The 72089-nt window shown below is 38.3% G+C and overlaps 2 protein-coding genes across 2 annotated transcripts; both read left to right on the top strand.

Annotated features, from left to right (window-relative positions):
- The first annotated feature begins 37602 nt into the window (after nt 1-37602).
- Nucleotides 37603-38799, top strand: LOC111879096 (uncharacterized). Its single transcript, XM_023875572.1, has 2 exons — nt 37603-38055; nt 38149-38799. The coding sequence occupies exons 1-2, from the start codon at nt 37603-37605 to the stop codon at nt 38797-38799; spliced, it is 1104 nt and encodes a 367-aa protein (XP_023731340.1).
- A 2456-nt stretch (nt 38800-41255) lies between these two features.
- Nucleotides 41256-41684, top strand: LOC122197120 (secreted RxLR effector protein 161-like). Its single transcript, XM_042900595.1, has one exon. It carries the CDS (start codon nt 41256-41258, stop codon nt 41682-41684), a length of 429 nt encoding a protein of 142 aa, XP_042756529.1.
- The last annotated feature ends 30405 nt before the right edge of the window (nt 41685-72089 follow it).

Raw genomic sequence — 72089 nt, 5'->3', positions numbered from 1 at the left:
ATAAATTTTATTCATCATCAAACGTTGATTACATTTTACAAGTTTCAGAAAAGGCTATCTAATCTGTAAAAATGATATCGTCCCTCATCCCGATGCGCCTCGCATGCTGCAAATGCTTAACCCTCGCCAGTCCCTTCGTAAGGGGATCTGCAGGGTTCTCATCTGATGATACCCTCTTTGCCACGAGGAGTCCTTCCATCTCGTATCTTATGAAGTGATATTTTCTGTCAATATGTCGGGATCTGCCATGATCTCTCGGTTCCTTGGCTAAGGCAACCGCACTATTGCTGTCACAGAAAATCTCCATAGGCTCTTTAATAGCTGGTACAACTCCAAGGTCTACGATGAAGTTCTTCAGCCATGTCGCCTCCTTCGCTGCTTCACTCATTGCTATATACTCGGATTCACAAGTCGAATCAGCCACTGTCTCCTGCTTGGAACTCTTCCAATAGATTGCCCCTCCATTTAGGGTAAAGACCCAGTCCGACTGAGAGCGGAAGTTATCCCTATCAGTTTGAAAACTAGCATTACTATACACTAATACTCTCAAGTCATCACTCCCACCAAGGGTAAGGATCCAAGCCTTAGTCCTCCGCAGGTACTTGAGAATGTTCTTTACTGCGGTCTAATGAGCCTTGCCAGGGTTCCCCTGATATCTGCTGACCATGCTCAAAGCAAAGGCCACATCAGGGTGGGTACAAGTCATAGAATACATGATCGAGCCTACAACAGAAGCATATGGTAATTGACTCATCTCTGCTATCTCAGCCTCTGTACTCGGACTATGAGTCTTACTCAGTTTGGCATTGCTTTGGATCGGTAAATCTCCTTTCTTGGAATTTTGCATGTTGAACCTTTTCAACACCTTAGCCAAGTAGGTACTCTGACTAAGTCCAATTAGTCTTTTACTCTTTTCTCTTAATATCCTTATCCCTAGGATATAGGCAGCTTCCCCTAGGTCCTTCATAGCAAAGCACTTCCCAAGCCAGGACTTAACCTCCTACAAGGTTGGAATGTCATTTCCTATAAGTAGTATGTCATTTACATACAGTACCAAGAAGCTAATTATACTCCCACTAGCCCTGACACACACACAAGACTCATCTTCACTTCTCGAGAAGCCAACTCTTTGACCTTCTCATCGAAACAAAGATTCCAGCTACGAGATTCTTGTTTCAATCCATAAATGGATTTCTCAAGCTTGCACACTCTATTAGGGTATTCTGCACTGACAAAACCCTCTGGCTGATTCATGTACACATCCTCAGCCAACTTTGCATTAAGAAAAACGGTTTTGACATCCATTTGCCATATTTCATAATTATGAAATGCAACAATGGCTAGCATAACCCTAATAGACTTAATCTTTGCTACCGGTGAGAAGGTTTCATCATAATTAATACCCTGAGTCTGAGTAAAACCCTTCGCAACCAGTCGAGCCTTATAAGTGTGCACTTTTCCTTCCATGTCGGTCTTCTTCTTGAAGATCCATTTGCACCCGACTATTTTACAGCCTGGTACATTGTCAACCAAGTTCCAAACTTGATTGTCATACATGGACTGTATCTCGCTGTCCATAGCCTCATTCCATTTAGCAGACTTCGGGCCTGCCATGGCTTCCTTAACACTGCTAGGTTCATCCAAATTTACCATGTGTACTATCACTGATAAATGTATCACCTTCCGTAGTAATATGAAAACCATAATAAAACTTAGGTGTGTTCCTAACCCGTGTGGAACGCCTCGGAGGTACAGACTCGTCAACTGGCTCAATAGGAGTTTCCTCCTCAGGTTGTGTAACGACCCGTTCCCGGTATGATGATTCCTTGGTATTTATTTTGAATTTTGTAAAGGGACTCGGCGAGTTCATAGCCTGACTCGCCGAGTAGGGGCGGGATTTCGAGCACGTGTGAGCTGGCGACTCGGCGAGTCCATATTCTGGACTCGGCGAGTCTGTCCGTCTGGGAGAAACCCTAAATCCCCGGGTTGCCCACTATTTAAGCCACCATTTAGCCCCCAATATCGCCTCCTTCACCCTCTAAAGCTGTGAGAAAACCCTAATTCGTTCTTGTGTGGTTCTAAGTGATTTTGGTGTGCTATTGTGAAGGCTTGAAGAAGGAGAAGAAGAAAGGAGCAAGGAAGAGGATTGTAGAGCAGAAATTCAAGAGGAAGCAAGAGATCTTTGAGGTATTCTTCAGTTTCCTTCTCCTTTATGACTTAAACCCTTTTCTAGATCTTATTAATGCCTTCTGAAAGCCTTATATTGATATGGAAGCTCTCTTATGCCGAGATAACCTTAGATCTGTTCATCTAGGAGTTGTAGAGCCCAGATCTATTGCCTTTACGGAGTTATTCTGCATATTAACCCTAGATCTACCCTTTTAAGTGCCTTTCTAGCCTTTATTCCCTTGTTCATGTGTTTGTACACGTAAAGTTGGAAACTTTACGTGGTAAATCAGCTTATTGGACCCAGATCTATCATTTGTATGTATTGGATTCGAGCAGAATCGAGTGTAGCTTAGTTGCATGGCGGTGACTCGGCGAGTCGGAAGAACGACTCGGCGAGTCGAGTCGCGAGTCCCCGATTTCTCCCTTTTGAGCGATGTCGAGTGGGCCCAGTGAGTTGTGGAGTGGACTCAGTGAGTTCGAGGGTAGACTCAGCGATGGAGGGACTCGGCGAGTTGTTCATACAACTCGGCGAGTCCAAGGCAATCTTCTTAAACTCAAGAACAACTCGTCGAGTTGTTCATATGACTCGGCGAGTCGGATGAAGATTGTCTGAGTTTTTGGATCGAATGAGTACTCGTCGAGTCGATGCCATACTCGACGAGTAGCAGCGAGTAGGGTCGAGGAGTGAGAGCAGGGACTCGGCGAGTTGGCGGCCCAACTCGGCGAGTCAGGTCAACTGTGGGTTGACTTTGTCCGAGAGTTGACTTGGTCTGAGGGTTGACTTTGACCAAGGGTAAAAGAGTCATTTTACCCAATGCAGTGTTTAGTATTTGATTGAGTGTGTTTATGGACTTGTAGCCGGGGAGTTACCGGAGCAGCAACAGTTATCCCTCAGAGCTATTCACTCAGCAGCCAGTTCACGAGGTGAGTTTCCTTTCAGTAGGAACGGGTCTAAGGCCACAATGCCGGCTCGTTTAGCTAGCAGTAGTGTCCGGATTTTATCCGATGCAGTAGTTAGCATGTTTGATGCCTTCGTGGCTCAGACAGGATTATGTGTGTTCATGTTAGTGATATGTTATGCTATGATCAGTCAGCTTCGGGCTCCGGTCCGATGTCAGCTTCGGACTTCGGTTCGATGTAGGGGACAAGTCCCAGTTAGCTTTGGACTTCGGTCCGATGTCAGCTTCGGACTTCGGTTCGATGTAGGGGACAAGGTCCCAGTTAGCTTCGGACTTCGGTCCGATGTCAGCTTCGGACTTAGGTTCGATGTAAGGGATAAGGTCCCAGTTAGCTTCGGACTTCGGTCTGATGTGAGCTTCGGACTTCGGTCCGATGTAGGGGACAAGGTCCCAGTCAGTCAGCTTCGGACTTCGGTCCGATGGAGGGGGCAAGGCCCCGTATGTGCTTGATATATTATTGTATGGTATGTGGTAATTTGGGGGAGCTCACTAAGCTTCGTGCTTACAGTTTCAGTTTGGGTTTCAGGTACTTCCGCTTGTAGAGGGAAGAGCTCGGGATGATGGCATCGCACACACCACAGCTTCAGCTTTTATCCTGGGAGTTGATTTGGTTCTTGATTTCTATATGACATGGATATGATACAGTTTTCCGCACAGTGTTTTTATTATTATTTTGAGATACATCATGTATGGTTTATGATATGACACTCAGATTATGGTTTTTGGTTATGTTGAAAATGAAATTTTTGGGTCGTTTCAGGTTGATTGCTAGTGTCTGAGGTTCCTTCACTAATTGATTCTTGTATTTCTTCAAGGTCAATTTGCCTCCCACTATCTCCTTGGCTAATAAACTCTCTCTCACAAAAGACCCCTCTTCTTGCTACAAAGACCACATTCTTACTGGATCTGTAGAAGAGGTAACCGAAGGATTTCCGTGGGTAGCCGATGAAAATACACCTTTCACTTCGGGGTTCGATCTTATCATGATCTCACACCTCATGAAAGATTCGCAGCCCCAAACCTTGATGTGGTCCAAATTGGGAACCTTCCCAGTCCACATCTCATGAGGTGTTTTGGTAACCTTCTTTATAGGGACTAGATTAAGGATATGGGTGGCAGTCTCTAAGGCATACCCCCAAAAAGAGATTGGTAGCGAAGCTCGACTCATCATAGAGCGAACCATGTCTAACAAGGTTCGATTACGCCTCTCATCCACACCATTTAGCTGTGGTGTCCTAGGAGGAGTAAATTGTGAGACAATCCCACACTCCTTAAGATAGTCAAGGAACTCGGTACTAACATACTCACCACCTCGATCGGATCGAAGCATCTTAATGTTCCTGCCCAATTGATTTTTTACTTCATGTTTAAATTCTTTAAACCTTTCAAAGGTTTCTGACTTATGTTTGATTAAGTAGACATAACCATATCTACTAAAATCATCAATAAAAGTCACATAATACCGATTAGCATCCCTTGTGGCGGTTTTGAATGGTCTACATACATCAGTATGTATTAGGTCCAACAAACCCTCACCCCGTTCACAAGTACCAGTGAAGGGTGATTTTGCCATTTTTCCAAGTAGACAAGATTCACAACTATCGTCCGATTTAAGGTCAAATGATTCCAAGACTCCATCCTTTTGGAGTTGGCCTATGCGTTTTCTTGTTTACATGTCCAAGACGACAATGCCACAATGATGCTTTATCTAGGCTAGTAGAAGAATCAATATACAATACATTATTTCCTAAGTTGTCTACAACTGACACAGTTTCATACACACCATCACAAGGTAATGTTTTAAAATAAAAGACATTATTAAAGAAAGCATTAATACCACCACATTCATTATCAAACGAAAAGGTAAAACCTTGTTTGTACAAACCATGAAAAGAAATAATATTTCTCGCCATTTCAGATGAGTACACACATTTATTCAAATCTAACTTTAACCCACTACTTAGCAACAAGGTATAAACTCCAATCTTGGAAACAGGTGAAGCCTTCCTATTTCCCATAATCAGGTTTATCTTCCCGTGCTCCACATCCTCACTTCTTCTTAGGCCCTGCAAATCAGAACATATGTGAAATACCACATCCTGTATCAAGCACCCAAGAGTTAGAATATGGTGAGTTATTATACAATATTATGTAAATACCTGCGTGGGTGGGTTTCACTTTCCCATCCTTTAGATCTTGCAAGTACTTAGGGCAGTTTCGCTTCCAGTGCCCCCTATCGTGGAAATAGTAGCAATCAGCATCCTTGGGAATGGCAGAAGGAGTGATAGAACCGCTCTTGGTCCTTGATGAGGAGCCTTTAAGAGACTTTCCCTTGGTACCCTTCGAAGGGGACTTCCTCTTTTTCCCTTTGCCTTGCCCGATAGCCAAAACAGGGGTAGATGTTGGAGTAGGAGTGGTAGAGGCAACAACTGACTTGCCCTTAAGACCGGTTTTAGCAGTCTTCAAGAGTCCTTGAAGTTTGCTAAGAGTAACTTCCTCCTTGTTCATATGATATGTCATACAAAATTGGTCATAACAAGAAGGTAAGGAGTGCAAAATGATGTCAATTGCCAACTCCTCAGGGAAGTTCACGTTTAGCTTGAGCAAACGGTCCACGTACCTTTGCATCTTTTGCATGTGGCCCGTGATGGATTCACCATCCTTCATGCGGGTTGTTATCATGGAGGAGATTATTTCATACCGCTCTTGACGAGCACTCTGATGGTACATTTCCATCAGGTCTTGGTGCATCTCAAAAGGGTAAAAGTCCTCATAGGACTTTTGGAGCTCAGCTGTCATCGTGACCATCATGATGCATGCTACCTTAGTAGCATCCCTCTCATGCGTCCTGAATTCAGTGACCTCCTTAGGAGTAGCAGTGGACTCATCAAGCTCCTTTAAATCCTTATCGAGGACATATTCCTTGTCCTCATAACGAGTAACCATCCTGATGTTCCTAATCCACTATGAAGTTGGAACCATCAAAGATGACTCTCCCACAAAGATTCATGAGCGAGAAAGAGCCAGTTGGGTTAGAGCCCGAAGCATTGTTGTTGGAAGACATCTGAAAGAAGAAAGCAAGTTTAGATTAGATATATAGAGTCCTTAATAAGACACCCAAATGTAATATTAATGCTAGTATCCAATCACAATATATTATACTTACAAGAGGGATGTTGTAATCTAAGTAATAACACATTTGAAAGGTAGGTGAATGACGATTCACCAATTTCCACCATGAAAAACGAAATGAATTATTAGGTTTTAATTGGATTTGAAATTCCTAGATTCTTTTGAGATTCATTGAACTTTTCAATGGCATGTTTCAATCTCGATTGTGCCCTTCAAGTTTTGTGACTGGGATGCCGAGGATCACAAAACAAGGTGTGAATAACCATGCTAATTCACTTGGTACCCTTAATATTATCACCTAATAAATGTGTCGGTTAACCACACATGCTCCATTGATCTATGACAAACATTAATTCACCCTTCGTGATCCTTACTAGTCCAAGTTAGTGTGCCGGTTAACCACACACGCTCCACCAATGACTTGGTAAGGTACAAAGTGTGAATTCCATGGACTAGCACCATGTTCACATTTTTCCTAAAGTAACTAAGATTGGGAATTAAAATATTTAGTTACTTTATAATAATCATTATACTTTTAATGAGAATTTAAAGTCATTATCCTACCCGTTCGACTAACGACCCTCCACCGATCAAGGAATCGGTGGGTGAGAGTGGACACCCATTAAACTTCCATTTTATAGGCAACAACCTTATACCCCCCTTATAAACCGGCTTCGTGAATGAGGCCTACTAACGGTAAAACGACTTATTCTTATACATATATATAATAATTAACCATTAATGTTATAAATAGTATAAGTGTTGAATTTTAACTATTAAAACTCTAAGGTTCGGAATTAAAGTTTATTAAAGTGTGTGAAACTTTACAAATTCCAAAACTTGAGGGCAAGTTTTGTAACTATTCAAAACTTTTCATTTCATAACTTATGAATTAAAAGTTCATAAAAATGAAGACTCTTCATTTTTATTTAACTTATGTGTTTTAAATGTGTTTTTAAAAGAAGTGACCTTTGGATATCCATAACTTGAGGACAAATTATGGACTCCATTAAAACACATAAATGATCAAGAATTAATCCTAAACAATTCAGCAAATAATTCCTATCATCTTCTAAATTCATAAGAACATGAACATGATCATCAAAGTTTCAAGGATTATATGAACACATACAAAGCATGAAATTTTGATATAAACTATTGTAAATGGATTAGAACAACCATTACACCAACTAAAACAAGTTTTAGAACACCAAAACAGTTTAGGGTAATGTTTCTAGTCCATTTCCAGCAGCAAAAGTCGAAAATCTGCATTTTGAGGCTTCTACTCGTCGAGTGCACGAACCTACTCGACGAGTAGGATGAATTTAGTCATGGACTCGGCGAGTTCATCATGCAGACAACAAGAAAATCGACTTTTTTCACTATTTTGCATCAAGTATCAAACAAACAAGCCTAGGCTCTGATACCACTGTTGGGTTTTGAGAATTCTAACACTTCCTAAGTGTACATGCAACCCTAATAAACCTTGGATCTATGTTTGTCTATAATACATGCAAAATTTGTTTTCCAAGGTTCATAACTTATCTAGCATGGCATGGGGAACTTTTAAACATAAAAGAACTAGATGAATTACATACCTTTTGATGAGTGTTGATTCCTTGGAGTTTGAGAGCCAAACACCAATAATGTGAATGCCTCAAATGGAAATCACAAATCACCACAAACTTGGAAAAACTTATGAAAGTGTATACTTTGCACTTGAAATCGGCCACCACTTCTCACACACACTCGTGTGTCAATTCATGCACCATAGGCTTGTTTATATAGTGTAGATGATTAGGGTAAACCCTAATAACCCATGTCTTTTCCTCTTCCAAGGATCCATGGGTTAAAAGCTCCATGGATCATCCATGGACTTCCATATAAGCTAAGCCCATTCCCAAATGAGTGTTAGCCCACACCATATAAATATAATAGCCCATGATTTAATTAGTCATCCTTTTAATCACTAAATCAATTCATAATTAATTTAAGATTAAAACTTAATTAAATTACATGACTTTATATTAATATATTATAACTTATAATATATTAATAAAATATACGTATACAATTCTCATAATATTATCCATAAATCGTTTGGGTGAAGTGCAACCCAAATGGACCATGTCGGGTCGGGTCAAGTATATACCAAATAAGTTATGGACTTAGACCCCTTATCCAATGTGAGCTTCCTTCGCTTATGTTGTAGAAGCTTCAATCTCCATTAAACGTCATAGGTTGATCTTTCTCTTCGCTCCATGTTTCCAAGCATTCTACCCAAGGAGGCGTCAGGCCATGAAAAGCCGGACGAGGGTTAGGATTTGGAATAGGAGCTACCGAGGGTAGGTTCTCAACTTTGGGCTTGGAATTAGCATCATCCGAAAGGTATTCATCATGGTGATCATTCAAAGGGACTGGATGATCATCCTCTGGTTCTTCTCCAAACCATCCATCATTACTTTCGTTCGGAAGGTACGGGTTGCCGTGGGGATGGAGTGCAGCCATGTTATCTATGCGAGAATTGGGGTAAGGAAATAATTATTAGACGATCTAACTAGATAATTATTAGATAATCTTCATTAGTTACATCGCTATTTGTAAAGTGCATACTAGTTATATGTAATCAAAACAGGATAGGACTTCGAATAAGTGACCTTAACTTCAAATTCACAAGGAACAGGGGTAAAACAAAAATTCACAGATTCTAAGTCTATGTCATCGTAGTTACATATAACCTTAATGTATCCACTTAGCAACTATTGACCTAGTAATGACGATCTTTTTAGTTCTCAAGTAAGAAATTATAGTAACACAAAATACTCATATAGTATTTTAAACTTATGTTCTGTTCTAGAGTTCTCATTGTGGTAGTGTTGGTAAGTTTTTAGACTTGTTGCCACATCACAACCATTCTTGGGCATATGCTAATCACTCCTCGGACCAACATAGTTGATTAGGCTAAGCCACTCCCAAGACTGACCATACATCCCCGAGCTTACTTGTGATATTCAACAATCATAATACTTTTGTTCTTGTCATTGTGACACGGATTTTAGTATGAATGCAGGTATGTATACTTAGTTAAATATTTTATTATTTAAAAGTATAAACTCTTGGTCAGAGTATTTTAATCCCAATGTATTTATAGTTAGTATATGTTTTATGGGTTGATATACTTAATTCACTATAAACAATGCTCTGATACCAATCTGTCACACCCCAAAACCGAGAACGGCGGAAACGTTCTAGGGCGGAGGATGTCATGTAAAGTATCACAACAATTCAAAGTAGTAAACAAGCAAAAACATCATCCATTGCATTAATAGTATAATTTTAAATACAAGAGTGTCCTTTCAAAGTATAAAACAACCTAATGAATATTCAAAATAAAAGACGAGTCTTGACTGCTCCGCCTTCACAAAACCTGGTCGTCGTACATGTCTATTGGTGACCTGAGAATACAAGTTATTTTGAAAGCGAGTATCAGCAATAAAGCTGGTGAATTCATAAGTATTAATGTGTCTTTGATTTGTAAAACTGTAAAGAAATACTTGTAAATGTTTGAAGAAAAGTTTGTATAAGTATGAAAGTGTTTGTAAGTAATTGTCAACGTTTGAAAACCCTAGAAAATCCCATATTTCTTACTAGTATAAAAAGTAGTCTTCTACCAAGACTCGACTATTTTGAAAGTAGCCTTCTACCAAGACCCGACTGTTTTGAAAGTAGTCTTCTACCAAGACCCGACTATTTTGTATGTAAGTATCACTATAAATGTGACGGTTTTTCCCTGTTTAACTATTATTATAAAACTATAGTTTACCTCGCCGTTTATGCGTAAGAGTCACAATATAAAGGTAATAAGGAAAATAGTCTATCTATATAAAATATATCCTACCTCGTCGTTTATGTGAATGTGTCACAAAGTAAAGGAATGAACATAATATAATAACTAAAAATTTTATCCTTTTGTACTAGGATATTCATGGTGTGGAAACTCACCGAACAGTATAACCGTAGACACCCTTCGATGATCATTTTCCCTACTGTATCTAACAGCTTTGAGTGTGGAATGGTAAGTCCCGAAACGTTTGTAACAGATTCTATGTAATAGTATCTATTAAACGTATTAATGTAAACGTGTTCATGTAAGCTTATCTATGTAAACATATTCTTGTAAGCGTATTCATGTAAGCGTATCTATGTAAACATATTCTTGTAAGCGTATTCATGTAAGCGTATCTATGTAAACGTATTCATGTAAGCGTATTCATGTAAGCGTATCTATGTAAATGTATTCATGTAAGCGTATCTATGTAAACATATTCATGTAAGCGTATCTATGTAAACGTGTCTATTCATATAGTATGTAATGTATTAGTATAGACTCATGAGTGAACTGACTCTTGTGTTATTCCTTGTACTTGGAATAGTAAGTAGTATATCCTAACTATACCTATTATAGCTACTAGTAATGTACGTGTATAACCGAAGTATGCCTTTGCTACCCCAAAGGTACTGAACTGACTAATGGAACTTTTATGTCTATATATGTATACATAATATATAACTAATATTTAGAAGACATTCGAACAAATAACTGATGCCCTAAGGCCACATCCCAACGAGGAAAAGGAAATAAAGCAAGTTAGCCATCCTAAGTCCTTTAAAAATTTCTTATATAACTATACATATATATAGGCATGCATTTGACAATATAAAAGTATAAAAGAGTTTTGTAAAACCTTTGAAGAGTTTAATAACTAAGAAATGATGACTTGATGTCAGTCTGTAAAACGATTTGAAAGAAATTTGATTGATAAGCACAGTTTAAGTATAAGGAAACCTTTATTTGAAACACAATTGTAATAAAGTTTGAAAGGAAACATACAGTATGTAAGACAGTTTGATAAGAAGTTTTAAACATATAAAAACAATTGAGAAAGCCATTTGAAGTAATTTGTTTGGTAACACAGCTAAAGTGTAGTAAATCCATTTGTATGCTAGTTATTAATCACATGTGATTGATGTACTAACTAGCATGATTCAACTTGTATTCCCCCCCCCCCCCCCCATAAAAGCATTTATAAACATTTAGAAATATTTAAAGGTTAATTAAGGGGTATGAACTCACCTGCAGTGAGTGGATCGGATGGAAGTGTCAAACAAGTGCTTGGTGTCAAGTGAAGACTTAAACACACACAATGATCCTAATAACATATAAAGACATATGTATATTTACAATTAGTGATTATAACACTAATTAGACATGTATAAACATTCTAAGGCGTGGAAAACACTTTGGTCAAAGTGTTAGGAGGCCATTAGGTTGCAACAAAGGAGTATAAGGCATTGTAAGTGAGTTTATGGTCCATAGACCATACTTGTTGGAGTTTACGGCCCAGGGGAGTTTACTCCTGGCCATAAACTCTTAAATGGGTCACCATGTAACACCCTGTTCTAAAAGTGCTTATTTATGAATTTCCGAGATCAAGAGTAAGGGCGTTTTAGTCTTTTGTGGGCAATGGGTTTCATTCAATAAGGTTTCTGTAACATCCCAAGTTTGTCATTTTTAGTCCATGGGAATGGATGGGTTAAAGTCTTGAAAAGCCAAGGGAATAATTTGTAAAATTGGGACCAGGGGGAGTACGCCGCGCGTACGTAAGGGTACGCTAGGCGTACTCGTAAAAGATGAAAACCCTAATGTCCCGGTTTGAGAGCTATATAAGCATCCTTAAGGTTCATTTTGTCTCACCACTCTCAGCCTCCATCCTTCAGAAATGTCCCAAACCCTAGATCTTGTGTGGGAGTGTGAGTTGGTGGGTATTTTGAGCTCTTGGAAGTGAAGACATTGCACCAAGAAGTTGGAGAAGAAGATTGGCTATAGATCTGAAGTTGGTTTGTGTCTTTGAAGTTCCAGAAGGTAAAAAGCTTGGAACTTTATATTTGTATATCATCATAGATCTAGCCATTCTAGCATTTTGGAACCATTTCTTGTCCCAAAAGTCCCAAGATGATGTATGGTGTGTTTTGGACGAAATGATCTGTCCTTTTACACTCTTGATGGGGTGTTGAGTGATAAAAATAAGGTCCCAATAGCTTATGAGGTCCCATGCAAGTAGAAAGGTCTTAATGGATTAAGACCTTGGATTAAGAACTTTCTGGACGTCCAAGGTGATAAAGTTCGAGACTTTATGAGTCCTAGGCATAATTGGTCGATGGATCTGAGGTTTGGGCTTAAGAGCTTAAGCCATTAAGCACTTATGAGGATTTTTGTGGAACTCGCATATGCCCCGCATAGGAAGCTGTACGCCCAGTGTACAGGGTCAACAACCCGTTTTCCAGTCAACCTGAGACGAGTTACGCCCCACGTACCAGAGGAGTATGCCCAGAGTACGCCCTCTGTTGGGTTTTTGATTTTGGGCCTTAAGTAATTGGCTGTTATTGGGCTAGTGGGGGCTTGGGCCGTAAACAAACATCATGGATGGAGTAATTTGGACTCAATAATTAGTATGGACCTTGGATCTAGGCCCATTTGGTGGGGTGGGCCCAATTTAGTAAATTAGGGACAATATTGGGCTTGTATGAGGATTTGATTTTGAGACTTGGTCCAATAAGAGGATGATGAACTTAATGAGTGTTGTGGGCCCTTGGTCTAGAAAGTCATGATTGGACTCTAACTTGGTGATTATCATGTGATAGTTGGGAGTCCCGGTGAGTTAGTGGTCAGAGATTTGCAGGATTTCGGTAGTTGCGAGGTGAGTTATCCTCACTATATCGACAGGGTCTAAGGCAACAAGGTCGACCCTTTATTGGATGGGAATCCGGGTAGTTGTTTGTTATGTTATTGCCTACTATGTCTGCATCCTGATAGTTAGGATGGTATATGTTTGAGACCTGGTTAAGGTCGGTATCCTGGTATATAGGATGATCCTATGTTAGTGACCGGTTAGGTCGGTATCCTGGTTAGGATGCTGCTATGTTATGTGTTCTGCTAGATCGGTTGATTAGTTGTGAATTGCTATATGATTTATATGCTTATGTGCACATGGTCGTTGGACTGGGGTTTGGGTTGACGCGGTACCTGATTTGTGCTGTAGGCCAACATACCCAAGGCAGACCGGTTAGACCGAAGGCCCAACGAGCGTTCCGGATAGGCTGAAGGCCTCAAGAGGGTGGACCAAACGTGCCGAGGCTCGGAGAGTGGACCAGACAGGCTGAAGGCCCGGTGCAGGCGGACCAGTCATACTGTAAACTCAGAGAGTGGACCAGGTGGACTGAAGGCCGGATGCGGGCGGACCAGTCATACTGTAGACTCGAAGAGAGAGAATGGACTGGGTGGAATGAAGGCCGGTGCAGGCGGACGAGTCACGCTGTAGACTCGATATGCATGGCTGTTCTGTTTATGATATGTTATGTTATGTGTGTGGGATTGTGGTTGGTATTTTGGGGGTAACTCACTAAGCTTTCGGGCTTATAGTTGTATTGTTATGTTTCAGGTACTTCAGGAGATCATGGCAAGGCGAAGGCGTGATCGTACCGCTCCTCATGTTTTATGATTTATGTCACATGGTTCTGGGGATGCTCTGATGTCTAAACTATTTTGAAAACGAAATGTATGAACTTAGTGGTTTTGAATGAAAGAAATGTTTTAAATTCGGTTGAAATTTTTGGTCGTTACACACCAAATGAGGCAAAAAGCTATTATGTCTTAAGTGGTTAAGTGTTCCAAGGCTTAAACAAGATGCTAGGTGGGTTTAAGGTCCAGGAATGACCTTATATTGAGTTTGCGGCCTGGGGACCACTTCCCCATGAGTTTACGGTTGTGAGTTAACTACTAAGTGAATATGCTAAGTCACATGTGGCACATAAATCTTAGAGTGATGGACTTTGCCCTATTGCGCAGCTCTCGTTTGAGTCCAACTGTTCTAGGATTGAGTCTTTTAGTCGAAGGATTATTTGATCTGTGTTGCATATGACTTTAGATGCAGTTCAACAAGAGACTTCTGATGCACAAATAATACTCCCATAAAATCTTACCGTCCGCCTGATCCAAAATGACAGGTCACTGATTCACCCGACTCCCAACCAATGTACTATCACCCGAACATGCCAATAAGACTATCGATCTGAGACTTAAGAGCCTCAAACAATTGGGTACAGGGTCTCTCCCATATGAATCATTCTGTCACTAGTTTATGATACATCGAGACACCATCCAACCATTGAGACGAAAAACTCACACTTCCTCACCGTTCTTACCAAATCTCATTCTTAGCCATGAAGATTCCCGACCAGTATCCGTTGGGCCTATAGACATACGACCATTATCCCAACGACCTATAGGAATTCAATCAACGTGTCGCTTAACACTTACCAAAACCACATGAGCCATTCCATAACACGATATGAAGTCCTTCCCCAGTCTCACAACTATTCCAGGTACAACCTAACTTGTCCTATAGAATGCTACGACCATGTCGTAGACTTACCAAACTTCTACACCCGTTTACCAACCTAGTGAATGTTATGGATACCCCACGGTCATATAGCACTTCCACAACTGCCATTGGCCCAGCCCATGGTCTTGTCAACCATCTACAAGAATACCTAATCAAGATTATTAAGAGCCAAAACCCTGACCTGCTGAACCTTATCAGGCGTTCGGGTTGTGCTTTGTTCCCATTGCCTTCATCAGCCAAGAACAAGTAGAGAGGTCCTAACACAACCCTCATCCTAAACCTAGCCATGGATCCCAAATGCATCCCTACCTTTGCTTCATGTTTGAATGAGATAACCCATTCCCTTAATCTTTGATTCCCTGATTACGACCCAAAAAACCAATTATTCTCTTTCACTTAGATACGAACTTCAAGTTAATCCGTACTTAAAATTATTTATGATATTCCTACATGGTTCTCCCCCACTTGGAATCAGCCACTTCCTAATGACTACAAGAATCCAATTATACATCCACAATCCATAGCATCCAGATCCTACAATTTTTCAATTGATTGAACCAAAATTTCTGAATGCTATTAGAACCGAGATCAGACTGACTCCTTTCCACCTTACCGATGCGACCCGCCGAAATGGGATTTCGTGTAGTCACAACAAAATATTTGTGATATCTTTTGTCCACTGCGTCGTGGTAAGCCCCTGACCGCAACACGACTCACGACCAAAACAACTTAATCTAATAAACTCTTAACTTAAAATTCCAAAGTTCTAAGGATCAAATCAGGATCGATTTACCCTATGCACGGATAAAGTTTCCAAATATATCCATCTCCTTCACCTAATAAGCCAAGAACCTAAACCTAACTACATTTGAAACAAATACTAATGCATGACTTAAAGGAGAAGCATGCTGTAAAACCCCGTTTATTTATTAAATAAATAAATCATTTAATGAATGGCTTGTAGCCCTAAAACAAATAATTATATATGAAAGGATGGTCTCCAAGAGCTAACTGTCACAATATTTATGAAGTCGAGGGCTGCAGGGTAACTATTAAGACTTGAATTTTAATGAATGATTTAAGATAAGGGTTATTTGGTAAATATTGGACTTGTTTTGAAAATTCTTTATGGAGGAGGGATCAAAAGTGGAAAAAGGGGCTATAAGTTTGAAAGGAGCACGGGACTTAAAACTCGTCACTCCTTCCCTCCCATTGAGACGCAAGTAACCCTAGCCTCACTCGTTCAAATCGGCCGCCATCTCCAACCTTATACCTCCCTCCAGCCGCCACCTCTTTACCCGTCGAAGTCGGAACACCAACCATCAACCATCGAGAAGCACCGGAGCATCCGACACTATTATTGCTCCAAGCTGCCGGTCGAGTTCAAACACTTCGTCGCACGCCACCTCGCTGAAGAGCGTCGCCGCTGCATTTCTTGGTTGCTGCCGCTGCCTGGTTCCATTGAAGAGAAGACTTTGCCGACGTGGTTCGCAATAGCATCCCGCTGCTGGTGTTCCAAATGGCGAATATCCACCGCCACCTCCAGTTCCCATCCTCCCTTCGCCACAGCAACCCGATCGTCGCTAGGTGCCGCCACATCGCTGTTGCTGGAAGCGAATGGGAAGCCGAGAAGTCGCTGAGAGAGGCCGAGATCGTCGCAGCCGCCGCCCATGGCCGTCAGATCCTACTGTCGCTACTCCTTCGTTACCGAGGAACCACGACATTGCTGCTGTTGGGTTCTAGTCGGAGGCTAGGCGCATTTTGCTATCATCGTTTGCTACTGTCGTTCGGAAATCACTACACCCCGCCGACGCCTCCATAAGCCACCTGCCACCGTGAAATGGTGGCTGGGTTGGTGGTCTCGTGAAGCTGTGTATATGTGTGTTGCGATGTTGTGCACGAGTATTGGGATGGTATAGAGCTACAGAACCGTTTTCTGGCCGGAGATTCGAAGAAAACCCCCGCCACCACCATGAGGTGGTGGCTGCCACTTGCTACCGCCACCTGCCGCCTCAAGGTGGTTGCATGTGTCTATTTTATTTGCCGTGTGTTATTTCTGCGATGTAAGGTTGGGTTTGTGTGGCTAGAAAACCAAGAAGGCCACCACCACCACCGTGAGGTGGTGGCTGCCACCATTCGCCGCTGTCGGCCACCATAGGGTGGTTGTGCATGTTTAATTAGTGTAGTGTGTGTGTTTATTTGTGAGTTCATTGTAAATTGTAAAGCAATTGGAATAATGAAAAGAAAATTCAAACCACCACCATAGGGTGGTGGCTGCCGTCACCGGCCGCCGTGTCTGGTGGCGGTGTGCTTTGATGGTGTTTGGACTCGTTTGGATGATTTCACAAGGGACTAAAACCCTAATGGGCCTTGAAACCCTTATGCGCCCAATGAAGCTTAATGGGCTCTAATGGACCCAATAAAACCTTTATAGGCTTAAAAATATTTTAATGGGCTTAATAGGCCCAATAAAGCCCTAATTGACATAAAAGGCCAACAAATTGTTAAATAGGCTAATATTTGAATTGGAAAACCATAATGCCAATAAACCCTAATTTGGGGAATTAATCGGGACACACGGGAATTATTTAATAATTTGGAATATTAAATAATAATCAATGGTGGAAATTAATCTAAGCAATATTGGACTTAATGGATTAAGTTCTTAATGGTTTAAGTGGGAAACTTAACCCTAATCATCATTTTATGTGAAACCCTAATTTCACTTGGGTTTATTATTGGACCTTTCTTTTGGGCCTTGATGATTGGATTATAAATGGGCCATCCAAGATCAAGCAAATGAAGTAGAATAATTAATGGGCTTGGTGGTAAGGCCGATATGAGGAGTTGGGCCTAATTTGAAAAATTGGGCCGTAGTTTGGGCCTTTATGATTATTTGATATTGGGCCATTAGAATGTTGAATGTTGGACTAGACTAAATGGTTGGGCCTGATGGTAAGACCTTTTAAGGGTTTGGGCCCAATTTAGAAAATTGGGCCATATGTTGGGCTTTGATTTCTAAATGACTTTGGGCCTATGGATTGGGCCTTGGGCTTGAATAAGCCAAGTTAGGGGTAATGTAGTAATTACCCAAAGAATATACTTATGGTTATGTACTGGGACCCAATTATTAATTGGGTGTTATTTTGGTGTTGACAATTCGGGAATCTATCAGCCAGCAGCTGGGGTCGAGTCTGCGGGACTTCAACAAGTGTGGGATTATGTCTTCGGGACTTCAGCAGTGTGAGGTGAGTTACCTTCCAGTAGCGGTGGGTCTACGGCCACAATGCCGACCCACCAGTAGGAGTTGTATGTTAGATGATTGTCTTTGTGATATCATCTAGGTTTGTTACTACCTGATATGTTATATGCTGGCATGATATGTATATGTGATAGTAGTAGAGTTCGGTTGTCAAGACCGAAGGGTAGGTCAGACACCACAAATATGTCTGACAGTATGTGATGATATGTTTATATGCTGGCGTGATATGTTATATGCGATAGTGGTAGTAGGAGGGGAATATTCCCCAAGTTTCGGTCGTTAGGACCGAAGGGTAGATCGGACACCCTAGATATGTCTGATAATATTTTATGTTATGATATATGTGATAGTAGCAATAGGGGGTGAAATAGTCCCCGAGGATCGGTTGTTAGGACCGATGGGTAGTCAGCACCCCAGAATGGCTTGACATGGGTAGTCAGCACCCCAGAACGGCTTGACATGGGTAGGTCGGCACCCCAAAATGGTCGTACCTGGTAGGTCGGGCACTCCAGAATTGCCCGGTAGTATGTATGATATGTGAATGTATGGTATGTGGTATGATGGGGGAACTCACTAAGTTTCGTGCTTACGGTTTTTAGTTTTGGGTTCAGGTACTTCGTGTTTAAAGGAAAGGAGCTGGCTTGATCACAGCGCATCACACTATGGTTTTCCGCACATGAGATCTTTGGGATTTCACTCTGATATTTTTTTATGATAACATGTTTGATTATTTCCACTTTGGTTTTGACATGACATGATATTACAAATGTTTTATTACACTGTTGGTTTAATAATGACGGATTTAAAAATGAAATTTTTGGCCTGTATTTTTGGGACGTTACAAGTTGGTATCAGAGCCTTGGTTTGAGGGATTCGGATATACTCGCGGGTGTGTCTGAACTCAAACTAAGGGCTTGGTATGAAAATTTTCAAAATTAAAACCATTTTATAAAAAGGAGTTTGAAAAGAATCTGAAAAGATAAAAGAACTTTGAGAAGAACAAAATGTGTGATGCGTGCAATCAGCCGAGCTCAAGTAAGTTTTCCCCAAGATACCCATACATGTTATGTTATGATCTGATATAATTATGAGAACTGCATGCTAGATTAGGGCTAAGGATCTAGGAGGATGCCTTATATGCCTATTGTATGTGCTTGTAGACTTGCATGCTAGTACTGATCAGTCAGTGATAGGATAGCCTATTTAGGTTATGCCTGATTGTGTGAGCCTTTGAAATACATGTACATATTCCTGATTAGAGGATAGAACGATTTGATTGGAATATGATGGTTAGATTTTCCCTTGTCTGAATGTTGCTTGCTTTGTGCTTTGTGGGACTTTTAGTAATGTGAGCTAACTATTAAGTGAATATGCTAAGTCACATGTGGCACAGGCTGGATAATCTCAGAGTGATAGATTTGACCCTATTGCGTAGCTCTTGTTTGAGTCCAACCATTCTAGGGATGGGTCTATTACTCGAAGGATTATCTGATCTCTGTTGCATGTGGCTATATTCATGAGGTAGCTAGTTGACATTACTGGGAATCTTTCAGCAGCTCAGGACTGGGTGGGTACGGGAACCTAGGGAAGCCTAGGATATATTCCAGTGAGTTAGTAGTGAGGTTTAGTGAGACTTGGGTGTACCAGTTTGAGGAAGCGACTTGGAGGATTCGGGAGGATTGCTAAGGAAAGTATGGATAGGCGTGGAAGGTAGTATTGGGCCCGTACTACTAAAAGCACAGGATCCATAATCGAATCAGTGAGAGTCTTGGAGAATCTAAGAAGCTTCAGGGGAGAGTTCGTGACCCAATTTGGGGACAGAGGATGTCCCAGTTATTGCAGCTTAGTCATTGGCAAGAGAGCTAGCGAGCGTGACAGGGTGTCAGACCCTGAAGGATATGATTTCCATGAAGTTGCAAATGCGAGATGGATTTGGAGCACCCTGGAAAGAGAGGTGCGTGCTAGGTGCGTATAGTAGAGGGTCCCGGGAAGAGACCCATGACTTCGGAACATCAGGTGAGAGGCCAGCAGAGCCTGAGTCAGTGCAGCGTGTACGAGAAAGTACACAAGGGAGCTTGTCACTCCAAGGGTTTAGGCTGCTACAGGGTAGCAGGATTGGTCATATCAGCAGAAGGTGACCAGTATTTCCCCAGACGTTGCGAGTATGTCATCTTTTATTGCTACTAGATGGATGTTGGGGATACGTATCACGTTGGAATTGTGAGTGAGTTTGGATAAGTCAGACCTCGGGTCGGTTTTCTGCTAGTGTTTGGGTTACCAAGGATCATATATGCCATCATGCATGCCGAAAGGTCCTTGAGAAACCCAAAGAGGGATGCGTCTTGCGGAGTGGGTTCCGTGCATACTGTTATCATTTCAGATCTTTGTCGGGATCTATGCAGGAGTATTATTTAAAGGATACTCGATCAGGGTTGGAGTGATTGTTCTCCAATGAAGTCAGTGTTCATAGGTTCTATCATTGTTTAGGTATGGTCGGTAATTGTTTATGGATGAACTTTGTGTTGGGTTTTGAGCAATCTAACACTTCCTAAGTGTGCATGCAACCCTAATAAACCTTGGATCTATGTTTTCTTCTAAAATACATGCAAATAATAACTTCCAAGGTTTCTTCCTAACTAGCATAGCATAAGGATTATGAATCATAAAAATACTAGTAGAAATACATACCTTTTGATGATGGTTGATTGTTTGGAGTTTGAGAGCCAAGCACCAATAGTGTGAATGCCTCAAATGGAATCACAAATCACCACAAACACTTGGAAAACTTTGAGAGAGTAGTATACTTTCTTGTGGAATCGGCCACCACTAAGTCTCACACTACTAGTGTCACATTTCTTGCATCATATGCTTCTTTATATAGTGTGCATGGTTAGGGTGAAACCCTAATAACCCATGTCTTTTCCTTTCCAAGGATCCATGGGTTAAAAGCTCCATGGATCATCCATGGACTTTCATCTTTCATATTAGCTTAGCCCATTAACAAATGAGTATTAGCCCACACTATATAAAATATAATAGCCCATAATTTAATCAGTCTTCTTTTTAATCTCTAAATTACTTCATAATTAATTTAAGACTAAAACTAATTAAATAACATGACTTCATATTAATATATTATAACTTATAATATATTAATAAATCGTAAGTATACAATTCTCATAAAATTATCCATAAATCGTTTGGGTGAAGTGCAACCCAAATGGACCATGTCGGGCCGGGTCAAGTATGTACCAAATAAGTTATGGACTTAGACACCTTATCCAACAGACTCCCACTTGGATAAGTCTAATAACTATATTTGCGTATGTTACTTCAGGAACCAACCAGCAATCGTAGCTCTCGAAAACTCTGTTGAACTATGAAACGCCATTTTAGATAAGTGATCATATAATCCTCTGTTCTCATGATATCAGCCGGACAAATACATGGAACAACGTCGTACTTATTGTCCAGCAGTTTGTTTCCCGATTTCCGATTTGTTTGACAAAGAACCTAATCGAACACATCAATTTAGTTTTGAACGGCCGGTACATAGGTCACAACAAAATCATCGAGGGGCCCAGATATCGCTTCTATTTCTAGAAGGAACAGATAAACTTCGACTCATATGCTTGTTCTACTACTTGTTGAATTGTACACAAAGGCACGTTTTATAACATCAAGTTACTGATGCGTTTACGTGCAATCAATGCACAACCAACTCATAGGTAACAACTCATATCTCTAGGTTTGAAGATTTATATGATATTACTGTCTCACGATCACTCGAGATAAATTCCATGAAGTGATACAAGTGAGCGTGGGTTTATTCCAATACTCATAACTTATGAGCACTCATGAATGTTGTAGCAACCATTTCTATGACTAAACCCATTTAGCCATCTACAAACTCAATTCATGACAGTCTTGATTCATACCTACTTCCAACATATGAACGACTGTGGAGTGTTTAAATAACTTAGTCATTCGGAAAGAATAACCTAGCTATTTTGGAAGTCAAAACATGCAAAGTGAAACACAATAATAATCAAATCCAATATGGTCTCAGAACCCTTTTGAATATAAATAGAACCACCTTTTATTTATCACCATATTGATTACACATTATTCATTGTATAATGTTTCAAACAATCAACTTAAGACTTGAATAAAACAACAGTCGTCCCATGCTCCTAGCATGTACACTTTGTTTTTCTAAACAATAGTTATGCCATACTCCAAGTATGCACACTATGTTTGTCTATGATCCTTACATAGTGATGTAGATCAATTGAACATGATTCCAATGATACTCATTTCACAATCCCAAATCCTTATTGTAAATGTGAGAATCCCCGATTCTTATCATTTACCAAAAAATCTGTTAGATTTTAAACTTTTATGCAATGTTCCTCTTGTAATGATTATGCACAAAGTCACCAAAACCTTGTCACCAGTCATTACAGAGTATTCCAATAAAGGTCAACTTCTTTGGAACGGAAGTCTCATATTCAAAGTACATTGCTTAGAACATCCTTCTTGCATTAAGGTTTTCTAATCTTACATAGATTGAATAACTTCCACCTATGGAGACATTTCCATAGTCCCATTTTGACTATCACTTCCGAACAAGGGTTACTTCTTTTCAGAATATGTCAATATGGTCCTTTCCGATAACTTACATCATACTTCCAACTGTCCCTGAGCAACCAATCTTTGGCGAACCTCAGATTTGTCCTCGACAATTGCTTAATCACTTTAGTCATATCCAGTTCTAGACTTTTCCCTACTTAATGCCTTAAGCATTTGGAAAATTTAGAAAAGATGAATATTATAGCACATGCAATCGATCCTATATCCGAAGCATATGGGACACGATTCATGATGTTTGACATAAAGACATGATACTAGACCAGTCTTTTGCTACAATATTTTTTATTTGCCATGTTCTCAAAATTTAACTATGAAGAGGGATGCCGTAGTCATAATTGAATTATGAGAACGCAATATATATAGAATTTCTTCAAGTTGAACCATTCCAACATAAAATTCATATATATATATATATATATATATATATATATATATTCTTGACTAAAGATGATTAAAATATCAATCTGAGCTTTGGAATTGAAACGAAGTATAATTTCCTCTCCCTTAATTATAGCAAAACAACTTTTCAACCCCTGCAACTTCATGAATTGAAACTTTGTTTTCTATAATTAACATTGCTAACTTGCAACACCAAACGTAATAATCATGCTCCCACTAACATGATGATTATCAACATAACACTTATGCTCCCACTAGCTCTGACATATTTCCAGAAATCTGCTGGACTTCTGAAATTTAGATTCATACACCCTTTCTTAGATAGCTCACATGTGTGTCTAAGCAGTTTCAAGAACTATGAAAAGGGATGCCGTAATCATAGTCTCAATTTCTTAGACCTTTGCCATTTCTCACAAGTCCATGTTAGTGTGTCGGTTAATCACACACGCTCCACTAACGACTTTTGAAAATGCAAATAACACAATTGATATCTACGTAAAATCTACTTAGTGAAAGCGTTTCCTCACCATCATTTTCATGAATCGGAGAGAAACCTTATGACACTTAGATTTTATAGTGTATGAGTTCCTATCCATGTGAATTTGTCAAAACCATAATCACAAGATAAGGTTAGTGACAAATTCAGCCTTACATGGATTAAACTTGTTCAATCTTAGTTTCTTGTCACCTTGGTAGCATAAGGCCCACCAATGCTTCCAAGTTGAACTCTGATAACTCACATGCAAATTCAACTTATTTGAAGTAGGTACAAAAATAAGAATTATGTCAACACGATAGGTTGCAAACCTTAAGTCGTGTGCTAGTGATAAATTACAGGTTTTACTCTTGATTAAATCTTGAAACTCTTTCGGGATCTTTAAGGCTCCCACTGTCCCCTTGATATATAAGTTTCCCCAGTCAAGAACCATTCCTTGACAAAACAAATATTCAAGGGATAGTGTGGATTCTTATCAAGACTAACACTTCACACAATTGGTCTTAGTTGGTCTTTGTCTCATCCAAGACATCACAACTTACCAATCTCAAATGTACAAGGGTAGAAACATTCTACACTACATTTGATAAGTGTTTTAAACCTTACTTTATGTCACTCCAGGTTACAATCTTGGAGTATGACTCTAAGAATTGTTTTGGAACGAAATATGACTCATCTTCTTGATTTTAACCAATCCAACAATTCATGACCTCTCTTCTTAGCCATAACAATGTACTAAGACGTCCTTAGAGTATGAATTTGTGATATGGTTTCATAATCATTAAGATGATCATGAAATAAGATACTAAAGTACTCTCCCATCCTTTCAGATTTGAGAAACTTTTATCTTTCTGCCTAATTTGATTCTTCTCATTTGTTTTGTCATACATTGTAACCTTTCCAATGTTACAGAATTATACTTAACCTTATAAGTATAATCATATTTACTAATCTTCAGTAAATCATGACAAATCAATCTTTGTGGTGGACCTTGACCAGCGCACACCCAGTGTACCTAATTCCTTAGTCCTTCAATTGACTCACATATACATGTGATCAAAGAATTAGTCTTAATTTTCAAAGATGAAAATTCTCATTCATCATACAATACAACTTGTATGATTCCAAGTTTCTGTCCAATTGAAACTTGGTTGATGAAAAACTTTCTTCATTTGGTAAATTCAGACACTACCACAAATGAAAGAATCAAATCCACTTTACAATATTGCTATTACTGGAAACATATAAGCAACAATTTTCCACAGATGCCATTGTAAGGATATTTTTTAAAATAAATAAAATCAAAAACCTTTTTTTCTTTTATTTTAAAACTTTGCGGAAAAACTTATCCTTACAATCCACATGAAAACCTTGTTGTTATCTATTCATAAGCAATATATTATAACTCTTAAGCAACAGCTCAAAATTCTGATTGCCGAACCATGTGATCGAAACCCACCTTTGCAATCAGAATCAACATATACTTACTTTAAGCTTCCTATCTTTTCTTTGATTCTTAAGAACATCAGTATGTGACCCATTCACATTATGTAATAAGAATCTCCAAATAGGAACTTAATAGAGTTAGACAGTGGACTTTACCCGAAGTAGAGTCAAACCTCTTGACTTGATCAACCTTATGACCTTTCAGGTGAATATGGCAGCTTCGCAACCAATGCCCCTTCCTTTGGCAACAAAACACATGGACCCTTTGGTAATGGCACATGAGACTATCTCAGAATTTTCCTTTCTCTTTACTATTTGGTCAACCGAGTTGACTATAGCCGATCCCTTTCCATTGGGAAGAGAAATCCTTTTCTAGATATCCAATGCTACCATTGTCAATGTCCATTTAAGACTTGGGAAGTTGTTCTTTTAATCAAATTTGCTTTACTGGTGTTCCAAATCATTGTTGATTCCACAACACCAAGCAAATAGATAACATCATTAAGGTCATGTCATAGTCCGTCTCATAGTAGTCCCAAAGAGACTCACTATGTTACTAAGAAAGTGATTGAACATCCAACTTTCACGAGACTTTGACACCCAACTCTCCCGTCTTGTCAATATGTGACTTTATCTCCAAGATGTGAGCACACATAGACTATGCTTGCCAATAGAGATTGAGTGACTTTAAACTTTTCAAGAACTTGTGGGTGAGGGAGAATAATTGGAGGAGGTGGAGGAAGTGAAGCATGATGTTGAGTGACACCATCTTCAAGAGATTTGGGAAGATCATAGTTGTCTGAACCAGACATCTATAATGGGAGAAAATCAAGTTAGTTGATTCAAAGTCCTTAATATAACACCCAATATGAAATATTAAGGCTAGGACCCAACACAATATTTTATAATTTGGAAGAGGGATGCCGTAATCCAAGCTATAAAATATTTGAAGGTAGGCGAATGACGATTCACCAATTTCCACCATGAAAAACAAAATAATTTATTAGGTTTTAATTGGATTTGAAATTCCTAGATCTTTTGAGATTCATTGAACTTTTCAATGGCATGTTTCAATCTCGAGTGTGCCCTCTCAAATCTCGACCCGGTTTGGGAAGTGTTGTAAGACTACGGGGGTAGTTGTAGCATTCATTAGTGGTCAGATAGTATGGAAAGTGTTGTAAGACTATGGGGGTAGCCGTAGCATTCACTAGACGTCAGTTAGTATGGGAAATGTTTTAAGACTATGGGGGTAGCCGTAGCATTCACTAGTGATCAGATAGCGTTAGAGTGTTGTAAGTCTACGGGTGTAGCCGTAGCATTCACTAGCAGCTAGATAGTGATAGAGTGTTGTAAGTCTGCGGATGTAGTCATAGCATTCGCTAGGTTGGTAGATAGCATGAGTGCGATGTTAGGAAGCGAAAGGAGCAATAGTACCCACCAGTTTGGGTTCAGCAGTGAGGATATGGAAATCCAAAAATTGGATTTCGGATTTACTCAAATGGATTTGATATGGTTAAGCCAGCAATGAGACTGTAGGGGCGTCACTACAGTTATGGGATCAGGAAATTAATGGAATGTATGAGATTGCTTGTGATTTAAGGCTACCATCGGTTAGTTGGCAATCACTGTTAGCCTTGGATTTGATGATGGCAGGATTCGACGCATGGACTCGATCGGTTAGATCAGAAAGTTGTTAGAGCCTCAATGGCATGATAACTAGTGGCAACTAGTTCCAAAGAAGGATTTCGTTCAGAAGTCGTGTGAGGCGACTAAGTAGGGAGTCCTTTAGCTCCGCAGCCGGGTGGAAACCCAGTATTATAGAGGATTGGCAAGCGAATTAAGACCTAGGAGGTCTTGGTAGCTTTTGGTAAGCAACTATGTAGCAACATACTGCTTCAGGCAGTTCAGTGTTCGGGCAGTTTCAGCGTTTGGGCAGCATTAGTATTTTCATTTCATGTTGCAAATACAAACAAAATAGCGGGTTGATTGGGAAGTGGTAAGTCACTTACAACGGGATTATCTGAGTTTTGGCCGAGTATAAGTGAATCACAGGGATAAGTGGAACTGTGATTCTGTTTTTCTAGTGGGAGCCCTGAGTTATCAGGGGACGAATAGGCAACTAAGAGACAAGTGACCTGGATTTAGCAATAATGATTCAGTAAGAGTGGTCTGTCATGGATCTAGGCCATCTCGAGACAACATAATTCAGACAAGTAGATGTGATCTTGTTGCGAGGAATTAGTTCGCCTACGGATTGTAGGGCTTTGCGAAGATTGGTCACGGCTACCCTGGGAAGGTTAGGGTGTGCCCAGGTTGATAACTATGTTACTAGAGTGGCTTCGTATGTAAGGATTGGTAAGGAATGATTTCGAGGATGAAATCTAATTTAAGTAGGGGAGAGTTGTAAAACCCCGTTTATTTATTAAATAAATAAATCAATTAATGAATGGCTTGTAGCCCTAAAACAAATAATTATATATGAAAGGATGGTCTCGAAGAGCTAATTGTCACAATATTTATGAAGTCGGGGGCTGCAGGGTAACTATTAAGACTTGAATTTTAATGAATGATTTAAGATAAGGGTTATTTGGTAAATATTGGACTTGTTTTGAAAATTCTTTATGGAGGAGGGATCAAAAGTGGAAAAAGGGGCTATAAGTTTGAAAGGAGTACGGGACTTAAAACCTGTCACTCCTTCCCTCCCGTTGAGACGCAAGTAACCCTAGCATCACTCGTTCAAATCGGCCGCCATCTCCAACCTTATACCTTCCTCCAGCCACCACCTCTTTACCCGTCGAAGTCGGAACACCAACCATCAACCATCGAGAAGCACTGGAGCATCCAACGCTATTATTGCTCCAAGCTGTCGGTCGAGTTCAAACACTTCGTCGCACGCCACCTCGCTGAAGAGCGTCGCCGCTGCATTTCTCGGTTGCTGCCGCTGCCTGGTTCCATTGAAGAGAAGACTTTGCCGACGTGGTTCGCAATAGCATCCCGCTGCTGGTGTTCCAAATGGCGAATATCCACCGCCACCTCCAGTTCCCATCCTCCCTTCGCCACAGCAACCCGATCGTCGCTAGGTGCCGCCACATTGCTGTTGCTGGAAGCGAATGGGAAGCCGAGAAGTCGCTGAGAGAGGCCGAGATCGTCGCAGCCGCCGCCCATGGCCGTCAGATCCTGCTGTCGCTACTCCTTCGTCACCGAGGAACCAGGACATTGCTGCTGTTGGGTTCTAGTCGGAGGCTAGGCGCATTTTACTGTCATCGTTTGCTGCTGTCGTTCGGAAATCACTACACCCCGCCGACGCCTCCATAAGCCACTTGCCACCGTGAAATGGTGGCTGGGTTGGTGGTCTCGTGAAGCTGTGTGTGTGTGTGTGTGTTGCGATGTAGTGCACGAGTATTGGGATGGTTTAGAGCTACAGAAGCGTTTTCTGGCCGGAGATCCGAAGAAAACCCCCCGCCACCACCATGAGGTGGTGGCTGCCACCTGCTACCGCCACCTGCCGCCTCAAGGTGGTTGCATGTGTATATTTTATTTGCCGTGTGTTATTTCTGCGATGTAAGGTTGGGTTTGTGTGGCTAGAAAACCAAGAAGGCCACCACCACCACCGTGAGGTGGTGGCTGCCACCATTCGCCGCTGCCGGCCACCATAGGGTGGCTGTGCATGTTTAATTAGTGTAGTGTGTGTGTTTATTTGTGAGTTCATTGTAAATTGTAAAGCAATTGGAATAATGAAAGGAAAAATCAAACCACCACCATAGGGTGGTGGCTGCTGCCACCGGCCGCCGTGTCGGGTGGCGGTGTGCTTTGATGGTGTTTGGACTCGTTTGGATGATTTCACAAGGGACTAAAACCCTAATGGGCCTTGAAACCCTTATGAGCCCAATGAAGCTTAATTGGCTCTAATGGACCCAATAAAACCTTTATAGGCTTAATAATATTTTAATGGGCTGAATAGGCCCAATAAAGCCCTAATTGACATAAAAGGCCAACAAATTGATAAATGGGCTAATATTTGAATTGGAAAACCATAATGCCAATAAACCCTAATTTGGGGAATTAATCGGGACACACGGGAATTATTTAATAATTTGGAATATTAAATAATAATCAATGGTGGAAATTAATCTAAGCAATATTGGACTTAATGGATTAAGTCCTTAATGGTTTAAGTAGGAAACTTAACCCTAATCATCATTTTATGTGAAACCCTAATTTCACTTGGGTTTATTGTTGGACCTTTCTTTTGGGCCTTGATGATTGGATTATAAATGGGCCATCCAAGATCAAGCAAATGAAGTAAAATAATTAATGGGCTTGGTGGTAAGGCCCATATGAGGAGTTGGGCCTAATTTGGAAAATTGGGCCATAGTTTGGGCCTTTATGATTATTTGATATTGGGCCATTAGAATGTTGAATGTTGGACTAGACTAAATGGTTGGGCCTTATGGTAAGACCTTGTAAGGGTTTGGGCCCAATTTAGAAAATTGGGTCATATGTTGGGCTTTGATTTCTAAATGACTTTGGGCCTATGGATTGGGCCTTGGGCTTGAATAAGCCAAGTTAGGGGTAATGCAGTAATTACCCAAAGAATATACTTATGGTTATGTATTGGGACCCAATTATTAATTGGGTGTTATTTTGGTGTTGACAGTTCGGGAATCTGTCAGCCAGCAGCTGGGGTCGAGTCTGCGGGACTTCAGCAAGTGTGGGATTATGTCTTCGGGACTTCAGTAGTGTGAGGTGAGTTACCTTCCAGTAGCGGTGGGTCTACGGCTACAATGCCGACCCACCAGTAGGAGTTGTATGTTAGATGATTGTCTTTGTGATATCATCTAGATTTGCTACTACCTGATATGTTATATGCTGGCATGATATGTATATGTGATAGTAGTAGAGTTTGGTTGTCAGGACCGAAGGGTAGGTAAGACACCCCAGATATGTCTAACAGTATGTGATGATATGTTTATATGCTGGCGTGATATGTTATATGTGATAGTGGTAGTAGGAGGGGAATATTCCCCAAGTTTCGGTCGTTAGGACCGAAGGGTAGATCGGACACCCTAGATATGTCTGATAATATGTTATGTTATGATATATGTGATAGTAGTAGTAGGGGGTGAAATAGTCCCCGAGGATCGGTTGTTAGGACCGATGGGTAGTCAGCACCCCAGAATGGCTTGACATGGGTAGTCAGCACCCCAGAACGGCTTGACACGGGTAGGTCGGCACCCCAGAATGGCCGTACCGGGTAGGTCGGGCACCCCAGAATTGCTCGGCAGTATGTATGATATGTGAATGTATGGTATGTGGTATGATAGGGGAACTCACTAAGCTTCGTGCTTACGATTTTCAGTTTTGGTTTCAGGTACTTCGTGTTTAAAGGAAAGGAGCCGGCTTGATCGCAACGCATCACACTATGGTTTTCCGCACATGAGATCTTTGGGATTTCACTCTAATATTGTTTTATGATAACATGTTTGATTATTTCCACTTTGGTTTTGACATGACATGATATTACAATGTTTTATTACACTGTTGGTTTAATAATGACGTATTTAAAAATGAAATTTTTGGCCTGTATTTTTGGGACGTTACACATGCAAAGACATTTTTCTGCTAATCAACAAGTCTAGAAGCCATTAAATATCTGAATGAGGTTCTGGAGTTTTCCAAACTCCAAGAACTCCCAAGAAACGAGCTTAAGAAGGTCAAGATGACATAAATTCAAGATCTAAGCATTCAATAAACAAGTTAGAGACTTTATACCTCCAAAAGCACATAAATGAAATGAGATGAGAATGCTAGATCAAGACCTCAACATCATAAGGAATCACCTTATTCAACCACAAGCTTCACAAGAAGGAGAAAACCAAGGTAAAAACACCAAGAACACAAGATCTAGAGAGGAAAGGGGCTAGGGTTTCTCTGAGAGGTGATGGAGACTGAGGTTTGAGGGAACCTTAATCATCATATTCTTCAAATATGACACAATGCCTAAGATCTAGGGTTTTGAACCCAGTCGTTACTGCGTCGCGACCAACACCTGACCTCGACGCTACTTAAATGTCGTGGTCGCATTGTGGTAGGTCTCCACCACCACGCCGCCGTCCTTCAAAATCATAAAATCCAAAGCTTAAAATAAACAAACTCCAAAAGAATAATACCTAAAAACGGATGTTACATTTAAAAAAGTTTAATTAAATGTGTTAAACGTAATACTTAAATCAAAATATTAAATTAACTAAAAATATCAAAATCCTATTTTTATAATAATTAAAAATATTCCAAATTGGGTTTTAAATCAAATGACAATAATAATTAAAAGTAGCATAAAATTATAAATTATATTATGTCACCTTACAAACAAGGCATGTGTTGAGACCATGGTTTCAAAAAGCGCGCCATGGCGCGCCTCAAGACGTGCCATGGCGTGAAGCGTGGTGTAACCGTTACGAAAACGTCAAATATGAGTTTGTGAAGCGTGGCGCCCAAATAACGTGTCAAGACGCGCCTTATCGTGTTATGACGCGAGTTATTTTCAAGGCGCATATTTTTTTTTGTTTTGTTTTTTTTATCGGGCCTAAAATAAATGAGTTTTTGTTAACTTTTTTCTATTAGATATTAATATAACACTTCTAAAAACTTCATATATTTGATAAAATTCAATAATTATATGATTTATATCTTTTAATGTATATAATATAGTCACGCCTTGAAAAATATCATAGCTCGCCAAGGCTTGTCATGACTTAATTTTTACCTTGTCGCCAAGCCACATCTTACGTTATTTAGAACTTTGGTAGACACTATTGAGTGATATGATTTTAATAGATATTTATCTTATACTACTTTTCGAAATAATTAAAATCAATATATATATATATATATATATATATATATATATATATATATATATATATATATATATATATATATATATATATATATATATATATATATATATATATATATATATATATATATTTATTTATTTATTGTAAAATTATTATTAATAGTTTATTTAAATACCATTATTTTCAATAACATGTATTTGCTAAAACTTTAACTAAATAAATCAGATATTCGTCTAGTGATTTAAATAAGCTCAGCGATCTGAGTGCATGTTCAACAACAAACTTTCGAGAGACGGTAGTCCTTATCTTAAAATAAAAAGAAAAACCTTTGTTTGAGTAATCGTATGTATAATTTAAATTGTTTATTTTCTTATTCAAAAGTTGTTTTAAATATTTTTAATGATATTTAAGAACTTCGATCATTTAACATTTATGTTATGTGAGATTTTACTTATTTTAAAAACTTTTAATTATTTAAAAAAATATTTTTACGAAGTTAGTACTTCCAATTATTTTTGTCTAATATACGGCTTATCTAAACCTATTGTTGAATTTATCAAATGTTAAGTTGCCAAATTAAACTTCCACAAAAGGATATAATTATAAAATGAAAGTAAAAGATAAGAGTATCAACATCTCAAAAAGAAGGAAGGTATCCCTTCGCCATATAAAAATTCGCGATTTCGCTACGTATAGCCATTTTTGGATTAAATTCAGAAAAACAGCCATAAAAATTTGAATTTTAGTCATGTATTTCACGGAGGTGAGCTCTACGGTCTCCACAGAATTGGTATAAACTACGAGGAATCGACTTGGCAAAAAAAAAAAAAATTAAATAACGAGGTCCCTCCGAGAAATCGTTCTTTAATTTTTATTTTTTTTTGCCGCATCGATTTCTCGGAGCTACATTGAATTTTACAGAGCCCTTGGAGCTAGCTCCACGGAATGTGTGACTATATGTGAAAATTCAAAATTTTTTGACTATTCTTTGGAAATTAAACCCAAAAAGTGGTTGTATCTAGCAAAATCCCTAAAAATTTTACCATAAAGTGGTGGAAATGTATATTTATAAAGGAAAAATATAATCTATAAATTGTTTTAATTATTGTTTTTATGGAGACCGATCTATTTTTAACAATAAACAGTTTCCGAATATAAAAAGTTAGATCATGGAATTAATCGAACCGCTGCTAGAGGAATCCTCGTATTGCTATTTTTTTTGTAACAATCGTCGATTTGATTATAATAACGCATTTATTAAACTGGATATTAAACTACATATATTATATTAATTAATTAATTAATTAAATAAAATAAATATGGTGAATAGAAGTTTGAAATTGAATAGTAGACAAATAGAAGGAGCAACTAGCAAGGGTCAGCATCAGGGTAGATTTTAGGGCGGGGAGAGGAAGGTACTGTCCATTCATGGATAAGACTCTTCCTGGCTTTCCATTTATGGAAATTACCCTATTACCCCCGACTTCTTCCTGCCCCTTTCCCTGTTTGTATAACAACTTCTACTCACAAAAAACTAGTTCACCCAATGACCCAACCACGATTTACTACATAACAATTATTTTTTGTATATTAACTTTGTTAAGTGCTTGAAGATCCATAATTCCTTCTAACAAGAAGTTTAAAGTCATAAAATAAAATGTATTTTTTATTTGTTTCATATGGACCATTAATATATATATATATATATATATATATATATATATATATATATATATATATATATATATATATATATATATAGAGAGAGAGAGAGAGAGAGAGAGAGAGAGAGATATGAAAAGATACCGTAGGCATGAATGTTTGTACAAAACACAAACGCACAAAAACACGCAGAAGATGTGAAGTTGGTTTGATGATTAACGGATTTGGGTGTAATGATTGAGTGGATGCTTACTCTTTTCTGGTATACATTTGTGGCAAGTGTGATTAGACTCATCCTCCTATACACAGAAGCCATGCATGCATGTTTATTTGTCTTCTGTTTGAATGCAGGTTGGTTTATTTTGTCTGTCCAATTTGAATTGAAAGATGATGAGTGTAGTCTAGTCATACACAAATGCCCTACCTTGTAGGCAACTTAGTTGATTCCACCTCCCACCTAGTCTTGTCCAACATTTTAGGCCTAGCAAAATGACTTTCGGGTTTTCACTTTCTCACTTCGTGAAAATGTAAAAAGAGTGGTAATTAAGTTCGTTGTGGTTAAGACAAGTAAACGTTAAATTAAGTTCAAGAAAGAGTTGTTTAAATCATTGTAGTTTCGTAAAATAACCATTAAAATGGTTAAAAGTGTTTATCTAACACGCTATTATTTTTAATTTTGCATTTTCACAAAGGCTAAATAATAATAATAATAATAATAATAATAATAATAATAATAATAATAATAATAATAATCGTATGCATCTTTTAATTGTATATTATATGATCTTATTTTTATTATATTATGATTCTTTTAACTTTTTTTTTCTTTTCATATAGTATAATTTATACAATTCTAGCATTGTACTTTCAAAAAATTATTATTATATTATATTTTTTTATATTTTTTTCCTTATTGTAATAGTGGAAATTCAATCGTATTTAGATGACATTGCCAAGTAAACATATTTTTCAAAATATTGTTCTATTAGAAAAGTAAAATAGAATGCTACGTAAAAATCAAATCAATGAAAATATTGGAGCCGTCACTTGATAGCTTAATGGTTTTGGAGACATGAGGATGGAGTGTATCCATCTCTTTTCCTACCAACATATTTGTTATATAAGCTTTTCTTTCTCTTTTATCTATTCTATTTTTTTTATTTCACAACACGAAAATTTATATTTTTTATCCCCAACCCTACCAACCTATTTAATTTTCATATATATTTTTTTATTTACACAACCTAATTAAAAACAGATAAAAACTAATTCACAAACTATAAAATTAATACAAAATAAAACAAAAGATTAATTAGGTTTGATACTAATCTTAAATTTAAAACAATTTAAATGTTTGAACCTGTATATTATACGGTTTGTAACTTAAACATATATTACATTTATCTATCTTTTTTTATTTAGGAGCTAATTTTGTCAGTGAGAATATATGAGGAAACCTTCCCAATGAAACTACATTGTTATTACCCAATAAACATATAATAAAATGTTTTCGTTTGAGGGTATCATCATTCAAATTACCATTCAAAAACTTTCAAAGCAACTATCAGTTTATAAAAACATACTTCCATTTATTTATGCAATGTAGCAACCCTCTTTAAAATCTTAAATCAATATATATCATATATCAAATTAGCTTTTAATGACAACCTATTACTTTATTTACTGAACACTAGAATCTAGATGGTTATATTTCTTTGTTAACCTTACACCAGATGGTTGTGTGTGTGTAACAGATGTAATAAATCCAAAATTCTAAGACTCAAAGTTTCTTTGAAATTTGTAATGCTATTAAGAAAAATATCAAGGCTGGTATTTGTATATATCCTTAAATTTTCCAAAAAAACCCAATAAATATAAATATCTTAACCAAAGATTCTTGATCTTAAACTGATGTAAAATCACCGGAAATTTTCAAACCTCTAAAAAACATGCGAAGCTCCAAATTGATCACGAAAGTATCTATTATGCATATAGTTGTATTCCTAAGCGTGACCATCGTTTTCATGCTTATTGTACCTACCTTACAATGGCTATTTGGTCAATTTCTAAAATATTAGCAAAATAATTTCTTAAAATGTATTTTTTTTTTCCATATAGAAGGTGTCAAATGTATGTGAGTTTATAGATGTATAATTTATGAAAGTTTTCGTTTATGAAAAACCTACTCATTATTAGAAAAAATATACTAATTCTTCATCACCCTTAATACACATGGACACTACGGTTGAAAAAGAAAAAAACATATTAATAATTCTAAATTGTAATGACTAATCAATGATTTACAGATATTTATTAATTTACAAAGATGGATGTTTTTTTTTTCTCTATGATTAGTTAAATTAAATATATACACATTGGTATGAATATATGATCAATGTTTTGTATATGTAGATACTTAAATCAATCATATTGTACAAACTAATGTGTGTGTATATATGTGTGACTCTATTGACTTTTCCTATTAATATAACGTTAGAGAAATTCATATTATATAAACTAAAAATTTTAAAGATAGGATGTAATTAAAATTTATAACTATGTTCATCATTTTATTTATCGGATCTAGCCAGAAAAATCCCAAAAAGAATTTCAAGTACTCTCGTAAAGACTAAAGAGTGGTTGGATACAAATCAAGAACAAAGTGATAAAACAAAGGAAATTAAATGTAATTTAAAAACAAAAAAGTAAATTTATTTTTTACCGGTAGATGCCAATAGGTTGGAACCAAAAAAACGTAGACACCCGCAAATACCTTATCTTCATGATTTTTTAATGGTCTGGTGGTTCTAAAATCACAAATTTGCTAGGCTAAAAACATTAAACTGTAAGGACGGTTTTATCGTAAGTAAAAAATTATAAATGGCTATTTTTAGAAAATAATGAACTATAATGGCTTTATTAACATTCATGTGCCATATTTAAACAACCCACCTAAACCACTACATACTTCTAAGTATAAGCCAAAGGAATAAAACTTGAAATACTCACACTTGAATAAGCAAATCGGCTACCTGCTTGACTAAAACCACAACTCAAAATTTTGATTACAATGCCATATTAGAAACATACTTACATTTATTCCCAAGTAATAGCAACATAGCTACATATATAAAGAAGAGGTGTGTGGGAATCAGTACCATAACAGTAGCTTGGGTATTTAAGAGTAACATTTTGAGATAATTGTTTGTGCTAACAATTTTATAAACATGATAACATTAATATTTTTAGGCAAATATTAACAAATTCTCCAACTGTGTATGTGTCAGAATCAGTACAAAGAAGGATCCAAAGGAAAAGTAATATGTAAGATTTAATGGGACAAATTTCATATAGTAAGTTATGAGTTAAAATCATATTTACATTCAACAACAAACTATAGGATGATGAGGCACACGCCCAAATCCATGAATTTTTATTGCAAAATCTTTCTCCAATAAGTAAAAAAGTTGAGAACAACATTGATCATCAAAACAAATACGAAAAAGTAAACGACATTATTCGAAATCACAAATTCAGTGCCGAATAATGCAAACGGAAATGCAGGAGTAGAAGACATGTGATTTCCTGAAATTGAGTCATCGCCCATGCCTTGAAGTCGTTGTATGACACTTTCTTCCTATTACACTTCTTGACTTCATTAAAACTTTTGGTTTCAACCCCATATATGGTGTGTCAACGATGACGTAAGCGGAGAGTTCAGTTTCTAAATCGCCATATAGAGAAAATTGATGAAAAAAATGTGGGTAGATTAGGGTTAGAGAGATGAGGATGATAGTCAATGATTGACCCAGTAATTAGGAGAATAAAAGGGGCACGTGGTCACCTGCCCAGTAAAAGATTTGTTGCTTATTTTTCTGCTTTTAGTTGTAATTTAGCCTATTTAAGTTTCTGTATTTTAAGCTTTGAGTGTATGTAACAATTTCCAGTTTTTCAATCATTCAATAAAGAAACATTCAGCTATCTTGTTCCCTTTATACCCCTATCAAGTTTATTGTTGGATTAGTCTTGCCCACCAACAAGTGGTATCAGAGCATTAAGGTTATGATCATTTTGTATGCCAAAGATTACCAGATACGATACCATGATAGTAGCTTCAACATCCAATCCACCTAAAGATAGTCCGTACCCCCTTCAATGCCCAATGATAACCTCATCAAATTACAATATATGGTCGATCAAGATGGAAGCTATTATGGATGCCCATGGGTTGTGGGATACCATTGAGCCACCAACCGGTGTGGTTGTGGATGAGAAAAAGAGCAAGCAAGCTCGAGCCTTTATCTTCCAGTCGATCCCAGAAAAGATGCTTGCACAGGCTGCCAAGAAGAAAACAACCAAGGAGGCTTGGGATTCTCTAAAGTCACGGTACGTGGGTTCAGAGAGGGTCCAGAAGGCAAGGTTATGGGTACTAAAGAGTGAATTCGAAGCACTTCAAATGAAGGAGACAGAGACCATAGATGAGTATGTAGGGAAGATATCATCCATGATCTCAAAGTTTGGAAGTGCAGGGGCAATATTAGAAGATGAAGAACTGGTGAGGAAATTGTTTGATACTGTCCCGGAGAAGTTTATAAATCTTGTGGCATCAATTGAGCAAAGCTCCGATATGGAGTCTATGCCATTCTAGGAGGCAAGTGGGCACTTAAAGGCTTATGAAGACCGACTTCAACTCCGGAAGGCAAACTCAAGTGGTGATAATGCCTTGTTACTTGCAAAGTTGGAAGGTTCCTCAAGCCATCGCAGTCCAAGTAAGACTGGGGGTCGGGGGAGAGGTGCAAGTAGTGACAGAGGTGGAAGGAGCGGTACATGGGGTCGGGGGTCGACTCGTGGAAGCGGCAGACGCTGGGGTGGTAGTTCACGACAGGAAGCAAATAACTCCAATCGGAAGCCAAGAGAAAAAAGCCATATAAGATGTTACGAGTGCCAAGAACTTGGCCATTATGCTTCCGAATGTAATGCCAAGAAGCACCAAGATCAGGAGGTGAACTTAGCTGCAGATGAAGATGGACCCGCTTTACTGTTAACTGTACATGGAGAAGAAAATACAAGTATGGTCCTTCTGAATGAGGAGAAGGTGTATCCAAACCAGTTAAAAGAAAAGGAAGATAACAACATGTGGTACCTAGACAATGGGGCTAGTAACCATATGACTGGTTTTAAAGATTTATTTGCTGAACTAGATGAAAAGGTGACTGGACAAGTAAGATTTGGAGATGGGTCTAAGGTTCCTATCAAGGGGAAAGGCACTCTACTATTTGATTGCAAAAATGGTGATTAGTTTGTCATCCCAGATGTGTATTATATTCCAGCTCTGCATAGTAATATAATCAGCCTGGGACAGATGACTAAGGAGGGATATGATATAGGAATGAAGAAGGAATTCCTAAGGATGTATGACGAAGCTGGCTACTTGATCATGAAGGTACAGAGGTCAAAAATAGACTTTACAAAATAAAACTCACACCTGGGAAGCCTACGTGCTTGGCTGTGAGTACGGTTGATGACTCATGGTTGTGGCATGCACGAATGGCCCACACGAATTTCAGAATGCTGGAAGAAATGACACAGAAGCAGATGGTGACAGGAATGCCCCTCGTATCTCATCCAGCACAGGTGTGTGAAGGATGTATGGTAGCTAAGAAACCTAGACAAAGCTTTCCAAAAGCGGCCTAATGGAGGGCCAAGGAACCGCTCTAACTGTTACATGCTGACCTTTGTGGCCCCATTACACCTGCAACAAAGGGCGATAATCAATGCCTCCTACTGATAGTCGACGACTACTCACGATATATGTAGGTCTATTTAATCAAAACCAAAGACGAAGCCTTCACCATGTTCCAGAAATTCAAGTTACAGGTTGAAAAAGAAAGCGATTTTAAGATCAAGATGTTAAGAACGGACCGGGGAGGTGAGTTCAACTCCATTTAATTCTTGAATTTATGTGAAGAGGCTGGAATAAGACGTCAATTGACGACACCACATACGCCACAGAAAAATGGCGTTATGGAACGACGCAATCGAATGATCTTGGAGATGACAAGGTCCCTGCTCAAAGCCATGACGGTACCAGATCAATTTTGGGGTGAAGTTGTGCATCACTCAGTGTACTTGCTGAACCGAACTGGAACAAAGGCACTCAAGGACGTGACTCCATACGGGGTTTGGAAGGGTTCAAAGCCTTCAGTTGCACAGCCTAAGGTTTTTGGGTGTGTGGGCTTCGTCAAGAAATTAGGGGGACTATCCAAGATGAGTGATCGAAGTGGGACCATGGTTTATTTGGGAACAGAAGATGGAACAAAGGGGTATCGGCTGTATAATCCCAAGAATCGCCGAATTGTAATAGCGAGGAATGTCGTGATTGAGGAATCCAAGTCGTGGGCCTCGAATGAGGAAATAATTGGAGAGCCACTTACCACACCTTATTGGACTAATGTTTTACCCCAAGATACAAATCGATCACATCCGGCCTAAGAACTGCAACCATCAGACAATGTGAATGAAAGTCCCTTGACGCCGATTAACACTCACTCGCACGCCTCCAATTTTGGAACGCTAGTTGGAGAATTTCCTATGTAGATCTCACCTAGAGATGGGTCACGAGAAACACCCTCAAGTCAATCCTCAAGAAATTATGAAGATGGTGGGTCGGCAGTCTCATTCAATGATACCCCGGCTAAAGGGTTTCGCTCAATCAACGAGATTTACCAAAATACAAAGAGGATGGATCATAACGAGGTACAGAGGTTGTATGAGCGAAATCAAGAATTGTTGTTAATCGACGATGAACCCACAACATTTAAAGAAGCATCAATTGAAAGAAATTGGAAGCTAGCTATGGAGGCAGAGCTGAAATCGATCGAGAAAAACAATACATGATTTTTGACCAAATTGCCACCAAACCGAAAGGCAATTGGGTTAAAATGGGTATTCAAGTTAAAAAGAGATGCATCAGGAAATGTGATCAAGCACAAGGCCCAATTAGTCGCAAAGGGGTACGCTCAAGAAAAGGGCATCGATTTTGAAGATGTTTTCGCACCAGTGGCTTGTTTGGAAACTATAAGGTTAATCCTGGCACTAGCGACAAGAGAAAACTGGCTTGTACATCACTTAGATGTCAAGTCTGCATTTCTACACGGTGACCTCAAGGAGGAGGTGTATGTCTCTCATCCAACTGGGTTCTCAGTCAAAGGAAAGGAGAATATGGTTTATCGTATCAGAAAGGCTCTGTATGGGTTAAGACAGGCTCCAAGATCCTGGAATATGAAGCTAGACCGGTCACTCAAAGGATTAGGATTCACCAGATGTGCTCAAGAACAAGCAATCTATAAGGTACACAAATCCAATTTAATCCTCATCATAGGAGTATATGTGGATGATCTTATAGTTACTGGCTCAAGTGAGAAGGGAATTCTAGAATTCAAGAGAAAAATGAAGCAAGTGTTTGACATGAGTGACTTGGGACTTCTATCCTATTACCTGGGAATAGAGGTAGTTCAAGGGAAGGATGGAATTATGCTCACACAGCAAGGGTATGCAAAGAAAATCCTAAAGCTAGCAGGAATGGAAGAGTGTAACAGCTCTCAGCACCCAATGGAAGCTAAGCTAAAGCTGACCAAAGATGAACAGGGAGAACCTGTAAATGAAACAAATTAGAAGAAATTGGTTGGCATCTTGAGATATCGAGTACACACAAGACCTGATCTAAACTTTAGTATTGGAGTTGTGAGAAGATATATGCAAAACCCAAAACAAAGCCACTATGCAGCCATAAAACATATCTTGAGATATGTAAGGGGCAAAACCGGGTATGGTCTACTGTATCACAGAGGAGGCGATGGCATGCTAGTAGGGTACAGTGACAGCAGCTACAATGATGATCGGGAGGATGGAAGAGGAACCACAGGTGTTGCATATTACTTCTCAGGAAATTTAATAACATGGGCATCACAAAACCAACAAACTGTTGCTCTAAGCTCGTGTGAGGCAGAATGCATGGCTGCAACTGCAGCTGCCTGTCAGGGACTGTGGTTGAGAAGCTTGCTGAGTGACCTTGTTGGAAGAAAAGCTCAAAAGGTGAAGCTGTTAGTGGATAATCAATATGTTATTGTACTCATAAAGAACCCGGTTCACCATGGAAGGAGTAAACACATAGATACAAAGTAATATTTCATCCGTATGTGTGTTGAAAGAGAACAAATTCAAGTGGAGTATGTGAGTGGAGATCAACAAAAGGCGGATGTGTGACAACCCGAAATTTCCATTATGTGCAAACTATATCACTTCAATAGAAGTTATAGCAGTCACAGTTAATTTTCAGACTTTTCGTGTAAGTTTGAGTAATTCAGGGTTTACACTTCAGGAAATATCAGGAGAGTGGGTGCACTAGGGTTTTGTGTAACACTGTTATTCCAACACTCTATTATATTAGAGATCATTTCAGGAATAAAAATATTTTCTGCCAAAAATATTTCAGGACTATAAATAGATTTCTGAACCAAATTCATTCATTATTCACATTTCCAACTAGAGAAAAGCCATTTTCTCTCTCACGGATCTTCGGGTTTTTATACCAAAACGTGAGTAGCTCTTTCTAGTAGTGTTAGAATGCTTATTGTGTGCTTATAACATGATTTAGATTGCTAAATCATTAGATCTAGGAGTTTACTCCCCAAGGTGTTCTTGGGCGGTAAACTCCCGAAACAAAGCCAAAACCGACCCTTGTGTTATCCAACTGCCTTAGACTCAATTGTAGGTGTATTAAGGACAAGAAAACAAACAAAATCCACCCAAGTTTGGGAGTTTACGGCCCAAGAATATCATAGGCCGTAAACTCCAAATTCAAACTCAAAATGGTACTTTTAAGGCTCCTAAAGCCTTAGACAATTACCTAGACTTGTTCCCATTTAATCAAGGGCTTGAACCACATCAAAATCACTTGCCAAAGTGAGTTTACGGCCAAGACATGGTTCTTGGGCCGTAAACTCCTTAAAGGGGCACCAAAGTGTGCCTAATGCCTTCATATGCTTGGAATAAAAGTCTAGAACCTATACCACAAGTTTAAGAGACTTGAAAGCATAAAAAATACACCATACTTAGAGTTTACGGCCGTAAACTCTAAGGGGAATGGCCTTAGGGCCGTAAACTCCTAATTGGAGTATTTCTAGACCTTAAACCCTTCCAAGAATTTAACCACCAAGTTAGAATAATTCTAGGAATCATTTGGGACTTCAAAACACACAAAACACCCATGGTTGGGAGTTTACGGTCGTAAACTCAAGAGTTTACAACCGTAAACTCCATGTGTGATGGTATATGGGGAGTAAACTCACATATAGGGTCCTTTGGAACCATAAACACAAATACCTTGTCCCACAATAGCTTAGATGCAATCCTTAAGGCTTAAAACACTTATGTAAAGTGTTTATTATGTCTAGGATGTCTTAACATTATCAATTAGTGATTTAAGACTAATTGAGTTCATATATGTGTGATTATATGTTCATTAGGATCGTAGTGTGTGTACAAGTCCTCGCTTGACACCTAGCCATCCTATACCGTTCAGTTCATCCCAATCACCAACTACAGGTGAGTTCATACCCCTAATCAATGTTTTAAATGATTTTAAATGATTTTAAATGCTTTAAAGGGGGGGGGGGGATACAAGTAGAAACAAACATGTTATTAAATCATTGATATGTATTTTATAACTGTGGTTGTCATTTAACAGATTTCACATACTACAAAATGTGACGCAAGAAATGGTTTTAAATCTTAAAAACACATTGTTATCTAATGTTTTACCTTTGAAATGTATATTAAATTGACATCAAGTCATTGTTAATTATTGTTCAAAATCCATAAGATGTCTTACAAAACCATTTTACACTCTTGAACTAATGCATGTACACCTATATTCTTATATATGTATTGATGTTATAGTTTACAACTTTCATTTAGTTTTTCACACTCTTGAGTAGTAAGAGTGTATAAACATACTTTAAACATACTTGAACAACCAATTACCTTCCAGTAAATTATCATAGGGATAATTTGGAGATTTGAAACATAATTCCTATTACAAGGAATCACACAAGAGTCAGTTCATTCATGAGTCTATACTAGTACATTACCTGATACATGAGTACTTACAGATGTTTACCTGATACATGAATATGTTTACATATACTTAACTGTTACATGGACACACATACATGAATATCATACAGGAACACTGTTACATAGGTGCATTATCCTGTATTCACTTACCCGGATGCTTGTACTTAGAACTACGAGGATGATTTATTAGTACTTACTGGGTAGATTATCTTTCCTATCCCGGTTCAATGGGATAGCTCGGCGGGACTTACCATTCCTAACCCCACTGATTAGCACCAGTGGTCGATGACCATCTACGAAGGTCTAAGGTTACTACTTATACTAGGTAGATCGATAACCGGGGCTAACCCCTCCACCCACCTGCTGCTGCTACAGAGGACAAGTGGACAATCTTCGGATGTTCATTAGGTTATATCTTTCGCTTAATGTGATATAGTGTTACTCCTAGTACCCAACGATGACACTTACATTATTACTTTTTCTGGACAAATCTTCGGATGTTCATTAGGTTACATAGTTCGCTTAATGCGATGTTGTGTTAGTCCTAGTACCCAGTGACAACACTGACAGTAGTACACTTTCCTGTTTACTTTATTTTATGATACTTTCACATAAAAAATGAGTTAGAATAAGTACTTTAGTATGAAACAATTAAAGGAAAACTATCATTTTACTTACAAAACATTCGGGTCTTGGTAGAAGACTACATAGTCATAACAAAACATTCGGGTCTTGGTAGAAGACTACACTTCATACTTATAGAAAATAAGGGATTTTCTAGGGTTTTTCATACTTACATCAACATTTTCACTTAAAGGTTTACATGGCCTTCATGATAGATTTTCATAAGCATGACAATGACACTTAAATACTTATGAATTCACCAGATTTAAAGCTGATACTCTCTTTCAAAATAACTTGTATTCTCAGGTCAACAATAGACAGGTAGGATGGCCAGGTTTTGAGAAGACGGAGCAGAGAAGACTCGTCTTTTATTTTGATTGTATATTTTTGGTGTCTTAGTACAATGAAAGAACACACATGTATTAAAATTCTACTTATAATGCAATGGATGATGTTGTTGCTTGTTTATTATATTACACTGTTGTGATACTGTACATGACGTCCTCCACCCCTGAACGTTTCCGCCGTTCGTGGTTTTGTGGTGTGACAGGATGTGCTGACAAAGGCAATGCCAAGAATCAAGTTCGCTGAAATGAGGGCACTCATAGGTGTGGAATGTCTGAAGATGAAGGTCAAAATTGAGGAGGAGACATGATAGTCAATGATTAACCCAATAATTAGGAGAATAAAAGGGGCACATGGTCACCTGCCCAGTAAAAGATCCGTTGCTTATTTTTCTGCTTTTAGTTGTAATTTAGCCTATTTAAGTTTCTGTATTTTAAGCTTTGAGTGTATGTAACAATTTCCAGTTTTTCAATCATTCAATAAAGAAACATTCGGCTATCATGTTCCCTTTTTACCCCTGTCAATTTTACTGTTGGATTAGCCTTGCCCACCAATAGAGGAAACAAATTGGAGCACTGTATATATAAGGGCTTTATATCCTTCCCTAAGTAGACCCTTGGTTTTCAATCTGTATAATATACATTTTTACCCATTACTTGGTAAATAAGTTTATAGCAAAGTCATACCAAGTATAATTTTCAATTTATATAATACACCTTTTAACACATTTTCGAAAAGTTTCTGTCATTTTTTACTGATAATAGCAATATAGCTTATTTCTACTTATAATAGCAATGTACTCACTCTTTGAGCAATATAATTCACAAAATTCTCAACTTAATTTAAAGAATCACATTGCATAAATAAGGTTTAATCATACAATTTTAACCTAATTATTAAACATCAATCCTTTATAATATTTGTGTTATTAGCCAAGTATCAAACTTGAAAACTATAAACCATCAATTAATGAAAAACAATTACTGAGTTTTTCTTTAACATGAAAGATCACACATACACACATGTGATGAGTTTTTTTATTTATTAAAACCTACATTTTATTAAAGGCATCCCCTATGTAGAAAAATCACTCAACCCACCAACCAGGAACAATGTTACTGGGATCCATAATATTTGATTGAACTCCACTCCAACAAAAATATAAATAGAAAACGTATGAAGAAATTGAAATATACCATTTACCAAGCTACTGTTGGACATCTTCTTAACATCTAATTTTGAATTCTCTTCCACATAATCTTTCTGTTTCCCCAATATCTTAACTTTTTCTGTAGCATCATCCGATTCTTATCTTGAACTTTATGAAAGATCTCTTTAGCAAATGTGTAACATCCCATTTTGCTCATAAATTTTTTCGATTTTTGATATAAATAAAACACCAGTTATTATAAAAACCAAGTCGATAAAACCCAAGTGTATCAAATACAATCATCTCAAATCAGAGTATCAAATATACGGAATCATAAAATCTGCAAGCTGGAGTGTACAGTCAAGCCTTCACCTTCCCGTGATCATCTGAAGTACTTGAAACACATTTAATCCACAATTGTAAGCATGAAGCTTAGTGAGTTTCCTAAAGTATCGCATACATCACATCATAATAAGCAATTATGGGTTAACTGCAACCCTGGGGATCAACAACAATCCCAATAGGCTAATAACATGTCATGTGGATTAACAACACAACTCATGGGTTATCAGCAACCTTGTTGACTATCAGCAATCCTATGGACTCACATCATTCCATGAGTCATCAGCAACTCAGTTTCACATATAATAGCAGTTAACATATAAGACCTAGTTGGTCAGCATGTATACACTACCATACAGGTAAATATAGTGACAAGACTCACCTCGCAAGTAACAGCTAAACACAACAGCTTTCTATAACTTCTGGTTCCTAGTATGTATTTAAATTATAATTTATTTCATTTTATAGAGCAACTCGACGAGTTGGGAGCCCCAAACTCGTCGAGTAGAGATCAAAAGGGATGCACATTTTAAGTAACCTACTCGACAAGTTGGGAGGCCTCAACTCGACGACTAGGTTGGCAGATATGAAATCCTAATTTCTGAGGTTTGCACCCTATTTAAACACCTTAAACCTTTTCTCTTGGCCTTATTTCCATCCTCCACTGTACTAACCCTAGATCTCGAAACCCTAATGCTATTGTGAGAGTTTGTGAGCCATTTTAAGTGTTTTAGTGTGTGATTGAGGTCATTGGAAGAAGGAAAAGTTTGAGGACACAAAAAGGAGCATATAGATCCAGAATCCTTGCCTCATCTACGACATTTTGCTGGTATAAAGCTTGAACCTTGCTTTGTAGTTGTTTAGATCTTCTTTTAGGCTTATTTTGATTGGTTTGGTCCAAATAGCATGGTCCTTGAGAGTTGGACGTCCCAAATGAGTTAACACTTCAGATCTAAGGTCTTGAGGGGTTTTCATGGCATAAAAGTGCCAACTTTGTGTCCATGGAAGTCCCATGCAACCATTAGACCATCATTTTGGCCTCTTGGAGCTTCTAATGGCCATGCATGTAGAGAAAGTTGGGACTTTACGTGATCTTCTTGTCCCTAGAGTCCAGATCTATGACTTCATGGTCTATCTTGTATTTTTGGTGGTGTTTGGGTTAAGACATTGGCCTTTTTGGGTTTTTACTGTTACTAGTTGTGACGAAAGGTACGGTAATTTAACACATATTGTGAGTAGTATAGTCACTAACTCACTAATTTATATTGGTTTCTTAGTTATTAGTATGACGTATAAGGTGTTCTCTAGTTTGTTTATGATAGGGTAAGGTTTTGTTAACGCTCTATCTAGTGACTTTCTCTTTGTCTGATTCCTTCTCGGAATTCTCCTCGCGAACCCTCTTTTACTTCTACCTCAACTCCTCTGTTGACTGTTGTAATGGAGTAGTTACATCTACCTATGTTATTCTTGCGATAATGGGAATGTCTAAAGAATCTACGATATTAATAAACTATTTTTATTAAAAATAAACTTTTACGTGGATGATCATTACCGGGTCTTTCTATAATCACTTAGTGTATACAGATTATATATAATCCAGATCGAATAGACCTTCGAATAAGTGATCCTACTCTAAAACCACAACCAAACAAGGAACATGAAGTAGAGTGAAAATCACAAATTATAAGTCTATAAAATCTCAATTATATATAACCTTAATGTATACACTCAGTAATTATAACCTTACCAGTAAATATATTTTAGTTTTCACATAAGTTAGTTATAGTACTTAAAATACTCCTATAGTAGTTTAACTTTATGTTTTGTTCTAACATTTCTTTGTATATAGGGTTGGTAAGTTTTAGACTTGCTGCAACACCACTATCACTCCCAAACACATGTTGGTCGTATCTCATATAGATATAGTTGATCAGGCTATATTTATCCCAGATATGATTACATAACTGTCTAGGTTTGACTGTAGTGTCCAACATCCAAATACTTTTATTTTGTTCTTCTTGTGATACTTGTTTTGGTTTATATATATATATATATATATATATATATATATATATATATATATATATATATATATATATATATATATATATATATATATATATATATATATATATATATATATACTTTTATAAGATATTGTTATATTTCAAAGTATAATTCTTGGTCAGAGTGTCTTAGTCCCATTGTATTTATAGTTGTATATCTTTTATAGGTTAATATACTTAGTTCACTATAAACAATGCTCTGATACCAATTTGTCACACCCACAAACCGGAAACGGCAGAAACGTCCGAGGGTGGATAACTTCATGTTAAGTATCACAACACATGCATCATAGTAATCAAAGTAACAACAACCATGCTATTGATAATATAATATTTACATTGTGTTCAAAACATTACTTGACTAACATTAAAAGTACAACAAAAGTTAAGACAAAAAACTCCGTCTTCGCAACACCTGAGAGGGTACCTGTTTACTAACGATCCTAAGAATACTAGTGGTTTGAAAAATTGTCAAAATTAAAGTTGGTGAGTTCATAAGTATTTTTTTTTATAAAAAGTATACTCTTAGTTCTTTGGAAAAGTTTGTCTGTTCCTCCAGAAAATCCTATATTTTCTTAATAAGTAATATGACTGCAGTTATTCCTTCTGTGATCGTTCAATGAATACAAATTATATATAATATAGATCGATTAGACAGTTGAATGTGTGAATCTGCCCTAAGCCCACAACCTAACAAGGAACAAGAAATGAGGCGGAAGTCACCCATTCCACTGTCTACCGGATCTTTATTATATATAATCCTAATGTATTCATCAAGTAATCACATAATTAACATTAATGATTCTCTAGTAAAATGGTAACCACAATAGCTCCTTTTATAATCAGTTAGTTTATACTAACTATATATAACCTAATATCGAACGGATAGTTGAATGTGTGAATCTGCCCTCAGCCCAAAACCAAACAAGGAACAGGAAGTAAGGCGGAAGTCACACATTCCACTGCCTATCGGATATTACTTATATATAACTCTGATGTATAAACTAAGGAATTGTAGAATTAACCATTAAAGGTCCTTTATGTTATACTAGTTTGATAATAAGAATTAAACTTTTGTAAATAAGTTCCTAGTTCCACATACTCTATTATAAAACTTTTTTTCAGTGATAATTGTTATTGCTTTCAAAAAGTTCTATCGAAAACTGTTCACCTTTAAAATAACGATGTTAATCATAGAAAATCCTAGATTTTCTACAAAACCGATTTGTAGTTTTAATCGTTCCAAGATCCTAAAATCACAAGTATAATTACTATACTCACTTTAATGATATTTAGTTTTGTTAATAAGTTAAACTAGCTGGAGATTTGTTTTCCCTGAAAACCTGATGCGACGATACAACCCTCCTATGATCACTTAATACATACGAGTTGTATATAACTGAGATTGAACAGACAATTGAATGGGTGAATCTACCCTAAGCCCACAACCAAACAAGGAATAGGAAGTAAGGCGGAAATCACACATTCCACTGTCTACCGAACTTCAATTTTATCTAACCTTATTGTATATACTAAGTAATCATATAGTTAATATCCCTTGAGACTGTTTAGGAAAAGTATATTACTACGTAAATATGTCGTTATTTTCTCCTTGTGAGTTCTTATGACCATACTAATTGATACGACGTGAATCGGACGCCAATATCGTTTATGGCGTTTGTCACCCGCAGACCTACCGGTCTAATTGTAGCTAACAGTAGTGGTGAGGGATTGTCGGTCCCATATAGATCTATACACAAACTCACGCTCTCCCTCCATGAGACTCTGGTTTATAAAGGTAGACTTCCACTGGTACTTAGGTAAGTACACGAAGTCATGTCTCACAAACTAGATCAACGACTTTACAAGTAATAATGCGAAAACATTTTTATAAATAACTGGTAATTTTGTAAAAAGATCCCTTTGTTCCATAAACTATACTTATCATAGTTTATAAGTTTATTTTCATGTTTTAACCTGGACCTTGTAAAATAGTTCTTATAATCTATAAATTATACCTATTATAGTTTATAAGTTTATTTCCATGTTTTAACAAGTTTCTCGTTTAAATACATATTGATGGTAAGAAAAACATAATAAGTAAATTATATTTTAAAACACAAAATTTCTTGTGTTTTACTTGTATTCTCCCCCTAAAAACACACAACTCTTAAAAAGGTTTATACACTCATAGATTATTAATATAACTTAATAATATAAGTTAAGAAATAGGTTTGACTTTTTATTGACATCCTTGACTTTCGTTGACCAAGATTGACTTTTACAAGATTTGAAATTACGGGTTGTTACATCAAGTAAGTTCTCCTAAATTACCTATACATGTTTGTTATGATATGATATATTTATGAGAACTGCATGCTAGATTAGGGCTAAGGGTCTAGGAAGGATGCATTGTATGCCTCCTGTATGTGTATGAGAACTACATGCTAGATTAGGGATAAGGATCTAGGAATGATGCCTTGTATGCCTACTGTATGTGCTTATTGAACTACATGTTAGTACTGATTAGTCAGTGATATGATGGCCTGATTAGGATATGCTTGATTTTGATTACTCAATGCACGAATGCTACTTACTTTGTGCTTTTAGGAGTTCTAGTTATCTTTAACTAACTAGTAAACGAATATGTTAAGTTGCATATTACGAAGACTAAATAATTTCAAAAGGTTAGTTTTAGCTTATTTTGCAGCTCTCGTTTGAGTCTAACCGTTGTAGGGAGAGACATCTCATTCGAAGAATTATCTGGTCTTAGTAATATGTAATGGTATTCACGAGCTAGTTAGGGGAGATAGTAGGGATATCTTATGCAGTTGATGGCAGAGAGTTGGTCGGAGATTACCCTAGGGCAAGCCTAGGATGAGATTAGCGTGAAGAGCAGTAATCGTAGAAAGGACTGGGTGGAGTCAAAGCAATTCTTGAAGAAAGTACGGATAAATGTGGAAGGTAGTATGGGTCCGTACTACTCAAAGCAGAGGATCCATACTCGAGTCAAGGAGGGCTAAGATGAACCCAGGGAACTTGCGGTGTGTGAGATCCCTCGAGTTATGATGAGTATTTTGATGATTGTTATGGTGTATTTTCAGTATGGTGACGCTACGTACTAGACCAGTTGGCAGTTCAGGCGCAGGCGAGGGATGTCACACCCCAAACCGGAACGGCGGAAACGTTCGGGGATGGTTGACGCGTATTGTCACAACAATTGTATCATAGCAACTATAGTAAACACAGCCAGACATTGATTACATATGTGAAAAAGGTTTGCATTGTTTAATACATAGATTAGTTTATATCAAAAGTAAAATAGAATGACGTGACTCTAATGCTCCGACTTCTCCAAACTCCTGGATGTACTTGGCTACTAATTTCCTGAGAATACAAGCAGTTTTGAAAGAATATCAACATAAAGCTGGTGAGTTCATAAGCATTTAGTTTTGGTGGGAAAATGTTCTTTGATTCTTTTAAAAAGTGTCCTCAAGAAAATCCTATATTTTCTTATGAAAAGCATGTTTGAAAACCCATTCCTTCCATGACTTCCAGATTCATACATGACATGTATAATTCAAGGAGTCATGGAATGAATATCCGTTGGTAGAGTAGTGAACCATCAGTTTTATAAAACCTTTCTGAAAGCTATGAAGTTAGATTTCCAAAATAACAGTTTCCCTTATATTCAACATATTACGAAAAGAGATAAAATATCTGGTTATGTTATTAAACATGGAAATTGTTGAACTGTATTAATAAGTTTAAAACCTAATAAAATATTTTGATTTGGGCTTGTATTCCCCCTGAAAACATTAAAAACACAGAAAATGTAGGGGTATGAACTCACCTCGGGCAAGTGGTTTGAATGAAGGATCGATACAGAATGCGGGATGTTCAAGTGATGCCTTGAACATGAGTTGATCCTAATGAACATGTAATGACACATAAAGGAGTCAAACGAAGGTATTTCACCACTAAATTTGATGGAGAACTACTCTAGGAACCCGAGGCTACTTGCACTAAGTGTTAGGACCTTAAAAGATTGCATGAGGGGAGTGTATGGCCACCTTTAAGGTGTGTGCAGCCATGGGTGTGCGGCCGTACACTCATGTTGGGAGGTGTATTTGGGGTGTTTCAAGGTCCATACTTGCAATCCATGAAGTGTTCTAGGTCCATACTTGGTTGTAGTGCTAGTTTAGGGTCTTAGAAATGAGTTTGTGGTCCTAGAGTGTGTGTGTGGTCGCACACAGGGGTGTGTGGTTGCACACTTGGGTGTGTGGTCGCACACTTGAGTGTGCTACTGTACACAGGAGTGTGCTGCCGCACAGGGGAGTGTGTGGTCGCACAAGGGTGTGTGTGTCGTACACAGGTGTGTGCGGTCGTACACCCCATAAGATGATGTCCAAAATGCCAAATCTAGGGAGTAGCAAGGCTAGGTTCATGTCCAACTCGAATATGGAAATCCAACTCACACTTTGGAGGGTCTTTTAGGAGTGTACGGCCACCCTTATAAAGGTGTGCGGCCGTACTCCTTCATATGATGAAGAACATGATGAAACTTTGATGCTTAAGGGCTTAGATCAAGTGGTTCTTCAAGTACAGCAAGCTAAGGGATGGATTACTCATGATTTTGAGGCCTTGAGAGGGTTTACGGTTGAAGAATCTTGAGAGAAAAGGAGTTGTGTGCTGCCAAGGTGTTAAAGGAATGAAAGGAAAGGGGTCTACCCTTTATATAGGGTGGGTGTGCTGCCAGGAGGTGTGTGTGCCGCCACACACCCATGTTTACGGTCGTACACTCCCTCTAAGTGTGTGTATGGCCTTGTTTTGACAGTATACGACTTGCTGATTCATTCATAAACTCAACCTTGGTCATGATCAAGCTTAGAATCACTTAAACGAACCCTCAAACAGTGAAAGAAGTCAACAAAACAAGTTTAACTTTGATTGAATCGACTAAGTGTGCGAGATAGGAGTTCCGGGTTGTCACAAGGGATCAGGCTCGGGCTCTGGAGCCGGGCAGCTCGATGACCAGATGAGAGAGTTTGTTTCATCTGAGATTATGCGCACTATTATGGACCAGACTCATGTGATCTTCGGTATAGTCAAGGAGGGCATTTTGGAGATTCTTGACGAGAGATTGGGTGCATTCTGCACCGAGACGGTGGTCATGATGGGGGCGTGCACGTTGACATTAAGGGAGTTCAGAGCTTGTGGAGCTACAGACTATCATTGTGACATCCCCATTTTCACGGCCAGAAAAGACCGATTTGTTTGTTCTTTACTTTCAAATCAGAGTAACCTTTTAAAGAAAAGTGTTGAGGAATTTGTTCCCAAAATAAAATATGATAAAGATTTATCAAAGCATTTCCAAATAAATGTATTTCATTATATTAAAACCTCGGGATTTCATCATTAATACGTATCAAAAGCATAAACAGTACAACATAGACTTTACAACAATTATTTATATCTACTGGCCTATAATCCATAATCCTCTTGTCAAGTCATCCAACTATGCTCTTTCCACTACTTGTAATACAGCAAACTGAGTGGGTCAGGCTTGGGAGCCTGGTGAGCACATAGGGTTCTCAACCCACAATAAATAAGTTTACTAATTTCATCAACCCAAACAAACCCGATTAACCGTTCTCATTATCCTCACTCTACGTCCATAAAACATCCAATATAAGGGACCTAGCCTAAGGATTATCATCGGGGTGACAACATTGCGTAGGCGATACCTCGAAAATTTATGTCAAATAACGCAACCACGAGGGGGGCGGAGTACACCTGGTGAACACTTAGTTCAAATAAACACCTACAGGTTGTGAGCCTGCTAGCGTTCCACTAGACTGTCTAGAAAAGTCTGTGGTCGTCATCTATACTCTGCTAGATGACTGGATCATTGTCAATATCGAGGCCTCTCATCATTTTATTTCATCACACACCAACTATCTCCTCTACCCATATTTTACCCAACATATTTGTAGATATAAAATACACAAACAGTTCAGATCTGAAATACGAAGTTTAAATCCTTCATCTAGTACAGATCTCGAAGTATAAAAATATATATACAATTTAGATCTGAAGAGAACAGTTTAGATCTAATAAAAAATAATACATATACAATTCAGATCTAAAAAAAAGTCTTAGATCTGAAAATAAAAAGTTTAAATCTTTCATCTAGCATAGATCTTCAAGAAAAACAGATAATATGCCCACATAGCACGTAATTTATATAAAATACTTCATATCTATATGTAAGATGAAAGTAACTATGTACTCACATGATAAGGTGGTGATTCGAGCAACGTTTCGCTTCTTAAAATAATCTCCTTTGACAAAACCGGGAGGTTTTCTTGAAATCCGGGCTCTGTGGGGGCAGAGTTTTAAAGTGAAAAACTCTTTTTCTCGAAGCCTTCGGGCGCTCTGGGGCTTTCTTCTAATGCTAGGGAGGTTTCCTAGGCTTCCGGGGGTATTTGGGAGTCTAGAGAGAGAGAGAGAGAGCAGAGAGAAAGAAGTGGAGAAAAGTGTGAGAAATGAAGGTTGGCCTCGCATGCTATTTATAGTCACGAGGCTTCGGTCTACGTAGTGTGCTCTTCGGATCTACGCACGGCATTCCGGATGTGCATCTCATCCATGAAAACGTAGGGCGCTCCGAGGTACACGTGTCCGAAACTGCTTGGTGCGACGTGGTCCATCCAAGGCGTAGTGCTGCGAGAACGCGGGGCGTTCCCCTTCGGATAGCCTCGAAATGTGTACCTCTTACTTCAAAAATTCATAACTTTCGCATACGAGCTCCGTTTTCGATGTTCTTTATATCCACGCGTAGGTAGAGACGTACTATACAATTTTCATTTAGACTCTGTCGGCTAATTTTGAATTTATTTTTAAAGTTATATTTTTAACAGGCCGTGAAAGGTAAGTGCGTTTAAAAATTCATAACTTCTTCATCCGACGTCCGTTTGCATCTGTATTTTTATTTTTGAGCTACTATTAATGAGACCTCAAATTCTCGTTTAGGTAGTGTCAGCCGAAAACCGTTCGATCTATTATTCGTACTTCGGGCTGTGTACTGTTAATCCGAAACTTGGAAAAATCATAACTTCCTCATACGAAGTCAGATTTTGGAGTTCTTTTTATGCACGTTCTCGGTTTAACGTATGCTACGAATTTCATTTAGATAGATAAGGCTAAAAATCACTTTATCGTAAACTCACTTTTTACGTCACGCAGTGTCGTGCCGGTTCTATCGTGAAACTTCGACAGGCCATAACTTTTTCGTTATAACTAGGATTTCGGCGTTCTTTATATGTCCAGAATCTTTGTCACTTCCACTAAAACTTTCTTCATAGATATCGGGATTATCTAACGTTTTATTTTTGACGCTTATTTTTATTATATCTTTACAAACAAGTATATAATCACATAAAATCACATAATTCACATAATATTCAAGTAATTCATCTTTATTACTTTAACATAGGTTACAATGGTTGACCTTGACTGTTACATCATCGAATTAATGCTTAGCCTCGAAACACGGGCGTTATAATTCTTTCCCCCTTAGGATGATTCCGTCCCGAAATCATGCATCAGCAAACAAATGCGGATAGCGACTTATCATGTCACTCTCTGTTTCCCAGGTAAGGTTTGGCCCATTCGAATGTATCCATCGCACAAGCACTAAGTCGACCATCTTGCATCGCAACTTTTTCATCTTACGGTCAACAATCGCCTCTGGTTCTTCAATTAGCCTCTTATTTTCATCCATCCTTAACTTAGACATTGGAATTATGTCAGGAACTTCTCCCGTGAACTTCCTCAAATAACACACATGGAAAGTGTTATGAATACCATCCAGTTCTTTTGGTAGTTCTAGCTTGTATGCTTGGTTCCCAATCCTCTGAAGAACTTTGAACGGTCCAATAAACCTTGGACTCAACTTTCCTCTTGTTACGAATCTTATAAGTCCCTTCAACGGTGAGACTTTAAGCAAAACCGAATCTCCAACTTCAAATGTCATCAGTCGTCTTTTTCTTGTCAGCATAGCTCTTTTCATGATCCTGAGCTACTAACATCCTTTCTCTAATCACCTTCAACTTTTCAGCAGTCTGATGGACTATTTTGGATAAACTGCTTTTATGCAGCTTCAAGCCAATAAGACGGCGCACGGCACTTCTGTCAATACAAAGCTAGGTAAGGTGCCATCTTGATGCTCTAATGGTAAATATTGTAGTAGGAAAACTCTACAAGGGGTAAATGCTCATCCCAGTTACCTTGGAATTCTAGGGTACATGCTCTTAGCATATCTTCCAACGTTTGAATCGTTCTTTTGCTCTGATCATCAGTCTACGGATGGTAAGTGGTACTGAAACACAACTTTGTACCCAATTCCTCTTGTAGACTCCTCCAAAACCTTAATGTGAAACGACTATCATGATCTGATACAATCGTTAACGGTACACCATGAAGTCTTACTACCTCCTTCACGTAAGCATTTGCAAGTTTATCCATAGACCATCTTTCATTGGCTGCTATGAAGTGTGCACTCTTAGTGAACCGATCAATGACCACCCAAATCATGTCGTGATCGTCCTTCGTTCTGGGCAGTTTAGTGAAAAAATCCATGGTGATGTCTTCCCATTTACCCATGGGTAAAACTCCCATATGGTTTCTAATGTTGTGCCTTAACTCTCGCACATGTTACACACTCGGCCACATACTTTGTAACATCGAGCTTCATCGTCGGTCACCCGTAGTAGGGTTTCAGATCCCTATACATTTTAGTGCTGCCAGGATGAATCGAGTACATGTTCTTGTGAGCTTCTTCCATCAGAAGATCTCTTACTCCTCCCGTCTTTGGTACCCAATTCCTATCTTGGAATACCTTCAATCCTTTATTATTCATACCGAACACCAACATTTTTCCTAAACGCTCTTCCTTTCGATCATTTTTCTCTAAAGCTTCCTCCTGAGCTTTCTTGATGCTTTCCACAATCGTTGAGACAACTTCTATTGATTGTTTTGATTATCTTTGACTTCAATCTTCTGGCTTAATTCGGATGCTACATCGAACTTGGTTCTCTAAACCATGTAACATACTCATCTTAGTCGAACTCAATTTGATATGACCACTAGGGTCGGAATAACAATCATCTTCTTAGTCATTACCGAAACGATGGTAACGACGGACATGAAAAAAACGGAATCAATTACTAGTTTCTTGGTAACCTGGCGACTTTCCCTGATCCAAGTGTGGGTCCTGTGCTTCTGGTAGTATAGGCCTCTACTACCATTCACACCTACTCATACTTGTTCCAAGTATTGTCATGCAATTTTTCAAATTCATCATTCAAGAATTTCACATAGTCATTTAACACATCAGATAACAAAATCAAGGTTTTATATTATTTCTTGAAATGATTACATAGATGTTCAAGCTCATCCTATATTATGCCTCTAATAAGCTACGCCACATGATGCTATCCACATGGCCACTTCATAACTCGATCTTCGGATATCAATCCTCACTCCTGATTCCTTTCATTGTTAGCTACTTCATCAAGGATTATTTGGAACGCCCTTGGCTTGGGCGGTGCATTTGGCCTTGCTGCTTCATTCTTCCTTGGCAGTTCTTTGAAATGTGCCTTCCTTCATTGCATTCATAACACACCCTCTTGCTAGATGTACACTCATTGACATAGTGTCCGGACTTTCCACACTTAAAACAAGTGACCTCTCCATCGCATTTCCCATGGTGCTTCTTCTTGCACTTTTCGCACCACATTGCTTCACCTCCTCCTCCATCGAGTTTCTTTGAATCAGACTTCGAGAATTTACTTTACTTGTTGTACCTCGAAGATCCATTGAACTTCCTTTTTTCACCAGCCTCAGTTCTCTCCAGACCCCTTTCTCTTAACTGGGTCTCAACATTCTTGGCTGCTCTAATGGCTGCCTTCAACGTGCTTTCCATTTTGATTGTCGGGCCAAAGTCTAATGGCAATCCGTTAGCAAATTTCTCTATCTTGGCGAGTTCAGTCGGCACCAGGTATGGAAATAACTTCATCTTCTCGGTGAATGCAGTAGCATAGTCATCAATGCTCATCCTCCCCTTCTTCAAGTTCTGGAACTCATTGTTTAGATCTATCAGATCTATTTTGGAGTAGTACTGCATTTTCAACTGCTCCATTAATGCTTCCCAAGACATCTTCAAAGCTTCTCCTCGTGGCATCGTATCTGCTAATAACTTCCACCAACTTAAAACTCCGGTCTTCAGTTGTCTAACCGCAAAGACGGTTTTCTACTTGTCGCTACTATTTCAGCTTTCAAATACCATCTCCATTTCGGAGATCCAGTCCATAATATCTACTAGTTTTGGACTTCCCGAAAGACTTGGTGGTTTGGCACCCAAGACGTTCTTATACATACGTCCATCTCTGTCGATTTCCCTCTCCGGGTCATTCCTTCTTGCCACTAAGGTTTCAACTTGGCTGATAGTGCGGCTGTAATTCCCTTCCTCTGACTGTATGTCATTCAGCTCTGGTTTTTCAACAGGTATCGAAGGTTCATCCCTATTATTCAGCAACAGTTGTCTCATCTCTTCCCTCTGTTCGACCATCATAGCCCGAAGCATGGCTTGTACTCCAGCCGTAGTGACTCGCTCTGGTGCAACTTCTACTATCGACACCTGCTCAATCACTTGGGGACGAGGCTGCTGATTCCTTTTTTCATTTGTGTTCCCATCTTCGGTTCGGGTTCTTGCCATTTTGATCTATACCCCAAATTAGGCGGATTTAGATCTTTCTTCATGATAGACATTTAAATCCTCCTAATCACTCCGAAACATTACATGCTAGTTCTAATATCATATTTGAACGCTTATAATCCTGAACACATAAAGTTTCCAAATCCTATCGGCAACAGACCATAGATCCGAACAAATAATAGCATATACGAAAAACATAAAGCATTTAGCACATAAAAGTAATTTAGGCATCTTTCCTAAAATAAACTAGTGCTCGTGGCTAAAATATCGAAGACACACATCTCACAATCATCGCTTAGCATTCTAAGTTTAAGTCTAGAAATCCAACAAATTCCTAGTTCGCTTAAACTATTGCTCTGATACCAACTGTGACATTCTCATTTTCACGGACAGAAAATACCGATTTGTTTATGCTTTATTTTCAAATCCGAGTAACCTTTTAAAGAAAAGTATTGCGGAATTTGTTCCCAAAATAAAATATGATAAAGATTTATCAAAGAATTTCCAAAGAAATATATTTCATCGTATTAAAACCTCGGGATGTCATTGTTAATACAGATCAAAAGCATAAAAAATACAACATAGGCTTTACAACATTTATTTATATCTACCGGCCTATAATCCATAATCCTCTTGTCAAGTCATCAAACTATGATCTTTCCACTACCTATAATACAAGAAACTGAATGCGTCAAGCTTGGGATCCTGGTGAGCACATAGGGTTTTCAACCCATAATAAATAAGTTTACTAATTTCATTAAACCAAACAAACCCGATTACCGTTCCCGTTATCCTCACTTTATGTCCCTAAAACATCTAATATAAGGGACCTAGCTTAAGGATTATCATCGGGGTGACAACACTGCTTAGGGGACACCTCAACAATTTATGTTAAATAAGGCAACCACGAGGGGGTGGATTACACTTGGTGAACACTTAGTTCAAATAAACACCTACAGGTTGCGAGCCTGCTAGCGTTCCACTAGACTGTCTAGAAAAGTCTATGGTTGTCATCTATACTCCGCTAGATGACTAGATCATCGTCAATATCGAGGTCTCTCATCATTTTATTTCATCACACACCAACTATCTTCTCTAACCATGTTTTACCCAACTTATTTGTAGATATAAATACACATACAGTTCAGATCTGAAAAAGAAAGTTTAAATCCTTCATCTAGTATAGATCTCAGAGTATAAAATATATATACAGATTAGATCTAAAGAGAAAAGTTTAGATCTAACTAAAAATAATACATATACAGTTCAAATCTAAAGAAAAAGTCTTAGATCTGAAAAAAAAAAGTTTAAATCTTTCATCCATCATAGATCTTCAAGATAAACAGATAATATGCCCACATAGCACGTAATTTATATAAAATACTTAATATATATGTGTAAGATAAAAGTAACTATGCACCCACATAATAAGGTGGTGATTCGGATAGCGCTTCGCTTCTTAAGATAATATCATTTGACAAAACCAGGAGGTTTGCGTGAAAACCGGGCTCTGCGGGGGCAGAGTTTCTAAATAGAAAAACTCTTTTTCTCGGAGCCTTTGGGTGCTCTGGGGCTTTCTTCTAGTTCTAGGGAGGTTTCCTAGGCTTTGGGGGCTGTTTGGAAGTCTAGAGAGAGAGTAGAGAGAGAAATAAGTGTAGAAAATGGTGAGAAATGAAAGTTGGCCTCGCATGCTATTTAGAGCCGCGAGGTTTCGGTCTACGCAACGCTCTCTTTAGATCTACGCACAACATTCCGGCTGCACAGCGCGTCCAAGCAAACGCAGGACGCTCCGAGGTACACGTGTCCGAAACTGCTTGGTGTGACATGGTCCATCCGGGGCCTAGTTCTGCGAGAACACGGGGCGTTCATTCTATGTGGGGCGTTCCCCTTCGGATTGCCTCGAAATGTGTACCTTTTACTTCATAATTTTCATAACTTTCGCATACGAGCTCCGTTTTTAATGTTCTTTATATCCACGCGTAGGTAGAGACATACTCTATAACTTTCGTTTAGACTCCGTCGGCTAATTTTGAATTTATTTTTAAAGTTATATTTTTAACAAGCCGGGACAGGAAAGTCTGTCTAAAAATTCATAACTTCTCCATCCGACGTCCGTTTTCATCTGTCTTTTTATCGTTGAGCTACTATTAAAGAGACCTTCGATTCTCTTTTAGGTTGTGTCAGCTAAAAACCGTTCGATCTTTTATTTGAACTCCGGGTTGTCTACTGTTAATCCGAAACTTGGAAAAATCATAACTTCCTCATACGAAGTAAGATTTGGGTGTTTGTTTTATGCACACTCTCGGTTTAATGTATGCTACAACTTTAGTTTAGATGGCTAAGGCTAGAAGGAACTTTATCATACACTCACTTTTTACGTCACACAACATCGTGTCGGTTTTGTCGCGAAACTTCGACAGACCATAACTTCTTCGTTATAACTCGGATTTCGGCGTTCTTTATATGTCCAGAATCCTTGTCACGACCACTACAACTTTCTTCATAGATATCGGGATTATATAACGTTTTATTTTTTACGATTATTTTTATTATATCTTTACAAACAAGTATATAATCACATAAAATCACATAATTCACATAATATCCAAGTAATTCATCTTTATTACTTTAACATAGATTACAATGGTTGACCTTGACGGTTACATCATCGAATTAATGCTTAGCCTCGAAACACATGCATTACCATCATGGGGCTAGGGACCCCATTGCTAGTCGCACGTGTTTGGCTGACGTCGCCATCGCCTTCCGTACTAGCCGATGTCCCGAGGGGGACAAGGTCCGACTTGCTTCCTGTCTCCTGAAGGACAGAGCACATGAATGGTGGGAGAAGATTGGACATGCTATTGGAGATGATTTTGCTATTGATGCGATGACTTGGAGTGATTTCTCGACCAGGTTCAGGGCCGAGTTTGCACCAGTGATTGAGGTGCAACGGCTAGCATGGGAGTTCTAGGATCTCCAACAGACTACTGCGACAGTGGCTGAGATCACCGATATGTTCAGGGAGTGGGCCCTTCTCGTTCCGCAGTACGTGGCGGACGAGGAGATGAAAAAGGCCCGGTACCATGAGATGCTGCAGAGTGATATCCGCCAGTTTGTGAATCGATCCAGCCGCAAGACGCTGGAAGATATGATTGAGAGGGCTAGAGAAGGGAGCTGGATTTAGAGATGTCAAGGAAGAGGAAACCAGATGGGTTTCAGACAGGGAGTTCGGGCAAGAAGCCCAAGGTATCAGATTACAGATTGAGGAGCCAGCAGGCCGCAACCACTGTGGCAAGAGCGACAAGATGCACGAGGGGGCGTGCAGGGCAGGTAGTTCGGGCTGCTTTAAGTACGGCCGAACTAGTCATGTCAGCAGGGACTATACTGCTACCACCACCACGACAGTATATGATCTGATTTGCTTCCAATGCAATCAGAAGGGCCACAATAGATCCCAGTGTCTGAGTTTCGCAGTAGTAGAACAGGTGGCGACACCCGCTCCTGCTAAATTGAGGATTACCGATGGCCGTTAGGGCTGGACAGAGGCGCCTATGGCGAAGAGCAGAGCCTTCCAGCTGACAGCAGAGGAGGCACGTGCAGCTCCTGATGTTGTGACGGGTATGTATCTTCTCATTATCTCTTTATTTATATTGATTTGTCGCTTATGTTTATGTGTTTCATTACAGGATCGTTTTTAGTGAATGATATACCTGCCCTGGTATTATTTGATTTGGGGGCCACCCGCTCTTTTGTATCGCTCGCGTTTAGCAAGTAATTTGTTGGAGTTCCAGGAGAGTTGGAATATCCCCTTGATGTAGAGATAGTAGATGATAGGACCGTTTGGGTTGCGAGGGTTCATCATGGATGTACATTGTAGTTGTTCGACGAGGAGTATGCCATAGACTTAGTCCCTATTCCCCTGTGAGGTAATAAGGTTATCATGGGTATGGACTGGTTGAGCCCCAATGGTGCAGTGTTCGACTGCGAGCAGTAGCTAGTACGAGTTAGGATGCCAAGTGGAGAGGCTTGGTGATTCAGGGCGAGATGCCGCAGCATGGGCTGAATTTGTGTTCAGCAGCGAGAGCTAGGCGCTACCTTTAGCATGGTTGTGCAGGTTATGTCGCCTACGTTATGGATACCCGAGATAAGGGTAAGGAGACAGTGCATGATGTACTGACCTTACGGTAGTACCCAGACGTATTCTCATAGCTTTTGCCTGGAGTGCCTCCGGAGAGGCAGGTAGAGTTCAGGATTGACCTGGTACCTGGTGCGTCTCCGATAGCCAAGGCACCATATCGGTTGGCTCCTCCCGAGATGCAGGAGTTGTCTACACAACTGCAGGAGCTGTTGGACAAGGGATTTATTTGGTCGAGCAATTCGCCATAAGGAGCCCCGATTCTGTTTGTCAAGAAGAAGGACAGGTCACGTAGGATGTGTGAAAAACCGTTATCCCCTCTCGAGGATTGATGACTTATATGACCAGCTTCAAGGAGCATATTGGTTTTTCAAGATTTATTTGCGATCAGGCTACCATCAAATGAGAGTCAGATACGAGGATGTACAGAAGACAGCCTTTCGAACTCGATATGGTCGTTACGAGTTCGTGGTGATGCTGGTTGGGCTCACCAATGCTCCTGTCGCGTTCATGGACCTCATGAACAGCGTATGTAGACCGATGATGGACCAGTCTGCGAGAAGTGCTAGAGATATTGAGGAGGGAGAGGCTTTTCGCAAAGTTTTCCAGGTGTGAGTTTTGGTTGCATGAGGTGCAGTTTTTGGGACACCTTGTCAACCAGAAGGGTATTCTGGTCGAGCCGGCCAAACTAGAGGCCGTAATGCAGTGGGAGGTTCCGAGGTCTTCATTTGAGATTCAGAATTTTCTTGGGTTGGCGGGTTATTATCGGATATTCATCCAGGATTTCTCCAAGATTGTTATACCATTGACCCGACTGACCAAGAAGTCAGTGACATTTCGCTGGGGGCCTATTCGATCCCCTCAGAAAACGGTTTTACGAGGCACCGATACTGACCTTCCCGGAGGGAGTCGACGATTTCATGGTATACTGTGACGCTTCGATCATGGGTATGGGAGCAGTTCTGATGCAACAGGGTCGTGTGATAGCGTACACTTCGAGGCAGTTGAAGCATCATGAGGCGAATTATCTGACACACGATTTGGAGTTGGGGGTGGTTGTTTTTGCCCTCAAGATTTGGCGACACTACCTCTATGGGGTTCATTGTACCATTTACATAGACCACAAGAGCTTGAGGTATCTGATGGACTAGCCGGATCTAAACATGAGGCAACGTCATTGGTTGGACGTGGTGAAAGATTATGACTGTGAGATCCTTTATCACCCGGGGAGACCAATGTGGTGGCCGATGACGGAATCCATAGAGTGTAGTGGACAAAATTTATGGGGAAGCCCATAAGATTTCGTCCAAGGGCTCCAAGGAAGGAGTCCATGGGTTGTTTGTTGCCTAATCAAGGTAATAGGGTTTCCACCTGAAAACCCTAGCAACCACAGCTATATAATGACCCTCTAACTAACGATTTTCGGACGAAGCTATTCTAAGAGAAACCCTAGCCGAAATCCTTCCCCCTCTAAGTCTTCCTTTGCATAGCGCGTTTGTGACTCCATTAGACGTGAAACATTTGAGGCACCAGGATTTTAGAAGTCAAGATCAAGAAGGATTGTGATTGTTATTGCTACATAACAATCAAGGTAATGTTTCTAACCCTAATCTTATGGCAATTTTGATAATAGCATGTTAGATCTAAGGTTTATGCTTTGGTATTCAATGTTGTTGTGTTCATAGTAGAAAACCTAGATCAAAACAATTAGGGTTGCATGTACACCATAGGAATGATGTAATGCTCATAACCCAACAGTGGTATCAAAGCCTAGGTCGTTTTCTAGTGAATAGATGCAAAAGTGAACCACCAAAGATCAAGAAAATCGAGATTTTTGGCTTCTGACTGGCTGACTCGCCGAGTCCATGCATGGACTCGACGAGTAGGTCCTACTCGACGAGTTTCAAAGTAGACTCGACGAGTCCAAGGGTCTGGTGCCGGGATTTTCGATTTTTTGGCCAGATTTTGGTGAGGATTACTTCCAAAACTCGTTTTTGTTGCCTAAAATCGATTTTTTATGTTTGGAATGTTTATCCTTATCAAAATTAATGGATTTGGTTAAATATGGATAATATACGATTATTATGATTCAAATATTTGACCTAGTAAGTCTGAAAAGTTTCAATTTGCACCCTTTAGGTTTTATAGTTTAAATTTGAACTTAAAAGTTTCAATTTACACCCTTTAGGTTTTATAGTTTAAATTTGAACTTAAAAGTTTTAGTTTTTGAAATTTAAATAGTTAAACCTTAATATTTTGAAAGGTTTCAAAATTGTCCTCAAGTTTTGGAATTTAAAATTCAATTAAAAGGTATTAATTTTGAAATATTAAATTCTAGAACCCTAGTATTTTGAAAAGTTCAAATTACACCCTTATGAAATTATTAATTTAATTAAGAGTTTAATTAAAAGAGATAATTAATAAATCCACAATTATATGGTTTAAGATTAATCAAATTAAATGTTTAATTTATTAAATTGAACCACCTAGTATTTTAAACGTGTAAAATACACCATTATACTATATAAAATTAAAAGTTTAATATTATATATGTATGAGTAAATGTCAGTCTTACCGTTAGTAGGCCTCATTCACGAAGCTGGTCTATAAGGGGTGTTTAAGGAAGCGGCATGTAAAATGGTCGTCATTGGGTATCCACTCTTACCCACCGCACCCTTGACTAGTGGATGGTCGTTAGCTGAACGAGTAGGATAGGACACAACCTTCCATTATAAGTATAATGAAATACGAAGTAACTAAACACTTTTATAAATTCCCAAATCTTAGTTACTTTAGGAAAAATGTGAACATGATGTTATTCCATGAAGTTACACTTTGTACCCTTGCCAAGACATTAGTGGAGTGTGTGTGGTTAACCGGAACACTAATTTGGGTCTAGCGAATGGGGCAAAGGGTGACTCGATGTTTGTCATAGATCAATGGAGCGTGTGTGGCTAACCGACACATTGATTAGGTGACTGTAACATTGGGGGCACCAAGTACATTTGCATGGTTATTCACACCTTGTTTGTGATCCTCGGCATCCCAGTCACAAACTTGAAGGGCATAATCGAGATTAAACATGCCATTGAAAAGATCAATGAATCTCAAAAGATCTAGGAGTTTCAACTCATTTAAAACCTAATTTTCAATTTTCGTTGTTTCATGGTGGAAATTGGTAAATCGTTATTTACCTACCTTCAAATGTTCTGCAATTTGGATTACGACACCCCTCTTCCAAATTGTAGAATATTGTGTTGGATCCTAGCCTCAATATTTCATTTGGGTGATATATTGAGGATTTTATCAACTAACTTGAATTTCTCCCGTTTTGTAGATGTCAAAATATTACAACTATGGTCTTTCCGAATCCTTTGGAAAAAGCCTTCCACGTGAAGATGATGTTCCACGATTAGATTATGGAAATGGAAATCATGTTTCACTTCCTCCACCTCCTCCAATAATTCTCCCTGACCCACGTGTTTGAAGACTTGAAAAGTTCAAGGTCACTCAAGCCTATTGGCAAACAAACACGAAGATGGAAAGTCTGTATGTGCTCATGTCTTGGATATGAAGTTGCATATTGACAGATTGAGAATGTTGGGTGTCGAAGTCTTTAGGAAGATGGCTGTTGACTTGGTTCTTCAATCACTTCCTGACTCATATAGTGATTTCATTAGAGAGTACTATATGATGGACCACGACGCGACCTTCATTGATTTGACTTATTTTCTTATTGTTGCTGAATCAGAAATGATTTGGCGGACTGGTCAAGCAAATTTTTCTGGTAAATCAATGTCCCAACCTTCTATGGACAATGGCAATATTGGAAGTCCATAAAGGTTTTCTCTATGCAAGAGAAAGGCTAGATCTGAGATAGTCCCTTGTGCCATTCCCAAAGAGTCTATGTGTTTCTACTACCAAAAGAAGGGGCATTGGTCACAAAGATGCCCTAACTACCTGAGAGATCTGAGAGATGGGAGAGTCAAGATGTATGACTCTGCTTCAGGTAAAATCCACTATCTAACTCTATTAAGTTCATATTTGTAGATTCTTAATACATGATGTGATATGATTACATTTTGATGTTTTGTAGGATCGAAGAAATAAAGGAAGCTTAAAGGAAGAGTGAGCTGAGTCTGATCACGAAGAAATGGATTTCGATCGCATAATTTGAAGATCGGATTTTTGAGCTGCTATTTAAGAGTTAGGATAGATTTCTTAGGAATATGTAATAAGCATAGTTTTCATTTGAATTGCATTGTAAGGACAAGTTTTTCCGTGTTTTATAAATAAATAAAATTTTGAGTTTTATCATGTTTATTTATCCTTGCAATGTTATTATTGAAAATTGATGTTTGTTTGTTTCTGTTGTTAGCAATATTGAAATGGATATGATTCTTAGTTATGTTATTTTTGGTAATGTCATAAATTTACCAAATAAGGAAAGATTCTCATCTCCTAAGTTTCAATTGGACAGAAACTTGGAATCATGCAAATGGTATTGTATGATTAATGAGAACCTTCATATTTGGGAAATTAAGACTAATTTGTTTTTCACATAAGTATGTGAGTCGAGTAAAGGACTAAAGGATCTAGTACGCATTGTTGTGCACTAGGTCGAGTCCACCACAAAGAACGATAAGAATATTCGTCATGATTTCCTAAGAGTTTAGTAAATGTGGTTATGCTTAAAAGACTAAGTATGATTCTGAATCATTGGAAAAGTTTCAATGAATAGCAGAACGAACAAGAAGAATCAATTAGGCAGAAAGATAAAAGTTTCTCCAATCTGAAAAGATGGGATAGGACTTAAGTATCGTGTTTTATGATTAACTTAGTGATTACAAATCTGTATCACAATTGATCCTATAAGGACACCTTAGTACACTAGTATGGCTAAGAAGAGGAATCGGAAATTGTTGAAATGGTTAAATCAAAAGGTGAATCCTACTTCGTTCCAAAATCAAGTCTTAGATTCGTACTCCAAGATTATGATTTGAGTGACATCATCTTAAGAAGGTTTATAACACACTCATCAAATATGGACTATAAATTGTCATCTTGTTCCTACACATTGTGATGTCTTGGATAAGACAAAGATCAACTAAAATCAATTGTGTATAGTGTTTGCCTTGATAAAGACCCACACTAACTCTTGAATATTTGTTTGTCAAGGAATGTTTCTTGAAAAGGGAATCTTATATGTCAAGAGGTCAGTGTGAGTCTTAATGGTCTTGAAAAACTTCAAGAATTGATCAAACACTAGCGCACGACTTGAGGTTTGCAACCTATTGTGTTGACATATTTTGTTTATGTGCCCATTCCAGTAAAGTTGACTATGCATGTGAGTCCTATGAGTTCTCTGTTGTTTGCATAACAACTTGGAAGCAATGGTAGGCCCTTGTGCTACCAGGTGGCAAGAAATAAAGATTGAACAAATTCGGTCCATATGAGTTTGGATTTGTCACTAACCTTGTCTTGTGACTATCGTTCTGACAGATTCACATGGATAGGAACACATACACCATAAAATCTAACTGATAAGGTTTCTCTCCACTTCATGAAAATTACTGTGAGGAAACGCTTTCACTAAGAAGATTTGAAGGAGATAGCGATTGTGTAAATTGCATTCTCAAATTCGATTATGATTACGACATCCCTCTTCATAATTCGAATTGAGATTTGACAATTAGTTTGAACAATTAAGACTTATGTTTGTAAGTTATGAAATTGTTTAAACACACATATGAGCTATGTAAGGAAAGGTGTATGAGTTTGAAAAGCTTAGATAAAGGCTTATCATAGCATCTCGTATCAAAAATATGAACTTTCGTTAAGGAAATCAATAAGTATTGATTTCTAGAAGTCCAACTGTTTTCTGAGTACATGTTAAAGCTAGTGGGAGCATAAGTGTTATGCTAGTAAAGTAATAATTATCATGTTAGTGGGAGCATGATTATTATGTTGCAAGTTAGCAATATTAATTATAGAAAACAAAAGTTTCACTTTGCAAAGTTACAGGGGTTGAAATAATGTTTTACTATAATTAAGGGAGAGAATATTATACTTCATTTTAAATCTAAAAGCTTAGATCGAGAAATTTTAATCAAATTTAGTCAAAAATATATATGGATGTTATGTTGAAAAGATTCAACATAAGGGAATCCTATATATGGCAATATTATGGCAAGAGGCTGGTAAAGTATCACATTTTCATTGCATATCGTATCCCATACGCTTCGGCATAGGATTCATTGCATATGCTGTAATATTTGACCATTCTGATTTTCCAAATGCCTAGGGCATTAAGAGGGAAAAAGGACCAGAACCAAATGTGACTGAAATTAATTAAACAACAGTCAAGAACAATCTAGGTTCGCCAAGGATTGGTCACTTGTGGGCAGTTGGAAGTAGAGTATTGGATAGAACATATCGACATTATTATTAATAGATATGATTCTATTTAGAATGGGTTGTAGTATGGAAAATATGGGAGTATTTCCATAAATGGGAGTTGGATATCAAGAATCTATGTCCATATTAGAAACTTTTATGCAGGAAGGATGTTCTAAGGAATGTACTTTCAATGTGAGACTTCGTATCTATGGAATTGCCTTGTAACAATCTCCAATACAACACTTTGTAATATCATTGGCAAAATCTCGGTGACTTTGGTGTTGTGACATTATGAAAGGATCGTTGCATCAAATGTTAGAATCTAACATATTCTAATAGTGGCAAGAATTTGGTATTCTTACACTTATGACAAGCAATAGGAGTTGTGAAATGAGTATTGTTGGAAATGTGTTCAATTGATATATTTCACAAAGTAAGGACCATAGGTAAACATAGTGTGCATGCTTGGAGCATGGGAAAAATGTTGTTATAATTCAAGTAATAAGTTGATCATCCGAAACATTATACAATGAATAACGTGTAACCAATATGGTGACTAAATAAAAGGTGTTTTATTTATACTCACAAGTTTGAGGCCATATTGGATTCGATTATTCTTGTGTTTCACTTTGCATGTTTTGATTTCCCGAATAATAAGATTATTCAAACCACCCACAGTCAATAAATACTTTGGAAGTAGGTATTGGAGCTAGACTATCATGAATCCGTCTTTAGATTGTCTAAAGCGTTTTAGACATAACAAAAGTCTGTTGCAGTGTTCATGAGTGCTCCTGAAATAAGATTTGAGTATTGGATTAAACCCACGCTCAGTTGAATCACTTCATGGATTTTATCACGAGTGGCTAGTGAGACGATAATATCTTATATTCTTGAAACGGAGACAACTGAGTTGTAGTTTACACGTCGGTTTCCCATTGATAATATGTAAACGCACCAGTAACTTGGTTTTATAAAACATATTGTTGTGTGTGATTTGATGAGTAAGCACAAGCAAGCATTTGAGTCGAAGTTTATCCGTTCCTTTTACCCAATGTGGGATAAAAGTGATATATGTGGGGCCCTCGATGATTTAGTGATGACACCCTAAGCACCTGGCCAAGCCTGTTGTCAGTCGTCATAAATCGGAAATCGGGAAACAACACATGAACAGAGAGTATGATTAAAATCCATTTCTCAGTTCATACGATATCTAGAATGGAGGAGTATATGATCCCTTATCTAAAGGACACGTTGCTGATAAGATCAGAGTTCCACAACAGCTTTTGAAAGCTACGATTGTTAATCAGATTCTGAAGTTGTACGCAATAATAGTTATTAAACTTATCCAAGTGGTAGACTATTGGATTAGGTGTCTAAGCCCATAACTATTTTTTGAATGTATTTGATTTGATTATGAGCATGGTCCTTTTGGGTTGCCTTCACTCATGCAACTGGATAGGATGACAAGAGGAGAGAGAGAGAGAGAGTAGGATTTATTATATGAATAATAAATTGGTACTCAAAATGGTTTTATTAATATATTATGAGATTAATATATTATTTGGAAATCATATTATTAATTAGTAATCAATCAGAAATTAATTTGATATTAATTTTGGGATTGAAGGGACTGATTAATAATTAAGGGACTAGTTGTGCAAATCATTGATAGTTGCATAATTGGGTTGATGGACTCCATAGAGTGGAGTGGACGAAATTTATGGGGAAGCTCATAAGATTTTTTCCAAGGACTCTAAGGAAGGATTACATGGGCTGCTTGTTGCCTAAGCAAGGTATTAGGGTTTCCACCTGAAAACCCTAGCAGTCACAACTATATAAAGACCCTCTGACTAAGGATTTTCGGACGAAGCTATTCTAAGAGAAAACCTAGCCGAAATCTTTCCCCCTCCAAGTCTTTCTTTGCATAGAGTGTTTGTGACTCCATTAGAGGTGCAACATTTGAGGCACTAGGCTTTCAGAAGTCAAGATCTAGAAGGATTGTGATTGTTATTGCTACATAACAATCAAGATAATGTTTCTAACCCTAATCTTATGTCAATTTTGATAATAGCATGTTAGATCTAGGGTTTATGCTTTGGTATTCAATGTTGTTCTATTCATAGTAGAAAACCTAGATCAAAGCAATTAGGGTTGCATGTACACCATAGGAATGATGTAATGCTCGTAACCCAACATAAAGTTCATATCATGACCTTTGTGTATCATATTTGATGTTTAAGCCCAGTTTTGGATGTTTTGGTCCCATTCTTGGATGCTCTTGGAGTTTGAGAAACGCCAGAGATTGATATGGTTTTCTCAAGGTCATGAACTTCTGAGTTAGTGAGAAAAAGGTCTTAGCTTGAGTTTTCTTGATCCCATGTTTGAGTTTTGCTCATATTAAGTGCTTATTGGACTTAGGGCTCATGATTTTACCATTAGATGAGGTCATAATGGATAATTGTGAAACTTTATCCACCAAGTCATTGAGAAGGAATAGATCTGAAGTTTTGGATTTAGATTTGTAAGGATTAAGTGCTAAGTGAAGAAAATGGCACTTCAGACAGTTCCCACAGCGTGGCGAAGGTGACCACGACGTGGCGGAGTTTGAAAC

Source organism: Lactuca sativa, chromosome 3 (genome assembly GCF_002870075.4).
Source record: "Lactuca sativa cultivar Salinas chromosome 3, Lsat_Salinas_v11, whole genome shotgun sequence".
NCBI lineage: Eukaryota > Viridiplantae > Streptophyta > Magnoliopsida > Asterales > Asteraceae > Lactuca > Lactuca sativa.
Note: the sequence above shows the minus strand (reverse complement) of the source record. Positions and strands in the feature narration are given on the sequence as shown.

Bases quoted from the DNA above. Each gene is read 5' to 3' on its own strand.
- LOC122197120 (XM_042900595.1), top strand. From the start codon at position 41,256: ATGCAAAACCCAAAACAAAGCCACTATGCAGCCATAAAACATATCTTG.
- LOC111879096 (XM_023875572.1), top strand. From the start codon at position 37,603: ATGATAGTAGCTTCAACATCCAATCCACCTAAAGATAGTCCGTACCCC. The intron at 38,056-38,148 runs GTGAGGAAATTG...ATGCCATTCTAG, and splicing joins TATTAGAAGATGAAGAACTG to GAGGCAAGTGGGCACTTAAA.